This window comes from Thalia democratica, chromosome 2, assembly GCF_965202585.1.
Source record: "Thalia democratica chromosome 2, ktThaDemo2.hap1.1, whole genome shotgun sequence".
NCBI classification, from domain to species: Eukaryota; Metazoa; Chordata; class Thaliacea; order Salpida; family Salpidae; genus Thalia; species Thalia democratica.
The window spans coordinates 27,970,996-28,043,084 of record NC_139166.1 but is presented as its reverse complement, the minus strand read 5'-3'; the positions used below and the strand labels follow the sequence as shown (position 1 = coordinate 28,043,084).

The 72,089-nt window shown below is 26.0% G+C and overlaps 1 protein-coding gene across 4 annotated transcripts; it reads right to left on the bottom strand.

Moving 5' to 3' along the window:
- Positions 1-45,832: 45,832 nt before the first annotated feature.
- Positions 45,833-69,846, bottom strand: LOC145849808 (E3 SUMO-protein ligase PIAS2-like). Of its 4 annotated transcripts, none has more exons than XM_082954869.1 (15): positions 69,793-69,846; positions 68,451-68,520; positions 67,897-67,961; positions 67,368-67,447; positions 65,438-65,703; positions 65,233-65,353; positions 64,878-64,941; positions 64,522-64,677; positions 61,707-61,886; positions 60,670-60,764; positions 60,030-60,214; positions 58,900-59,032; positions 48,511-48,592; positions 47,747-48,335; positions 45,833-46,781 (listed from the first exon to the last, which is right to left on the bottom strand). In XM_082954869.1, exons 1-15 carry the CDS (start codon positions 69,823-69,825, stop codon positions 46,543-46,545), a joined length of 2,358 nt encoding a protein of 785 aa, XP_082810995.1. In that variant the 5' UTR covers positions 69,826-69,846; the 3' UTR covers positions 45,833-46,542. The 4 variants fall into 4 exon arrangements, with proteins under 4 accessions (XP_082810995.1, XP_082810996.1, XP_082810997.1 ...); XM_082954870.1 differs by having other exon boundaries at positions 65,438-65,619; XM_082954871.1 differs by lacking the exon at positions 67,897-67,961.
- Positions 69,847-72,089: the final 2,243 nt, after the last annotated feature.

Sequence of the window (72,089 nt, the reverse complement as noted above, 5' to 3'; positions counted from 1 at the left end):
CGACAGAACAGCTTTAACACAAAAGCCTTTGATCGACCATTGTGTCGGAAAGTCATACTGCGCTTTTTGGAATATTTCAACGTAAACTGTATTTAAGTAATCATTCAATATGTGTCTTGGATGACTCTTAAATGTACTAACAAACCATTTTATTCTGAACAAAACCAAGTTTTTAATTTTATAAGTTTTATTTATATCTTTAAGCAATGCTCAAAAACTTTACTAATTCCATTTAAAAAATAAAGTTAATACTCACAAACGATTAATAAAAACACAAAAGTTTTATTAAACTGTAAAAGACTACCAAGAAACTACAAATATTGTTAAAAACTAAAAAATTACTACTTAAAACAGGGGTCGCTAATCTGCGGCCTGCAAAAGGTAAATGTGCATCCTGCAAGTATTTTTTTATTATAACTGGATTGCGGCCCGCGAAAGGTAAAACTGCGGCCCGCAAGCATGAAAATCTGGCTCACTTAATACATGTTTAAAATATACCATAGATATTCTCAGGTTTAAAATAAACATAAAAAAGTACCAGGTATAATAGACAGGATATTAACCTTTTACATTAGATATTCCGTAGTCTGTTACGTAGATAAAAATTTTCGGCTGTAACTAAAGTTACGACTGCGGCCGGTAAAAATTTTGTATTTTTAAATTGAAAAAATTAAAAGTATTTGACCTGTGACAGCCAAATAATTTTCAACCCTTGATATTGAGTAATAAATAATTGTTTGAAAATAAAAAAACGTTTTGTTTTTCTTTTTCATATTTAGCAATAGAGCCTAAGATGTAGACTGTTTTTCTTTTGTTTAAAAAAAAAGTCCGTTTATGTTTAAGGCTGTAACTAAAGTTATTTTTGAAAAATGTAAATACTCAAAAAAATATGGTGTTTAGCAACTAATAAGCTGTAGAGCTCTTGTTTAGCTAAAAAATAAAAAAATAAGTGGGTGTATTTTGCAGTTTAGTTTAAGTGGAAGGTTGAATTAAATTAACTTTACACTGCTAATATATGTTGCCTACGCTTCTAAATTATAATAAAATCATTTTAGTAAGCTTACACGTATTTTATTTTTAATGTTTTCAACTTATCACAACTTCTTAATACTTTTTTTGTTGTTAGAAAAGTAAACAAATACTTGTAAGCAAATGCTATAGTATCACTCATTTCATTATTTATTTTATATTTGTTAATGAATTTACAAAAAAAAATCATCTGAAAACCTTTTTAAAGTTAGGTTTTGAAAGTATACCATTCTTATACATTATAAAAATTTAATAAGTATTATTCAAACAAAATTGTTTTATAAAAAGTCTTTTTATTTAATTTTTCACTAATTTTGGGTATAAACCTTACTAGTTTATTTTTTATAAAGCTCATTTGACTTATCAAAAGTATATTTAAAATATAAATTTGGTATTCTATAAACGTATCGTTACTACATACGTAATTTTCATATTTTTATACAGTTTGTTACTTTTCTTTAAACACAGTGCTAAAAGTTATCTGGCTAGAAAAGGGTTTGGCAAGTTGCAGCCCGTGGTCCACATGTGTTGTACTTTACAGTTAAAAACATACTTTTTTAAAATAATGAAACACAAAAATTTGTGGTAAAAACACACAATAATCAATCTTTACTAAAAATGTTATTAACATAGCTTGTTTAATACCATTTTGGTTAAAGAAGCACTTTATTATTGGTTAGTTTAATTTTCTTTATAACTTCGGTCCGTGGAATACTTTATCTATTCAATGGGCCCGCGAGCATATTATTATAGAAAGCTTTGCCCGTTACTTATAAAAGGCTGCCGACTCTTGAGTTTAAACAAAATAGATTATTAAAGAAAACATTTAGACAGGCAAAAACAACCCTAAGTTTAAACACTCTGGATTTTTACTAGGACTAAATTAGTAATTTAGTAGAAGTTTGTGTTTATTAATTTATTAAACTTGAATTTCCACTAACTTATTACAAGTTTTTAAAGATGTTTATTTCATAAACACTTTAAATAGCTTTTTTTTTTTGAAATTTTATATAAATACAGCTTCAATTACTAGTAAATTATTACTAAATGCTAAAATAAATTGCCAAATTTGGTTTTGAAAAGGACTAAAAGCAACATTTATTGTTTTCAAATAAAATTTTTTGATCTAACATATAACTTTTTGTTTTGAAATATAGTTTTTTGATATAATCTATAGTTTTTTTTTTTTTTTAATTGTGTAAGTATTTAGTTTCTTTAGAAAAGAGAGTAATTAAGTTTTGGAAGCACTTCTAAAGCATATAAATCAAATATATAAAGTTAAAAAGTTGGTTATAGTCCCAATAAGATATCTAATCATATAACAAGAGAAGTATTGTGGGCTGAAATTAAAATTACGAGCGTGAACTTAGCTTGAGAGCGTTTTTTAGGAATTTTATAAAAATGTCCAAACTTAAGACCCAATCATGTCCATATCTTAATAGCTAATTAAAAAAAAAATTTATTCTAAAGAACAGTTCTTTGTCTTTAATAAAAAAAAATCCATTGAAATGGGGTTTGAATTTTTGAATGGGGCCACTATTAAAATTTTGTGTTTTTTTCTATTATTTATTTATACCACCTTTTCTTTAATTTTTTTTTTCAGAATCTGAATTTTTTTTAAAACATACTTATTAAAATGAGTTTAATGATGTTGTAGGTTTTTTTTTCATTTTTTTTTTCAATTTTTTTTTTTAGACCATAAGCCTGAATAAACTTTTCGGAAAAATTCCAATTTTGCACGATTTTTGTTTTTCAGATATACAACTTTTTATGAAAAATTAAAACATTTTTTTAGTAGTTTTCATTTTTAAAAGACTTGTATATTTTTGTTTTATGATGTTGTGATGTTTTTTTCCAGTTTATTATTGCTTTTAAAATATATGACCCATACAAGTTTTACTTAAACTCTTAGCACTTGAGCAAGAAATCCCTCAAATAGCGTTGCTAAGAATTTAGATTGGATTTATTTTTTTAAATTAAAGACCGTTCTTTACAATAGAAAAAAAGCTTTAATTTAGCTATTAAGATATGGACATAATTGGGTCTTAAGCTTGGACATTTTTATAAAATTCCTAAAAAACGTTCTCAAGCTAAGTTCACGCTCGTATTATAATTATAATCATAATTGAAACTTTAAGTTATAAAAATCTCAGTAGATCTTTTTGCAAAATTTGTTTTCAAGCTAAAAATACGTCTTTTTCTTAGCGGGCCGGGATGAGTCTGCGGGCCAAATGTTGCCCATCTCTAATCTATAATTCTGTTATAGCTAAAAATAAAATTAATTTATAATGTATAGTTCTATTTTATCTAATAAAATTAATTTAGCTAACAATTTATAGTTTACTGATTTGAAATTTAATTCATTTACTATAGAATAAAGGGTAGCAACATACTGACTGCGTTAGGGGCGACGCGTGGGTAGGAACACTAAAAAATAAAAAAACTTACCCATTGGGCTTTTAATTTACCTGCTAACTTTGATTCTTTTAACAATGTATTTTCAGTATTCGAACTATTCCATTCCGAGGGACATAGTAAGTGTACTTGTCCTTATAAAGAAATATTTATTGCATAAATTTCATAAGAATTAAGAGCAGAAGAAGCCGAGTGATGTTACTGTTTTTTGGTACTGAACTTGTATTAATTTAGTTTCTTTCGACAAAAAATACTAATTTTTTGTAAACAAACCATCAAGCTAAACTTTTAGTATGAAAATGGCTCATGAGCATAAACAGGTTTATAAAAAAGGAATAAATATGACACAGTGCACACTGTTTTTATAGTTTTTGGCTCACTCCACATAAAGACAAGTTTAAATCTCTGTAAACTTAAAAGTTGTAGTATAAATAGTTTCTAATTTACTTAGAAAGTAAACAAATTAAAATGTTTTAATTGTACCAATCAACATGCTTCTCTAGATGTAGTTAAGGTGAACTTGTGTCAATAAAGTAGAAGTAAAAAACTTAGCTTTGTGTTTTGCATAAAAACTTTTTCTAACTTCTATAGTAGGGGTGGGCAACGTACGGCCCGCGGGCCGGATCCGGCCCCCGGAGTCAAAATGACCGGCCCCAAACCTTTTTTAAATTTAAATGGAATCCGGCCCGCGGACAAAACTTATCCGGTCCGCGAGTGGATGATCCGGCCCGCTAGGCATTTTCAAAATTTATATGAAATCCTACAAGCCAATGTAGATATTACAAAATTTGTACAAAACCTTTTTAAATTTATTTTCTTAAAATAAACTGTAAGACTTTAACCTGAAAACGTTTTTAAAAATGGCTTTTAATTTTTGTAGTAATAAAAATACTCTTTTGTTATAGTACCTTGTTCTGTTTCAAGTCAGTTGAATTAATTCTTTCTCAAATGATCCAAAAAAACTGTTTGCTGAACTAACTTTGATGATATTACCTATCATAATGATTTTCATAAAAAATGACATGTAAAAAATAGATGTATTTCCCAGATGTGTAGTGATTTTGTTCTTATAAATGTTAAGAAAAGTAGTTTTTAATAACATTGACACCTACTTTAAGTAAAACTGCTCAGTTTTACATTTTAGTAGAATATTCCAAGTTGAGACTACAGCTTGCACTCTTTTCTGCTATTGATATTTTAATTAGGGATTTTTTGATTAATTAGATGGTTAAGTTTAATGATGACCAACTGATAACAATATTTCAAAACAATATCTCATTAACTTTAAGAATAATTTGTTTAGGAAATTTATTTGTGTATATTTGTAATAACAGTTTATAATCTAATAAAATTTTGAATGAATCTTTATAAGTTTTTTAAATTAAAAAATAGTAGTTTAATATTGTTACGTTAGTTAACTTCTGAATAAAATTATTAATGTAGCCTCGAGCCAAGGATTACCAAAGTTAGATAGTTTCGAATAGTTAAAAATTTAATGTTTTAGTTTGAAGTCTTAGGCTCGAGTAACTTTTAGTAAGTAAACTATTGTTTTTACAAAACTAACTAGTATTAATTCGGTCCACAGTTGTAATAAATATAGAACTATGAGTACTTAATAAAAATTAACTTCACATTTTATACTTTAGAACCTTGTTAATTAATAAATTGATTTAAAATTTTAAAGTCAATTAGCATCCAGCTAGATCCAGGTCTTTTGAAATTAGTTCTATTCGGATACGAAACCTTGTCTAAAATTAGTATTTAGCCGGATCCGGATAACATTTTTGAATAAAGATCCGGATATAAAAAAGGATCCTACTTAATCCGGTAGATCACTTACTCGAAATGCTCCGGCCCGCTGAGGACTAATTTTTTTTGGATCCGGCCCGTAATTTATTTACGTTTCCCACCCCTATTCTATAGCAAGGAGAAAACATTTATAAACGTTAGTAAACCTACAACATAAATCAATTACTATTTAAGTAAATTAAGTAAGAATTTGCTTATGCTTGATGGTTTACTGTGTTTAAAAGCAGTTTTTGTTACAAATTTAGTTTAATTTTTTCAAGCATAGTTATTTTGCTTGAACAAAAAAATTACTCTTTTTAATAAATTAAATAAAAAAATTAAATCTATTTAAAAAAAAAATTAAAATATTTTATTGATTAATATTTGAGTGTTATACTGTAATTCTTTACTATATAATGCTTTTAAAATACTGGTTTTAGCGCGTAGCACTCTACTTATACATGTTAAGATATATGTTTGTTTGTAAAACTTCGCTTTATAAGTACGCATTAACTTGGTTGCAATTAAAAAAATCAACTAACGAGTTTTGATAAAGTTTTAAAATTGTTAATGTGTGAAAAAGACATTGCTTTTAAGAAAGACTAGTCACTAAACCAAAGTAAACTGCTTAATTTGTCATTTCACAAGATTTAAAGTATTAAGCGTAGGTTACAAACTGTAAGAGGTTTTAGCTAAAATAATTAAATACGACAATAAAATCTACATACTACTTTTAGTTGTTTATCTAAATATAAAGCTTTTAAACTTTTTGAAAAACATGGTTTTTAACTATTTTTTTAAGTAATAAAGCTTAAGATAAAAATTAATTAATTTTTTTAAAGCTGTATAACAAAGTCAATGTCCTTGATGTTTATAGTCCCAATTTCAAATTACAAAAAAAAAAAACTACCATTGCAATTACTTTTACCAAACACTAGTACACAAATATTTTAATTTATATGTACTTAAGTGCTTAAAGTCAATGAAAATAGAAAAGCTTTGTGTATTTTCAACATTTTTAGTATTTTAATAATTTAAAAATTTAAACATTAAACTTTAGTTTAGTACTTAATATCAATATAACTTTTCAACAGATTAATATTTTTTTAAAGAGTTTTGTTATTAATTCTAAAAAAACTATATCTAACTATAAGCGAACGACAGTTATAGAAAAAAGTGAGTTTACTTTCCATGAGTCTTTTTAATACAATTTTTCCCAAACTATTTTTTTGCTGTTTTTGAATTTATTTATTAATTAATTGCACTAAATAGTCTAATAATTTTTTTTTTCATCACAAAATTTTATTCACACATAATTATTAAACAAGTTTAAAAAAACTCAGTTTATTAAAAACTAAGACACATGTTAGAATACAAATAAATAATTAGAATTTTATAAAATTTTTAAGTAACCCGAAATGGTATACAATTTAATAGTATTGGTTATATAAAACAAAAATATTTAAATAAATCAATCTTCCACGTAATAAGGAACGTTAACATCACAGTCTACAACTTTTATTTCACAGAGTCCATAAAAATTATCCTCGCAGCCTGCGTCATCCAAAAGGTCCCAACCTCCGTACCCGACCCGGGCGCAGTCCTGGTTTCCCCGGCCGTTGTTGGGTTCGCCCGCGTGCCAATGGAAAACGTTGCCATGGTGACTGGGGTCAAATTGTTTCATGGTGGTTATAAACCTCCAATTTCCCTCTTTGCCGCTGTCAGTAATCCCGATCCAAGCTCCGTCTTGGCGGTTGCGGACCAAATCGCGGATCACACTGTAGAAAGTTGTTTTGTAAAGAGTAAGTTAAGATTAAATTATTGGTTCATTTTATTACTACAAGTTGTTTTAAATTTAAGTTATAAAATTTATTTTGTGGCAAGAGCTTTTTTATAATTACTTTCAAATTAATTACGAAGAAGACCAACTTTAAACAAAACATAAATAGTCTCTTATACCTGTTACATCCAAAATTGTTTTTTTTTATTAAAAAGAAAAAAGTCAGTTTAAACAAAACAATAACGGTTTAAACTGTAAAAATTTTAAACTTTGCTTCTGTCTTAAAGTTTGTTAATTACACTTTTGTACCCTAAGGCTATAAAGCTGTAAAACCAATTAAAAATATAAAACTGAGCTTAAATTAAAAAAAGCTTTTACCACATTTGTTATTAATTTTAAAAAGGGAATTTGTTCTAAAACTTATTAAATAATTTTTTTAGCAACTAACTTAAATCAAATACTTTAGTTAGTTTTAGTAAAAACAGACTTTAGATAGTTTGTAATGTTAGAATGATAAGTTACGAAGAAGAATTGTTTTAACAACCAACTTTTAAAAAAGGTATCAAAATAGTCAAAATTAACTTCTTACTATTAAGAGTTTTTTGTAGTTATAAAGAAAACATAAATTTCTATTCTATTTAAGGATAAAGCAATAAATTAAAGCCTTTTTAAACTTACTTGTGGTACTTCTGACCTCTAGGTCCTAAATTTACAGTTATAAGGTCTCCACCCATATTAGCACATTGTTGTCTTCCATACATGAAATTACCTTTATTTGGAGTATATCTGAACTCGTACTTTGCTGTGATTATATTTATTAAATTTAAAAATAAAGTTGTAAAGTCAGCGAATAGCTATGCATAAATATATGTAAATAAAGTAAAACAGTATCTGTACTTTTCAATTTTTAATATAACAACAGTTTAATTTTTAAACCCACGACATAGAGTTATAATATCACGTAATTTCAATTTAGAAAAGGTTGTCAGTATATAAAATATAAGTAATATTTTTTTTTCAAAATTTTATTTTCATTAGTAAAACAAGTATTTTTTAATGTATTACTTAAGCCACATAAACTAAACTATAGATATAACTGTGTTTGTGTCTATATTACAAAAAATATTTTATAAACTCTCTTAGCAGATAAAAATAAATAATTTTTCAGAAAAATTCTTAAGATTATGTCATTTATTCAAAGACCACTAAGTTTAAGCAAGTATATTAAAGTATGTCTATACAGACAATTATGAAAAGCAAGTAGTTATCAATAAAAAAGTACAAATTATGAATAAATATTAATAAAGTAACTGAATCGATTTTTTATATTTTTTTTTAATGTTTGGGACTAAACGTTATAGCTTCACTTTGGTTTATTAAACAGAAAAACTACTTTACTATAACTTAAGTCATGTATTTTATTAAAACTTTTTCCGTAATGTAAACTAAAAGTAAACACACTGTACAAGTTTGACTTTTGATATTATAAATTGTTACTTTATTAATTATTGATTAACTAAAATGTGAAAACTTTTCTTAAACATTGGAATTGAAAGTCTATAAGTTACATAAAGTTTAAACTAAAAAATAAAAATAAACTTATAATAATATAGTTGTTTTGTCTATTAAATTTCTAAGTAAAACCATTAATTAACTACAACTATAACATTTTTTTAATAAGTCTGTTTTAGTATAACTAAGAGTTTCTATTTTAAATTAGGTTTTTTTAACATTTCTTAAACTGTTTTGTCTTTGTCAGGTGTTTATATGCAATCTGTACTGTCATATGTGTTAATGAGCTAACAACATTATTAAACAATTTAAGTTTAAAAACTGTTAAAGAATATTTTTACACACCTTATAGTAGAGCTATTTATTTTTGTATAAAAGCCTAGTAATAAATTAAAAAGTTATAACACATACAATATTTTCAAATGCAATTTGAAAAAATATATACCACATGCTTTTCTACATAATTTTTTATATTAGTTCATCAGAGTAATTGTTACATATCTAAGTAGTTTTATCTTTAATTAAAACATATTGTGATGTTTCAAAGAAAAATTATAAAACAATGCAGTCTTAATTAAATATTAATAATTAATATATATAAAAAACCAACCATCATATATTTCATCGGTGTGTTTCATGTCTTCTTCATAGTTATCACACATACTTGCTTCCTTTATGCTGTAATCATTAAGAAAAGTTTAAACATGATAAATTGCTACAATATTTTTCATTAAACTCAATGTTGTAGATAGTTTAGGGTTGTATAAAGTAGTTTTTTATCATTTTTTTTATGCAGCCAAGTGTAATTAAAAGTAAAGCTTATCAGATACGACAAGAGCAGCAGATTTATTTTGTCGTAAACCTTATTAGCGTAAGTTGAAAATTGTTAATGAAAAATAGTTAGAAAAGTATATTTTTTAAGCTAGGCATAGTTCTTTATTAATAAAATAAGGTTTTTATGTTTATTCAAAACATGTTTATTTTGTGATCTTATTTAGTATACTTTAGGAAAGCGTTTAAATAAGCATGTATTTACAAAATATTTTCTAACTAGTCTTAAAACTTATAAAAACTCTTAGATCTATCAAAATATTATTATTTTCTGAATATAATTATAAGTAAGTTAAGATATAAATTACACTCACATATAATGAATAAACCGTTCATCGCTTGATAATGTTTTTATAAACGAAAGTACTATAGAATCGAGAGCGTGTTATTTGTTCATTTTCAAGACAGTAAAAGCAATATTGTATTTTTACAATAATTTTGTTATTAAGATATGAATTACTTATATTTTTAGCTTTTAAAAAACTAATAAAACTAAATACTAAATGCAAAAATTTAAGATAGTTTAATAAGTTTAAATAAAGACTTACCTGCCGTCTTTGCGATATTGTGCAGGATAATAATCCGAGAAGCTAAATTATTTATTATATTTTATAAAGACTTCCTTTAAAACAACAAAGTTGTTAGATACAATAGCTTTAGATCAAAAAGCAATTTAAAGTAAACTACTAAAAAACAGCAATAAAATTAAAAAAATCAATTTTGCTTACCTCTGATAATCAACGCTAGCAGCAAGAGATCCATGCCATAAAAGGGCAGCAACTAAAGTGATCAGTGTTATTTTTGACATGATGCTTCTAATATCTGTATTTCATAACTCTGTCAGTGCAGTTTTATAGTCTTAATTGTGAATTTACTTCTCCGCCTACTCAAATAACTTAAGTAGACGTGTACATTACACGTTTTATTAACATTTATTAGAATTTATTAGCATTTAGATTTAATTACTTTTAGCTTTTACGTTAAAGTATATCATATTAAGCTTAAATGATTTGTATTTACTGTTTAAGTGGTTAATACATAAAGCTAGCTTAAAAACTGGTTATGTTGTACAGTTTAAGATTTTTAAGCCTAACTACACAAAAATATAAAAATTTTTAGTTCAAATTTTAACAGGCGTTAGCTGCCAAAACTCGAAAATTTATTACAATTGTTAAAACTTATAACAGCGTTTTTATGTTTCTTATTTTATCCACATAAGATTTTTAACTAAATTAATAATTTTAAGTTTATTGTTTTACGTTTTTTTAAATGCCTTCTAATAAAAATCTGCAAAAAATTTTTTAGTCATGCTTGATAAATGTTTATCTCAAGTATGTTAACTTTTTATTCGAAATAAAAATATAAAATACTTTAAAGTTTGTTTGACGAAATTTTGTACTTTCAAATATTAATAAAGTCTAAACTTAATTGAAATTAAATAAAAATTTTTGACTATAACAAAACGTCAGGTTTAAAAACTTTAAAAATAATGTCTTTGTTAGAAAAAAAAAAAAAAGTAAATAATCAGTTAAAAAAATTGAGCCAGCAATTTGTAAGTTTTAAGTTAAAAAAAGTCTTTGTTTTAATATACTCAATAATTTTTTTACTTCTTTTCAAATACAACAAAACTGTTATCCATTTCTAAAGCTTGACTTAATGTATAAATATCAGTAAAATACTGTATCTATTTTGTTTAATAATAAGTTGGTTATTTTTTTTATATCTTTTTCAAGAATTTATATAATTTAGACGGGTGGGTGTCACTTTTGCACGAGCGTCACTTTTGCACGGGCGTCACTTTTGCACGAGGGGACACTTTTGCACGAGGGTCACTTTTGCACGAAGGGTCAGTTTTGCACGAGGGGACACTTTTGCACGGCGACTCTTTTGCACGAGCGTCACTTTAACACGAGGGGACACTTTTGCACGGCGTCACTTTTGCACGCAGGGTCACTTTTGCACGAGGGGACATTTTTGCACGGCGACTCTTTTGCACGAGCGTCACTTTTGCACAAGGGGACACTTTTGCACGGCGTCACTTTTGCACGGAGGGTCACTTTTGCACGAGGTGACACTTTTGCACGGCGTCACTTTTGCACGAGGAGACACTTTTGCACGGCGACATTTTTTCACGATGACAATTTTTTACGGCAGCATTGTTGCACAACGTCACATTTTTACAATGAAATTTTCGCACAGCGACATTTTGGCATGATGACTTTTTCGCACAAAAAATCAATTTTGCATGCAGGCCGATTAAAAGTTTTTTAGCTACTACCAAGTCTGTAAAATAAAAAGAAACTGAAAACTAAAATTTTATAATATAACTATATTAAAGGCAAAAAATGAAAGATCTAAAATCTTGAAAAGTATAAGTTAATGTTAGAAACAAACTAACGAAAAGATAAAATAAAAATATTATTTAAAGATTCATATCAGGGACAAAAAAGTTAATTTATTTAGAAACTAGGATAAAAAACACTTTAAGTGTAAGTAAGTTGTTCTACTTTATTTTGAATTTTAATATATTAATCAACAACTATGGCTTTTTATATATTTTACTATACGGTTACAAGTTAATTGTTCATATGATGAACCAAGGCATCAAAACCTTGACCACTTGAACTGGAAGACACATTAAGAAAAAATAAAATAACACATATAGTATATTTATTATAACAATAAAAAAAAAATTATTATATAAAATTCGGGTGGGTGTCACTTTTGCACGAGCGTCACTTTTGCACGAGCGTCACTTTTGCACGAGCGTCACTTTTGCACGAAGGGTCACTTTTGCACGAGGGGACACTTTTGCACGGCGTCACTTTTGCACGAGCGTCACTTTATCACGAGGGGACACTTTTGCACGGCGTCACTTTTGCACGGAGGGTCAGTTTTGCACGAGGGGACACTTTTGCACGGCGACTCTTTTGCACGGAGGGTCACTTTTGCACGAAGGGACACTTTTGCACGGCGTCAATTTTGCACGCAGGGTCATTTTTGCACGGCGACATTTTTGCACGAGGAGACACTTCTGCACGGCGACATTTGTTACGGCAGCATTGTTGCACAACTGTACTTTTGCACAACGTCACACTTTTACGATGAAGATTTTGCCCAGCGTTATTTTGACACAATGATTTTTTCGCACGGAACATCAATTTTTCATTTTGGTAAAAAGTTCTTTAGCTAGTACCAAATTTTTAACATACTTATATTAAAGGCAAAAAATGAAAGATTTAAAATCTTAAACAGTAAAAGTTAATGTTGGAAACAAAGTAAGGAAAGATAAAATATTATTATTTATAAAAAATTCATACCAGGGACAAAAAAAATAATTAATTTAGAAACTAGGATAAAAAATACTTTGAGTGTAAGTAAGTTGTTCTAGTTTATTTTGAACTTTAATATATTAGTCAACAACTATGTCATATTATATATTTTACTACACAGTTACAAGTTTATTGTCCATATGATGGACCTAGGCATCAAAACCTAGACCACTTAAACTGAAAGAAACATAATAAAAAAATAAAATTAATACAAGAAGTTTATTTATTAAAACAAAGATAAAAACATAGTTTGATATAAAACTTATAGGTTAACATAAAAAGCAAAATGTTAAGCACAAAGTTATACTTATTTACGCTTTGATGTAGAACGATGAACGTCAAATATTTAAATGCATTGATTAACAAGAAAAATAAAAACCTAACGCTCCAAGGACATTAAAAATAGACTGGCTAGATGAGTAATCATGAAATACATTGAAAAAGGACTCATTATTAATAGAGTAAAGGTGCTGCTAATATAATAAATTGAATTATAAACTAAGCTTAATCTTAAAATTAAATCAACGGTTGATATAAATTACTTATTAATTTTACTAACACAAATAGAATTTGATAAAAAATATTTAACTTCAATCGAAATTCTTTTAAAATTTTGCAAGAAACTAATTCATTTGTATGTTTGTTCCATATTTCAACTGACCGATAAAAAAAAATAATGCCAAGCCTCATTATTGAAATGTTGCAGCGGTTGAAGACTAATATGGTATATTTTCTCTTAACATAAGTTCAAACTTCCAAATGTTGCTTTCTCTTTGGCTTATCATGATTATGCAAAGTTATAATGCTGAAATAATCCAAGTTCAAATCATTTTATTGCTCTTTTTATTCTCACGCTAAATTAAAAAATAGACTGAAAAATAAACGTCAAGTAAACTCTGAAACACCTTTACAATTCAAAAATTAACTAAATCTTTTGTTTTATTTTAACAATCGTTTAAAATTAAAATAAATTCTAACCATTTGTTTAACAACTATATATTGCTAATTTTAACATCAAGAGAATATAAATAAAAAATACTACTCAAGATTCGTGTTTCAAAGCCTTACTAAATTAAAGTTATCTTTCTCTTTAAAACTTAACGAGATTCAGATAATTTTTATTTATATTATTCAAAATTGTTTGTTATTCATCTAATTTATTTTGATTAAGATTATAAATATGAATAAATGAATTGTGGTACGTAGTTATATTGTTCTCCGTAAAACTTAAGATAAAAACTTTTATTTTAGAAATTAATTTAAGCACTGACGAGGTATTAGACCAAAACTTAGTTTGTAAAATAAATTTTTGCAACAATAATTTCATAAAAACTTTACATTAAAATTTCATAAAAAAACTACAACATTTTATTGATTCAAAACAACTTGCGTTTAACAGCGAATATTATTTAAATTGACAAAAAAAATCTATTAATATTTTTATTTCAGAAAATAAAAATTAGAAGCGTGCAAAAGTGAAGTTCCGTTCAAAATTGATTGATTATTTAAAATTTTGCAGTTCATAAGTATACCCGTGAAATTATAACGCCGTGCGAAAGTGACTCTTTGCAAAAATGTCGTCATGCAAATGTAACGTCGTGCAAAAGTTTTGACGTGTAAAAATGTCGCCGTGCAAAAGTGACAACCGTGCAAAAGTGACGCGGTGCAAAAGTGTCCTTCGTGCAAAAGTGACCCTTCGTGCAAAAGAGTCGCCGTGCAAAAGTGTCACCTCGTGCAAAAGTGACCCTCCGTGCAAAAGTGACGCCGTGCAAAAGTGTTCCCTCGTGATAAAGTGACGCTCGTGCAAAAGAGTCGCCGTGCAAAAGTGTCCCCTCGTGCAAAAGTGACCCTGCGTGCAAAAGTGACACCGTGCAAAAGTGTCCCCTCGTGCTAAAGTGTCGCTCGTGCAAAAGAGTCGCCGTGCAAAAGTGTCCCCTCGTGCAAAAGTGACCCTTCGTGCAAAAGTGACGCTCGTGCAAAAGTGTCCCCTCGTGCAAAAGTGTCTTCGTGCAAAAGTGACGCTCGTGCAAAAGTGACCCGTTCCCATAAAATTCATAGGTTAACATAAAAAGCAAAATTTTAACAACAAACTTATATTTATTTACGCTTTGATGTAGAACGATCATCATCAAGTAATTAAATGAATTGACTAACAACAAAAATAAAAACCTAACGCTCCAAAGACATTAACGTTAGGCTCTAATTGGCTTATTTCATGATCATGGAATGCTGGTGTAAGCATCTCTTGATACTTTTGATGAACATAAGTTCAAACTTCCAAGTGTTACTCTCTCATTGGCTTATCATGATCATGCAACATTATTGTAATGAAATAATCTAAGTTTAAATCATTAAAAATGCGCTATTTTATTGCTTTTTTTATTCTCACGCTAAATTAAAAAACAAAAATAAACATCAGGTAAAATATGAAATACCTTTATATATATAAACTAACTAATTTATTTTTTTAATTTAACAATTATTTGAAATAAAAATAAATTTAAAATATTTTTTTAACAGCTATATAATGCTAATTATAACATCAAGAGAAAATAAGTAAAAATAATACTCAAAATTTGTGTTTTAAGCCTTACTAAATTAAGTTAATCTTTCTGTTTAAAAAGTAACAAAATTCAAATTATTTTCATTTAATGTATTCAAAATTGTTTTTGTTTAAAATTAAAAATGTGTATTCAACTAGTTTATTTAAATTAAGCTAATAAATATAAATTAATGAATTGTGGTACGTTACTATATTGTTCTCCGTAAAACTTCAAAAAAAACTTTAAATTAAAATTTCATTAAAAAGCTGCCACATTTTAGTTATTTACAACAACTTGCGTTTAAAAGCGAGTATTATTAACGTTAAAAAAAAAAAATTAAAAAAATGTTGCTGTGCAAAAGTGTCACCTCGTGCAAAAGTGACCCTCCGTGCAAAAGTGACGCAGTGTAAAAGTGTCACCTCGTGCAAAAGTGACCCTCCGTGCAAAAGTGACGCCGTGCAAAAGTGTCCCCTCGTGCAAAAGTGACGCTCGTGCAAAAGAGTCGCCGTGCAAAAGTGTCCCCTCGTGCAAAAGTGACCCTGCGTGCAAAGGTGACGCCGTGCAAAAGTGTCCCCTCGTGCTAAAGTGACGCTTGTGCAAAAGAGTCGCCGTGCAAAAGTGTCCCCTCGTGCAAAAGTGACCCTTCGTGCAAAAGTGACCCTCGTGCAAAAGTGTCCCCTCGTGCAAAAGTGTCTTCGTGCAAAAGTGACGCTCGTGCAAAAGTGACCCGTTCCCATTTAGACAGCTATTATAAACTTATTATTAACAAGTGAAAATATATTCTAAATGAAAGCAAAATCCTAGCTTATGTTTAATAATTATAAAAAAAATTCAGCAGTTAGTATGTTTTATAGTCAATTAATAAAAAAGCACAAAAAATTATTAAAAACTTAGTGTTTTAAAGTTATTTATAAATTTTTATTGAACAAATTTGAAAAGTTATTGATGATGTTGTGTTTAGTTCATAGCATACTACTTGTACATGTTTAAAATTATTTGTATTTGTAGAACTTTAGTTTTTTAAGTACTTATTTACTTGGTTGCAATTTAAACATGTTTAAATAATGAACTTAAATAAAGTTTATATGAATACTGGACGGAAAATACACTAGTTTAAATGAGTTACTTAAAAAAAAAGTTACTTTACCAAAGTCCATTGACTAGTTTGTTATTTCATAAGATTTAAATTGAAACGTAGGTTACAATTTGTAGTAGGTGTTATCTAAGATTCTAAGCTACTTAAATTTTAAAGTAAATTCTACCCACTCCTTTTTAATTTTTTAGCTAGATATGAGCATTATTAAGTTTATTTAGCTGGTTAATAAACACTGAATAAAAAAAAATATTATAAAAACTTTAGATAAAAATAATCTAATTTTTTTTTAATCAAAAAAAGTCATATACCATTGCCATTTTCTATTAAACTACAAAAAAAATATAGTATCTAGTGGAGTTGTAGAATATAAGATAACATAATTAAATCATTCTAAAATTAGTTTGAATATTTAAGTGACGTAATCATGAACATAAACAATGAGCATTAATCTGCACAGATCATCCATCAACAAAAATCCGGCAACATTCTACGTCCGTTTTGTCCTAATTAAGATTTATCAGGCAGACATATTCACGATGAGCTGTTGCATCGGTCAAACAAAACGTTCTTAAGTAAATTATTATAAAGTACGAAATAACTGGTAAGCATTAAATTTTATCTCAAATCTAAAACTAAACACTATATTCACCAACTTTTCTTTTTAGAATTTCAATTGCTAAAAATACAAATTAACATTTTAAATTCGATAGATCTTGAACCAGGCATTGGCAAACTGATGCCAGCAATGAACTTTTCAGCTAAAACATACCTTTTTGTAACATACACATGCCTTATAAATTCTTGCTTTTTCATATTTTTAATTCAAAACAGTATTTTCTAGTTGATTACTAAAACTGTTTTAAGCAACTCAAGCCCACTGAAGACTTTATTTTATAAATTACGGCCTTTAGTACATTTATTTAGTTTATCTAAAAATTTAGTTCATTTAGTCCTGGACAAGACCTTAAAAGGTATCCGTGGTGTGCAACTCAATAACCGAAAGTTTCTTAGTGCATTAGGTCCCAGAACCAAATATTTTGAGGGCTGTTTTTGTCGTTCAATAAACTATGACTTTAAACAATTTTTTCTTGGGAAAATTTTCGATTACTGATAAAAACCTATCTACCCCTGTTTCAAACTGTGCCTGCTTTTAATCTCTCAAAAATATTATGACGTAATAATCTATATTCAATGACATTTTTATCACGTTCTTGAAGACAATATTGCTGCACATTTGAAACGTTAGCAACTCTCTTTTTAAACTTTTTTATATTTTTTTCATATTTGTTAAGTTCATATTCTTATTACAATCTATTTTATGGCATCAATATTCTTTAAAAACAGTCTTGAAATAGACTTAAGCTACTTCTAATATAGAAGTGGGCAATATACGGCCTACTAAAAATATTTAACCTGCAGATATTTTTTAGATTTAAATTATGTTGTGCAAATAAAACAAAATTGAGCTTTATAATCCCACACATTTTCGGTTTGCTAATAAGTTGAATACTATTTTACAACACTGCTTATTTAATAATTTTTTAACTAAAATTTTGCTAAAAAAATGTTTTTTTTAGCCATTTTGTTAAAAATACGTGGCCCGCAAAAGAATTTTTTTTATCTGAACCGCTAACTAAAAAAATTACCAAACCCTTTTTTAAAAGATAATTATGATATCTTGAAGAAAAAAATGATGACTAAACAAATGAATCTTTTACTGCAGATATGTCTTGAACTTATACTATAAAACTGGATTAAAAAAAAATATTAAATAAAACGTTTTTACTAAAAAGCTTTCTTTAAAAATCATTAACTCTAAAAAGAAAACTTATAATACCTAACAGTAAAATTTTACGTTAAGTTGCAAATTATTTTCCTTATAACTATTATCTAAAAGGTATTTAAAATGTTCTAACTAACTAGAGTAAATGCTAAAACGTTTAAATTTATACTCGTTTTATGTACATATCAGGGGCGTAGCGTGGGGAGGGACGCTTGCGCATGCGTGCCACCAAAAAAAAAAAAAGAAGTAAAATAAATGCAATATTTTTATCCCTTATTGTAGATTTTTTCTGCTTAATTTGCCTTTTTTCAACTATGCTTTTCTAGTATTTGAAAAGTAAAACGAAATTTCGAATACCAATTAGTGAGAAGCTAGGGAAATAACCCAGTATACTGATTCTGTGCGTAATTGCAAATGCGCACCGATGTTGATGAAAAACTCCATAAGGAAACATTTTTTAACTTCATCAACTTCATAAGAATTTAGACTCAAACAGTACGCAACTAGTTAGTGCACCGCAGTAGTATAACCTTATGACAGATTTTTTTACAAGGACAAATACTAATATTTTGTTAACAAACCATAAAGCTAAACCTGTTTTATAGTGATAATGATTCAAGAATAAACAAATTGTAGTAAAAATATCAATAAACAATTGCTAATAAAATAAAAATAAATTGATAAAAAGAATAAAAAATATTAACAACATAATTTAAATGAAAAATAACAAAAAAAATATATATATATAATAAATTAAAATAAATAATAAACAGACAGTTCATACTGTGATTACAGTTTTAATCTTACTATACAAAAAGTATTGTTTAAATCATCTAAACTTAAAATTTTTATTAAAAGTAGATTCTTTTTTTATTTAGATAAGAAACAAATCAAACTTTGTTTTTCTATCAGCCATAAAGTTTAAAAATTAAACAATTTTTGTAGCAAGTTATTTCAAAATTTCTTTAGTCACATCATGAATTAATTTATAGCAACTTGTAAAACAAAATTTTTACAATAAATTTTTAGTCTAAAAGACAAAATAGATTAATTTTAAATTTAAATTTATTTAGTTTTAAATCAAATTTTAAATGGTATTTTAAAAAAATCTTTCTACCAACTGTTTGTAGTATTTAAAAAATGCTATTCCCTAAAGATCTTAGAAAAACTGATTTTAAGATAAGTGAAAAGTTATATTTCTTGTGAATTTTTAAAAGCATTGGAAAAGTTGACCTTAAAAAAATTATCTTTTAAACATTTTGTTTTGTATCAAAAACATTTAGTAAAATCTTTCCACACACTCAGGATAACTCAGGATTTTATGAAATTTTGGAAAACTTTAGTATGTCTCAGTTAAACTCAGGATAACTCAGAATGTTTTAAATATTTTTAAGCTCAGGCTGACTAAAATAGATTTTGTTTTTTTTTTAACTTAGGGTAGATTTAGTGGTTTTAAAAGCTTTGTTATAAAACCTAGTTTCTATAAGTTAACAATAAAAAAATTCTTTAAAAGAATTTAAAATGTTTATGATGACACATTACATAAAAAGCTAACTCAGGAGAATTATTTTGACTCAAAGAGTGGCAAGGCAATCCTGATATTTTCAAAGTTAATTGTTTTTTGTTTTTTTGTAAAATATGTTTTATTATACTTAAGAAAAAGTAAACACTTGTTTTTTTTTATTTTTAGTATATTATTTAAAAATTTTGCAAAGTGATATTGTATGTAATGTTGCAAGTCTAAAAATATGTTAGATAGTAAAATTATCTGAAGTTCAAAAGCTTGAATTGAAAAATAGCAGATCAACATCAGATATTGCTTATCTCAAGACTGCAGTTCAAGTGGTATGAAACTTTTATTTTTAATTTTGTAAATATTATAAATTTTCTTCATTTGTTAAGATTTATTATTACAGATTTATATTGTAATACCGGTAAAAATGTAGAAGTTAAAAAAAAACTAGCGCTTTAGATTTCTTCTACAAAATATTTAAAAATTTAAAACTTTTAACTTTAATACTGAAGATTTAACATTTTTATATATAAGATTGAAATAGTTTATTAAAAGCTGCAACAAACTAAAAGTATGAGTTATTTTAAGTTTAATACAATTCTTTTTTGCTGATATAAAGTAGATATTGAACATTATTTAGAAATTGCACAGAGAAAAATGTTTTGAGGTATTAATTGTTATACTTAGTTGACTATTTATTTGTAGTTTAAGGCCATAGGGGGATAAACCATGTTTTTCAGAAATTGATTTTATTTTATAGATTTTTTTAAGCTTTAAGATGCTTTTTGTTATTTAAAAAAAATCGAATTATTTTTTCAGATATGACCAGTCAAAGTCGATTCCGCATAATAGGTTCCCTATGGGAAGGAAAAACTAAAACAGCGAAAAAAGGCTAGTTTGTTTAAAATCTATCTCCTAATGCATTTTTTAAGCAATCTTCTTCAAACTTCAACAGTTTAATCTTTATACAATAACAAAAACATTACCTGTTAATTTAAAAATTTGTAGTAAAAACTTTTTTTTTTTGAAAAAAAGACTATTTTTTTATAATTTTTTATTTATTTTAATTATCTAAATTCATAAGTAATTTTTTTTCTTGTAATGTAAGGAACATTTTCTAAAACTTGAAGAAGATTGCTTGAAATATGAAGTAGGAGATAGATTTTTAGTAATTTTTTAAATTTCCGAGAAAATTGTTTCCAAAAGTTTTAATTTAGGAGATTTTTTTGAGAAAAAAATTTGCGCACCCCCTGACCAAAACACCACGCTACGCCACTGGTACATATACGTGATAAGAATTTTTTTCCTAAGATTTTTTTTAAGTTAATGATTTTCCAGATGTCAAATAAGTTATTGTAGGTTAGCAAACTTCAATACTAAGTATTAAATGAAAAAAAAATTGTAATTTTTCACTTGTTTCTTTTGGATTAAAATATACCATTCATGTTGTTTTATAAAACTGATTTACAAATTTAAAATGAGTGTTTAATCATTTTTTAATTTTCAGAAAATTTACGATCAGTTTAGCTACCTTTGAAAATATAAAGTCATTGTATTCCTGAAAAATAGAACAAAATATTCAAAAGACTTTTGTTAGATCTGTTTGGAAAAAATTAAATATAGTTAATATTTTCCTTATCACTTTATGAGCTTTGAAAACAACTGATTATGTTTTCTTTGTTACTTTAAACAATCTAAATCAGTTTTTATTTTCGATATTATTATTATTGTAAGTTTATTGTCATACGAAGGACCCAGGCATCAAAACCTAGGCCACTTATACAGAAAGACATACAAAAAAAAGACAAAAATAAACCAAAATTGTACATTAAAAATGAAAAAAAAACTGAGTTTAACTAATTAAAGTTTAAAATTAACATAAAAACACAAAAATTATAACATAAAATTTATAATTCCGGTGCTTCCGCCGAAAAGAGAACAACAATATCCCACTTCAACTTCACTCGAACAAATGGTTTCACTCCAAAACTGGTTTAACTTTCATTCGAACAACTGGCTTCACATTATTTGAACAACTGGTTCAGCCTTCATTTGAGTAACTGGTTTAACTTTAATCCATACAACTTGTTTGACTTTTATTCGTATAACTAGAACCGCTTTTATATGAACAACGTGTTTCACTTTTGTTAGGAGAGCCTGCTTCATATTTACTTTCAAATCTTTAATACTCAGATAACTCATCGTTTGCTGGACTTTCGTAGTAGCTGATAAATGTTGACAACACTGACTATAAACAAAACTTAAAAACCCAAGCACTTTAACAGGCCAATTAACTATGTATTAAGGAACAGGTTTTGTTATACACAGAGGAAAGGCGCCGCTAATAAAATAAAGCTATAGGTTAAACCAAATTAGACAAATACAACCAGTGGTTAATGAAGAAATAACAAAAAAAAATTACTTATGAATTTTGCTGACAAAATATTTATTTAAATCAAACTTTTTTAACCTTGACCGAAAATGCTAAACTTTTTTACAAGAAACTAATTCGTTTGAAAGCTTGTTCCATAATTCAACTGAACGATAAAAAAAAGAAATATGCCAAACATTATTATTGAAATTATGTCTGCATGTAAATTTTCTGTTGTTACCTCTCAGTAAATAAGTACATTTATGAGGTTTAAAAATAGACTGTAAATTAATTATAGTTTCACTATTAATTAGTTTGAAAAAAGTAATTAAGTCAAACTCAATCCTTCTACACTCTAAAGACTTAATACCAAGTTTTGAGAGTCTATCAAAATAAGATGTGTATGAAATGTTGCAACGGTTGAAGACTATTCTTGTATATTTATTTTGAATGGATTCAAGATGGTTAATATCTTTCTTCAGGTATGGAGACCAAATTGGTGTGTTGTATTCTAACTTAGGACGAATATAAATGAGATAATTTTTTTTTAGAATGTTTATATCTGTAGATTTAAAACTCTTTAAAACTTGAAAAGAAATAGTTGATGCAATTCGATAAACGTAATTGATATGGTGGTTCCATTTTAGGTTTTCAACAATAAAAATTCCCAGATCTTTGAACACTTTAGTTGAAGGTAACCTTATGTTGTTTATTCTAAATTCAGTAGTGATACTAGATGTATTTTTTGAATGTTTAGAACCTGACTTTTACTTGGATTTAAAACTAGTTTTCTTTCTTTTAGCCAATGATAAATTTTATCCAAAGATTTTTGTAGAATTGTGTTAGAATGGCTAAAAATTTTTTTATCGTCTGCAAAGAGATTTATGTTGCTATCAACATCTACTTCTAAAGCTATATCATTGATATAAATTATAAATAAAAGTGGGCGAATAACCCATATTTTAAAAAGTTTTGCATAAATTTATTACTTAATATATTTTTACTATACTTGTTTTCTATTTGAAAATAAACCTTTTATAAGAAGTTTAAACACAAGTTTTTTTTTAATTTAAGTTGGCACTTTATCTCTTATAAAGAAATAATTTTTAACCTTTTCATATACCAGCTGGTTTAAATCTCTTCATATTGAAAACTCTTGTCTTAAGCTAGTTTGAGTAAACTAAATTATTCTAAACAGTTTTTGAATGAAAAAATATTGTAATTTTTAGCATTTCAGCAATCTACTTTTCTGAAATTTTACTTCTAAACTGACTAAACCCGATAAGCGTTTTTGAAAAGGTTTTTCTTATTATATCTTAATTTTCTTTAATACTCTGTTTATAACACATTTGGTGTTCAAGAATTTAACATTCTAGAACTTAAAGTGGGCTAAACTAAAACTATAAAGTAAACTTATTAAAATATTCATTTAATTAAAATTCACTAGAAATTTAGCTTGTTTTAATTTGTGCTATATACTGTGTTTTGCAGCTAATGAGGTTTTTTTAATTATTAGTTTTTATGTATCTTATCTTAGTAGTTTTTTTATTTATTTTTCATTATATAAACAAAAAACTATTAAACGAAAACTTTACTTAACCCTATCTAAGTTTGGAAAATATTGTCTTACTTCTTCATAGTTGTAACTTCGGTTTGAATTGATGAGTTAAATCAAAAGATTACTAAAAAGTTTGAACTACTATTTGTGCAATGTTGGACTTAGGTATCAAAACCCGAGCCACTTAAACAGGACACACAAGAAAAAAAAATTAAAAAAATTATACTTAACAATTTATCATAAAAATAAACATAAACAGAAAATTAAACAAAGTTAAATTTTAATAATTTAATTGATAATTTTAAACTTATTTGTTTAATATAAAACGAGATAACTTCGAACATACAATGAAATAGTAATTGCAAATTTGTACAAAACTAATAGAAGTAAGTTAATATTCTGTTAGGGGGAGGCGTAGGGAAATAAAAATAACTTATGTTTTAAATAGAAAAATTAAAAGATCAGTGGTTAATTTATATGAGATAAATATTATTAAAAAACTTATTAACTTTTTTATTTAGGAAAAATGTTAATAATGGAAAGTTATTGAATTTTAATGATGTTTATAGTTTTTAAATTAAATCTTTATAGTTTGTTCCACTCACACGATCTTGTGGTAAACCGTTTCATATTTTAATTGCTCTGTGAAAAAATGAGCCTTGCCACTGACTGTTGTTAAAATTATCTTTCCTTTTATTTTTCTAATATTTCCTTTTAACTGATATTCATATCCTCTTAACTAAAAAAAATGGCTAAAAAACTTTATATTTGCTATTAATAATTTTATAAAGAGTAAATAAATCAATTTCCCATCTTCTACATTCTAGAGATTTCAATCCAAGTTTGACCAATATATCATAATATGATGTGTTGGATATGTTACAACGGTTTCATATAAAACGGGTAACTTCTTCGAACAGACACAAGTTAATTATGTCCTTTTCTAAATAGGGTGACCAAATTTGGGTGTTGTACTCAAGCTTCGGACGACAAATAATTTAAATATTTTTGTCAGAATAGTAGCTGAATTAGTTTTAAAACTTTTTGATATGTGATAAGTTAAAATTTGTGCAAATTTTTATAACTAATTTATGTGTTCATTTCATTTTAAGTTTTCAGAGGTATTTACTCTTAAATCCTTAAAAACTATAAGTGTTGGTAATTTAGGCAATAGGTCAATCGGCACGGTTTTTTTTTCTTTATGGTTAGGATTTTACATTTGTTATGATTTAAATCAAGTTTTCTCGTTTTTAGCCATTTGTAGATAGTATATAGACTAAATTGTAAATAAATATTTGACTCACTAAAAATGTTTGCATCATCTGCAAATAAACTCATATCACCTTGAATAACAATTTTTGAATTAATATCTTTAATGTAATTTAAAAATACTGATTTATTAAAATCTCTCATATAATTGTTAATTGCAAGTTAACGATACAAGCATTTCAAAACGAAACTATTTTTGAACAATATACAAAAGGAACGCAGTGCAACAATACAAATATATTCACGCTATTTTCATCAGTGGATACATAGCAATAAATTAAAAATATATCTAACATATCTAGTAACAGTAGTAATCATCATAAACAAATATTAATTACATACAAAGTTAATTACACAAAACTAATCAAAATACTAGTTTTTAGAGCTGATTAAATACAAACATATAAACACCAAAATAAAGCATTAAGTAAGTAAAGCAACATTAAAGTCAAATTGTTTTTGCCTACAAAGGGTAGGTTTTCTATTTAAAATACATATAGCTTCCATTTTGACTAAGTAAAATACAATATAACAACTTTTAACTTAATTTATTTGAAATTTAACTTAAAATTTAACTTAAATCTTTCGAAATTGAAACATTCAGCACAACTCTAATTGTTCACCAAATGTTCCGCAATAGAAGATCTTTTTATTGCATTCATAATTTTATTACAACTATTTTCTTTTTAGTTTTTAGCTGAATTCAAAAACTTATCAATGAAAGCAGGTCTATGTTCTTTGACCCTTTTTTACAGCTGTCTAGTTGTAAGACCGATATAGCTATTGTCGGAGTAGCATTTGAATTAGTATATAACCATGATTTTATTAAACGTGGGTATCTGGTCTTTGCCTTCAGGTGTCAACATACGACTTGATACTTTAACTACTCTGGGTTTTGCAGCTGAAAAAGTAGAACTTATTAGTTGCTTAATATTCTTCTCTGAATAAACTAATCTTTTATTTATGCATCGAATTTTCAAGGTGATTACACATTTTTCTGGTTCAATTTCCTTATCTCTTTTTAAACCATTTAGGTGAGATTTAATAGTTCTAACTCGGGAGGATATCCATTACTATACAACAAGGTCTTAATGTAATCAAATTCTTCTTCAAAAAACTCAGGTAAACAGATTAAATGTGCACGATGACACAGTGTCCTGATTAGGTTGACTTTTTGTTTCAGACCACAATGTGACTGAACATTCAGATAGTTACCTGTAAAAGTTTTAAAGCGCAAAATTTTATTAAATATTAAAAAACTTTAGTTATAAAAGGTAAGAAACCAGCAAATTTAATTTATTAGATCTTTGTAAATTTTAAATTTTGTCTTCAGGTAGTAAAAGTAGTTCAAGTACATTTAAAATGAACTAAACATTTTACTACTTTTTGTCTAAAAAATTTATCATAGTATACAATTTTGTAAAAGTATACGGTAGCTTTTTGAGATGCTCACAATTTGCAAATTAAACTTTAGGTTTATGACACGTTTACTTAGAACCTGTTTTTTAATTAATAGAAATCATTCAAATTGTAAAAACTAAACTAAAACTATGTTTTTAACTTAGAACAACAAATATTAAAATATAAGCAAAATAGACTACGCATAGTAATTAAATATTAAATACGAGTTTTATATAGCTCTATAGTAAGTGATCAGATTAATCTCAAAACCAAACGAGATTATAGTTATAATTTATTAATTTAATAAAACTATATCATTTTTTGAAATGTATGTTTACCTACATGTACATTAATTTACATTTAACATTTAGGAGTGTGCTCGATATAAGTATAAAAAATATAATAAATACTACTTAAATGCATTTTATTTTTTTAGCATAAAGAGTGTATTATTTTCTAAAAATGTGCTTTTATGTTAAAAGTCTAAGTATCAATTTAAAACTTATACCAATAGATCAATAAAATCAAATTTTTACCAATATGAAACTTAAACTTAAAAATATAAACGTCTAACTAACTTTTTATTGAAATTTCACTTTATTTTACCAAAAATGAGTTTTTTCAATTTTTCTATACAGTATATACACAACATTTTTCTAAACGTTGGGAACGGTTTTAAATATAAAGAAAAATTTAATGCAAAACTAAAACATTACTATATCAATTGTACCTATTCGTTCTAAACTGGAACAAGGTGTTTATGAATTTTAAATTTAGTAGTTCATTATTATTAAGATTAATTATTACTCCGCCTAAGAACTTACCGCAATAAAAAATTTGAAGTATTAGCTCTCTTAATTTTTTTTTGAAATTAAAAATATATTTTTAAGCTTAAAAAGTATGTATATTTAAACAGTGTTTTAGTCATTTTTGTTTTGTAGCAGCTTGTAGATCCTTAGTAGTTGTGAAATACTGAGTGTAAATGTTTTATGAAATGTTATTTTATGTTTACTAACTTTTTAAGTTTTGTTTGGTGCTTTTAACTTACTTTGAAAAAAAACTAACGAGCATGTGAGACCAGGCAAAAATATTAGATTTATAGTATTTATTAACCGTACTTTCACATTTTTTAGATTTTTTCTAAACTTAAAGTCAAAAATAATGAATGATTTTTTTTAAGTTAGAAAAAGTTAATCAAAAAGTTTCGTGTCGATATTTTTCTTTTAGAACTTGTTTTCTATTTTGAGTCTTATCAAAATACTTCTTTTGAACAAAAACCTTTTAAACGACTTGGGGCTAAATTATCACTTTAGTTTTAGACGTAATTTTCTATTTTGGTTTTAAATGCATTAGATAAAGGGCTTTCTAGTAACTAATACTTTTTTTTTTACAGGTATTATACGTTTTACCATCAAGCATGTATAATTTAAATATATGATTTTATTTTAAACAGATAAAATAACTTCTATTGAGGAATGTATATTCAATTTACAAAAATTTTTGGTGAAAACACACAATAATCAATCTTTACTAAAAATGTTATTATTTTTGCTTATTTTATACCATTTTGGTTTAAGAAGCACTTTATTATTAAATAGTTTAATTTTCTTTATAACTGCGGTCCGTGGAATACTTTATCTATTCAATCGGCCCGCGAGCATAATATTATAGAAAACTTTGCCCGTTACTTGTAAAAGGCTGCCGACCTATAAGTTAAAACAAAATAGATTATTAAAGAAAACATTAAGACAGGCTAAAACAACCCTAAGTTTAAACACTCTTGATTTTTTATCAGGACTAAATTAGTAATTTAGTTGAAATTTGTGTTTATTAATTTATTAAACTTGAATTGCCACTAACTTATTACAAATACTTAAAGATTTTTATTTCATAAAAACCTAAAATAGTTCCAGTTTTTTGAAATATAAATACAGCTTCAATTACTAGTAAATTACTATTAAATGCTAAAACAAATTGCCAAATTCCGTTTTGAAAAGGACTAAAAGCAATACTTATCATTTCAAATAAACTTTTTTGTTCTAACATATAACTTTTTGTTTTAAAATATAATTTTTCGATAATTATCTAAAGTTTACTCTTTTTATTTGATGAATAAGTAAATAAGTGTTTAGTTTCTTAAGGAAAGATAGTAATTAAGTTTCGGAAGCACTGCTAAAGCATATAAATCAAATAAATAAAATTAAAAAGTTGGCTTTATTCCCAATAATATGTTTTATCATATAATAAGAAGTATTGTGAATTAAAATTAAGATTAGTATCATATTTGAAATTTTAAGTTATAAAAATCTCAATAGATTTTTTTTGCACAATTTGTTTTTAAGCTAAAAATAAGTCTTTTTTCTAGGCAGGCCGGGATGAGTCTGCGGGCCAAATGTTGCCCATCTCTAATCTATAATTCTGTTATAGCTAAAAATAAATTTAATTTATAATGTGTAGTTCTATTTTATCTAATAAAATTAAATTAGCTAACAATTTATAGTTTACTGATTTGAAATTTAATTCATTTACTATAGAATAAAGGGTAGCAACATACTGACTGCGTTAGGGGCGACGCGTGGGTAGGAACACTAAAAAATAAAAAAAATTACCCATTGGGCTTTGATTTTTTTAACAATGTATTTTCGGTATTCGAACTATTCCGTTCCGAGGGACATAGTAAGTGTACTTGTCCTTATAAAGAAATATTTATTGCATAAATTTCATAAGAATTAAGAGCAGAAGAAGCCGAGTGATGTTACTGTTTTTTGGTACTGAACTTGTATTAATTTAGTTTCTTTCGACAAAAAATACTAATTTTTTGTAAACAAACCATCAAGCTAAACTTTTAGTATGAAAATGGCTCATGAGCATAAACAGGTTTATAAAAAAGGAATAAATATGACACAGTGCACACTGTTTTTATAGTTTTTGGCTCACTCCACATAAAGACAAGTTTAAATCTCTGTAAACTTAAAAGTTGTAGTATAAATAGTTTCTAATTTACTTAGAAAGTAAACAAATTAAAATGTTTTAATTGTACCAATCAACATGCTTCTCTAGATGTAGTTAAGGTGAACTTGTGTCAATAAAGTAGAAGTAAAAAACTTAGCTTTGTGTTTTGCATAAAAACTTTTTCTAACTTCTATAGTAGGGGTGGGCAACGTACGGCCCGCGGGCCGGATCCGGCCCCCGGAGTCAAAATGACCGGCCCCAAACCTTTTTTAAATTTAAATGGAATCCGGCCCGCGGACAAAACTTATCCGGTCCGCGAGTGGATGATCCGGCCCGCTAGGCATTTTCAAAATTTATATGAAATCCTACAAGCCAATGTAGATATTACAAAATTTGTACAAAACCTTTTTAAATTTATTTTCTTAAAATAAACTGTAAGACTTTAACCTGAAAACGTTTTTAAAAATGGCTTTTAATTTTTGTAGTAATAAAAATACTCTTTTGTTATAGTACCTTGTTCTGTTTCAAGTCAGTTGAATTAATTCTTTCTCAAATGATCCAAAAAAACTGTTTGCTGAACTAACTTTGATGATATTACCTATCATAATGATTTTCATAAAAAATGACATGTAAAAAATAGATGTATTTCCCAGATGTGTAGTGATTTTGTTCTTATAAATGTTAAGAAAAGTAGTTTTTAATAACATTGACACCTACTTTAAGTAAAACTGCTCAGTTTTACATTTTAGTAGAATATTCCAAGTTGAGACTACAGCTTGCACTCTTTTCTGCTATTGATATTTTAATTAGGGATTTTTTGATTAATTAGATGGTTAAGTTTAATGATGACCAACTGATAACAATATTTCAAAACAATATCTCATTAACTTTAAGAATAATTTGTTTAGGAAATTTATTTGTGTATATTTGTAATAACAGTTTATAATCTAATAAAATTTTGAATGAATCTTTATAAGTTTTTTAATTTAAAAAATAGTAGTTTAATATTGTTACGTTAGTTAACTTCTGAATAATATTATTAATGTAGCCTCGAGCCAAGGATTACCAAAATTAGATAGTTTCGAATAGTTAAAAATTTTAATGTTTTAGTTTGAAATCTTAGGCTCGAGTAACTTTTAGTAAGTAAACTATTGTTTTTACAAAACTAACTAGTATTAATTCGGTCCACAGTTGTAATAAATATCGAACTATGAGTACTTAATAAAAATTAACTTCTCATTTTATACTTTAGAACCTTGTTAATTAATAAATTGATTTAAAATTTTAAAGTCAATTAGCATCCAGCCAGATCCAGGTCTTTTGAAATTAGTTCTATTCGGATACGAAACCTTGTCTAAAATTAGTATTTAGCCGGATCCGGATAACATTTTTGAATAAAGATCCGGATATAAAAAAGGATCCTACTTAATTCGGTAGATCACTTACTCGAAATGCTCCGGCCCGCTGAGGACTAATTTTTTTGGATCCGGCCCGTCATTTATTTACGTTTCCTACCCCTATTTTATAGCAAGGAGAAAACATTTATAAACGTTAGTAAACCTACAACATAAATCAATTACTATTTAAGTAAATTAAGTAAGAATTTGCTTATGCTTGATGGTTTACTGTGTTTAAAAGCAGTTTTTGTTACAAATTTAGTTTAATTTTTTCAAACATAGTTATTTTGCTTGAACAAAAAAAATTACTCTTTTTAATTAAATCTATTTATTAAATCTATTAAAAAAAAAAAATATTGATTAATATTGGAGTGTTATACTGTAATTCTTTACTATATAATGCTTTTAAAATACTGGTTTTAGCGCGTAGCACTCTACTTATACATGTTAAGATATATGTTTGTTTGTAAAACTTTGCTTTATAAGTACGCATTAACTTGGTTGCAATTAAAAAATCAATTAACGAGTTTTTGATAAAGTTTTAAAATTGTTAATGTGTGAAAAAGACATTGCTTTTAAGAAAGACTAGTCACTAAACCAAAGTAAACTGCTTAATTTGTCATTTCACAAGATTTAAAGTATTAAGCGTAGGTTACACACTGTAATACGACAATAAAATCTACATACTACTTTTTAGTTGTTTATCTAAATATAAAGCTTTTTAACTTTTTAAAAAACATGGTTTTTAAGTTTTATTAACAATTATTTTTTTAAGTAATAAAGCTTAAGATAAAAATTAATTAATTTTTTTAAAGCTGTATAACAAAGTCAAAGTCCTTGATGTTTATAGTCCCGATTTCAAATTACAAAAAAAAAAAACTACCATTGCAATTACTTTTACCAAACACTAGTACACAAATATTTTAATTTATATGTAGTGCTTGAAGTCAATGAAAATAGAAAAGCTTTGTGTATTTTCAACATTTTTAGTATTTTAATAATTTAAAGATTTAAACATTAAACTTTAGTTTAGTACTTAATATCAATATAAATTTCAACAGATTTATATTTTTTAAAGAGTTTTGTTATTAATTCTAAAAAAACTATATCTATCTATAAGCGAACGACAGTTATAGAAAAAAGTGAGTTTACTTTCCATGAGTCTTTTTAATACAATTTTTCCCAAACTATTTTTTGCTGTTTTTGAATTTATTTATTAATTAATTGCACTAAATAGTCTAATAGTTTTTTTTTTATCACAAAATTTTATTCACACATAATTATTAAACAAGTTTAAAAAAAACTCAGTTTATTAAAAAACTAAGACACATGTTAGAATACAAATAAATAATTAGAATTTTATAAAATTTTTAAGTAACCCGAAATGGTATACAATTTAATAGTATTGGTTATATAAAACAAAAATATTTAAATAAATCAATCCTCCACGTAATAAGGAACGTTTACATCACAGTCTACAACTTTTATTTCACAGAGTCCATAAAAATTATCCTCGCAGCCTGCGTCATCCAAAAGGTCCCAACCTCCGTACCCGACCCGGGCGCAGTCCTGGTTTCCCCAGTGGTTGTTGGGTTCGCCCGCGTGCCAACGGAAAAGGTTGCCATGGTGACTGGGGTCAAATTGTTTCATGGTGGTTATAAACCTCCAATTTCCCTCTTTGCCGCTGTCAGTAATCCCGATCCAAGCTCCGTCTTGGCGGTTGCGGACCAAATCGCGGATCACACTGTAGAAAGTTGTTTTGTAAAGAGTAAGTTAAGATTAAATTATTGGTTCAATTTATTACTACAAGTTGTTCTAAATTCTTATAAAATTTATTTTGTGACAAGAGCTTTTTTATAATTACTTTCAAATTAATTACGAAAAAAACCAACTTTAAACAAAACATAAATAGTCTCTTATACCTGTTACATCCAAAATTGTTTTTTTTATTAAGAAGAAAAAAGTCAGTTTAAACAAAACAATAACGGTTTAAACTGTAAAAATTTTAAACTTTGCTTCTGTCTTAAAGTTTGTTAATTACACTTTTGTACCCTAAGGCTATAAAGCTGTAAACCAATTAAAAATATAAAACTGAGCTTAAATTAAAAAAAGCTTTTACCACATTTGTTATTAATTTTATAAAGGGAGTTTGTTCTAAAACTTATTAAACAATTTTTTAGCAATTAACTTAAATCAAATACTTTAGTTAGTTTTAGTAAAAACAGACTTTAAGTAGTTTGTAATGTTAGAATGATAAATTACGAAGAAGAATTGTTTTAACAACCAACTTTTAAAAAAGGTATCAAAATAGTCAAAGTTAACTTCTTACTATTAAGAGTTTTTTGTAGTTATAAAGAAAACATAAATTTCTATTCTATTTAAGGATAAAGCAATAAATTAAAGGCTTTTTAAACTTACTTGTGGTACTTCTGACCTTCAGGTCCTAAATTTACAGTTATAAGGTCTCCACCCATATTAGCACATTGTTGTCTTCCATACATGAAATTACCTTTATTTGGAGTATATCTGAACTCGTACTTTGCTGTGATTATATTTATTAAATTTAAAAATAAAGTTGTAAAGTCAGCGAATAGCTATGCATAAATATATGTAAATAAAGTAAAACAGTATCTGTACTTTTCAATTTTTAATATAACAACAGTTTAATTTTTAAACCCACGACATAGAGTTATAATATCACGTAATTTCAATTTAGAAAAGGTTGTCAGTATATAAAATATAAGTAATATTTTTTTTTCAAAATTTTATTTTCATTTGTAAAACAAGTATTTTTTAATGTATAACTTAAACCACATAAACTAAACTATAGATATAACTGTTTTTGTGTCTATATTACAAAAATTATTTTATAAACTCTCTTAGCAGATAAAATAAATAATTTTTCAGAAAAATTCTTAAGATTATGTCATTTATTCAAAGACCACTAAGTTAAAGCAAGTATATTAAAGTATGTCTATACAGACAATTATGAAAAGCAAGTAGTTATCAATAAAAAAGTACAAATTATGAATAAATATTAATAAAGTAACTGAATCTATTTATAATCCTTTTTTTTTTAATGTTTGGGACTAAACGTTATAGCTTCACTTTGGTTTATTAAACAGAAAAACTACTTTACTATAACTTAAGTCATGTATTTTATTAAAACTTTTTCCGTAATGTAAACTAAAAGTAAACACACTGTACAAGTTTGACTTTTGATATTATAAATTGTTACTTTATTAATTATTGATTAACTAAAATTTGAAAACTTTTCTTAAACATTGGAATAGAAAGTCTATAAGTTACATAAAGTTTAAACTAAAAAATAAAAATAAACTTTTAATAATATAGTTGTTTTTCTATTAAATTTCTAAGTAAAACCATTAATTAACTACGACTATAACATTTTTTTTAATAAGTCTGTTTTAGTATAACTAAGAGTTTCTATTTTAAATTAGGTTTTTTTAACATTTCTTAAACTGTTTTGTCTTTGTCAGGTGTTTATATGCAATCTGTATTGTCATATGTGTTAATGAGCTAACAACATTATTAAACAATTTAAGTTTAAAAACTGTTAAAGAATATTTTTACACACCCTATAGTAGAGCTATTTATTTTTGTATAAAAGCCTAGTAATAAATTAAAAAGTTATAACACATACAATATTTTCAAATGCAATTTGAAAAAATATATACCACATGCTTTTCTACATAATTTTTTATATTAGTTCATCGGAGTAATTGTTACATATCTAAGTAGTTTTATCTTTAATTAAAACATATTGTGATGTTTCAAAGAAAAATTATAAAACAATGCAGTCTTAATTAAATATTAATAATTAATATATATAAAAAACCAACCATCATATATTTCATCGGTGTGTTTCATGTCTTCTTCATAGTTATCACACATACTTGCTTCCTTTATGCTGTAATCATTAAGAAAAGTTTAAACATGATAAATTGCTACAAAATTTTTGATTAAACTCAATGTTGTAGATAGTTTAGGTTGTATAAAGTAGTTTTTTATCATTTTTTTTATGCAGCCAAGTGTAATTAAAAGTAAAGCTTATCAAATACGACAAGAGCAGCAGATTAATTTTGTCGTAAACCTTATTAGCATAAGTTGAAAATTGTTAATGAAAAATAGTTAGAAAAGTATATTTTTTAAGCTAGGCATAGTTCTTTATTAATAAAATAAGGTTTTTATGTTTATTCAAAACATGTTTATTTTGTGATCTTATTTAGTATACTTTAGGAAAGCGTTTAAATAAGCATGTATTTACAAAATATTTTCTAACTAGTCTTAAAACTTATAAAAACTCTTAGATCTATCAAAATATTATTATTTTCTGAATATAATTATAAGTAAGTTAAGATATAAATTACACTCACATATAATGAATAAACCGTTTATCGCTTGATAATGTTTTTATAAACGAAAGTACTATAGAATCGAGAGCGTGTTATTTGTTCATTTTCAAGACAGTAAAAGCAATATTGTATTTTTACAATAATTTTGTTATTAAGATATGAATTACTTATATTTTTAGCTTTTAAAAAACTAATAATACTAAATGCAAAAATTTAAGATAGTTTAATAAGTTTAAATAAAGACTTACCTGCCGTCTTTGCGATATTGTGCAGGATAATAATCCGAGAAGCTAAATTATTTATTATATTTTATAAAGACTTCCTTTAAAACAACAAAGTTGTTAGATACAATAGCTTTAGATCAAAAAGCAATTTAAAGTAAACTACTAAAAAACAGCAATAAAATTAAAAAATTCAATTTTGCTTACCTCTGATAATCAACGCTAGCAGCAAGAGATCCATGCCATAAAAGGGCAGCAACTAAAGTGATCAGTGTTATTTTTGACATGATGCTTCTAATATCTGTATTTCATAACTCTGTCAGTGCAGTTTTATAGTCTTAATTGTGAATTTACTTCTCCGCCTACTCAAATAACTTAAGTAGACGTGTACATTACACGTTTTATTAACATTTATTAGAATTTATTAGCATTTAGATTTAAATACTTTTAGCTCATACTTTTAGCTTTTACGTTAAAGTATATCATATTAAGCTTGACTGATTTGTATTTACTTTTTAAGTGGTTAATACATAAAGCTAGCTTAAAAACTGGTTATGTTGTACATTTTAAGATTTTTAAGCCTAACTACACAAAAATATAAAAGTTTTTAGTTCAAATTTTAACAGGCGTTAGCTGCCAAAACTCGAAAATTTATTACAATTGTTAAAACTTATAACAGCGTTTTTATGTTTCTTATTTTATCCACATAAGATTTTTAACTAAATTAGTAATTTTAAGTTTATTGTTTTACGTTTTTTTAAATGCCTTCTAATAAAAATCTGCAAAAAATTTTTTAGTCATGCTTGATAAAGGTTTATCTCAAGTATGTTAACTTTTTATTCGAAATAAAAATATAAAATACTTTAAAGTTTGTTTGACGAAATTTTGTACTTTCAAATATTAATAAAGTCTAAACTTAATTGATATTTAATAAAGAATTTTGACTATAACAAAAAATATATATATAAAAATGTCAGGTTAAATTTTTTTTTTAAATAATGTCCTAGTTAAAAAAAAATTTTAAGTAGATAATCAGTTAAAAAAATTGAGTCAGCAATTTGTAAGTTTTAAGTTAAAAAAAGTCTTTGTTTTAATATACTCAATAATTTATTTTACTTCTTTTCAAATACAACAAAACTGTTATCCATTTCCAAAGCTTGACTTAATGTATAAATATCAGTAAAATACTATGTCTATTTTGTTTAATAATAAGTTGGTTATTTTTTTTATATCTATTTCAAGAATTTATACAATTTAGACAACTATTATAAACTTATTATTTACAAGTAAAAATATATTCTAAATGAAAGCAAAATCCTAGCTTATGTTTAATAATTATAAAAAAAATTCAGCACTTAGTATGTTTTATAATCAATTAATAAAAAAGCACAAAAAATTATTAAAAACTTAGTGTTTTAAAGTTGTTTATAAATTTTTATTGAACAAATTTGAAAAGTTATTGATGATGTTGTGTTTAGTTCATAGCATACTACTTGTACATGTTTAAAAATATTTGTATTTGTAGAACTTTAGTTTTTTAAGTACGTATTTACTTGGTTGCAATTTAAACATGTTTAAACAATGAACTTAAATAAAGTTTATATGAATACTGGACGGAAAATACACTAGTTTAAATTAGTTACTTAAAAAAAAAAAGTTACTTTACCAAAGTCCATTGACTAGTTTGTTATTTCATAAGATTTAAATTGAAACGTAGGTTACAATTTGTAGTAGGTGTTATCTAAGATTCTAAGCTACTTAAATTTTAAAGTAAATTCTACCCACTCCTTTTTAATTTTTTAGCTAGATATGAGCATTATTAAGTTTATTTAGCTGGTTAATAAACACTGAATAAAAAAAAAATATTATAAAAGCTTTAGATAAAAATAATCTTTTTTTTTTTTAATCAAAAAAAAGTCATATACCATTGCCATTTTCTATTAAACTACAAAAAAAATATAATATCTAGTGAGTTGTAGAATATAAGATAACATAATTAAATCATTCTAAAATTAGTTTGAATATTTAAGTGACGTAATCATGAACATAAACAATGAGCATTAATCTGCACAGATCATCCATCAACAAAAATCCGGCAACATTCTACGACCTAGTTTTGTCCTAATTAAGATTTATCAGGCAGACATATTCACGATGAGCTGTTGCATCGGTCAAACAAAACGTTCTTAAGTAAATTATTATAAAGTACGAAATAACTGGTAAGCATTAAAATTTATCTCAAAGCTAAAACTAAACACTATATTCACCAAATTTTCTCTTTAAAATTTTAGCTGCTAAAAATACAAATTAAAGTTTTAAATTTGATAGATTTTAAACCAGGCATTGGCAAACTGAGGCCATCAATGAACTTTTCAGCTGAAACATACCTTTTTGTAACATACACATGCCTTATAAATGCTTGCTTTTTCATATTTTTAATTCAAAGCAGTATTTTCTAGTTGATTACTAAAACTATTTCAAGCAACTCAAGCCAACAGAAGACTTTATTTTATAAATTACGGCCGTTAGTACATTTATTTAGTTTTTTTTTAAATTTAGTACATTTAGTCCTGGACAAGACGTTAAAATGTATCCGTGGTGTGCAACTCGATAACCGAAAGGTTCTTCGTGTACCAGGTCCCAGGACAAAGTATTTTGAGCGCTTTTTTATCGTTCAATAAATTATGACTTCAAACAATTTTTTCTTGGGAAAATTTTCGATTACTGATAAAAACCTGTCTACCCCTGTTTCAAGCTGTGCCTGCTTAAAATCTCTCAAAAATATTATGACGTAATAATCTATATTCTATGACATTTTTATCACGTTCCTGAAGACAATGTTGCTGCACATTTGAAACGTTAGTAACTCTCTTTTTAACCTTTTTTTTAATTTTATTCATATTTGTTAAGTTCATATTCTTATCACAATCTATTTTAAGGCATCAATATTCTTTAAAAATAGTCTTGAAATAGACTTGGGGTACTTCTTATATAGAAGTAGGCAATATACGGCCTACTTAAAATATTTAACCTGCGAAATATTTTATAGATTTAAATTATTTTGTGCAAATAAAATAAAGTTGAGCTTTATAATCCCAAATATTTTCGGTTTGCTAATAAGTTGAATACTATTTTACAACACTGCTTATTTAATAATTTTTTAATTAAAATTTTACTAAAAAATGATTTTTTTTGCCAGTTTGTTAAAAACACATAGCCCGCAAAAGACTTTTTTTTAATCTGAACCACTCACTAAAAAAATTACCAAACTCTTTTTTAAAAGGTAATAATGATATCTTGAAGAAAAATATGAATAAACAAATGAATGTTTTACTGCAGATGTGTCTTGAACTTATACTATAATACTGGATTTGAAAAAATTAAATAAAACGTTTTTATTAAAAAGCTTTCTTTAACAATCATTAACTCTAAAAAGAAAACTTATAATACCTAACAGTAAAATTTTACGTTAAGTTATAAGTTATTTTCCTTATAACTACTATCTAAAAGTTATTTAAAATGTTCTAACTAATTAGAGTAAATGCTAAAACGTTTAAATTTATACTTGTTTTATGTATACGAGATAAGATTTTTTTTCCTAAGATTTTTTTAATTGATAAATGATTTTCCAATTGTCAAATAAGTTGTTGTACTTTAGCACACTTCAATACTAAGTATTAAATGAAAAAAAAGGTAATTTTTCACTTGTTTCTTTTGGGTTAAAATATACCATTCGTGTTGTATTAGATTTATGAATTTTAAAATAAGTGTTTAATTATTTTTTAACTTTCAGAAAATTTACGACCAGTTTAGCTACCTTTGAAAACATAAATTCATTGTCTTCCTTAAATAAAGAACAAAATATTCAAAAGACTTTTGTGAGCTCTGCTAGATTAAAATAAATTTAGTTAATGTTTTCCTTATAACTTTATGAGCTTTGAAAGCAACTGCTTATGTTTTCTTTGTAATTTTGAACGATCTGGATTAGTTTTTATTTTTTGATATTTGAAAACTGTGCATAAATTTATCACTTAAAATATTTTTACTATACATGTTTTCTATAAAAAAATAAACTTTTTATAAGAAGTTTAAACACAATTTATTTTTAGTTTTAGTTGGCACTTTATCTCTTATAAAAATTTATTTTTTAACCTTTTCATATACCAGCTGGCTTTAATCTCTTCATATTGAAAACTCTTGTCTTAAGCTAGTTTCAGTAAACTAAATTATTCTAAACAGTTTTTAAATGAAAAAAATTGCAATTTTTAGCATTTCAGCAAACTACTTTTCCAAAATTTTATTTCTAAACTAATTAAACCCGATAAGCTCTTTTGAAACGGTTTTTCTTATTATATCTTAATTTCTTTTTTAATACTCTGTTTATAACACATGTGGTGTTTAAGAATATAACACTCCAGATCTTAAAGTAGCTAAATTAAAACTATAAAGTAAACTTATAAAAAATACTTACTTTAATTAAAATTCACTAGAAATTTAGCTTGTTTCAATTTGTGCTATATACTATGTTTTGCAGCTAATGAAGTTTTTTAATTATTAGTTTTTGTGTATCTTCTCTTAATATTTTTTTTATTAATTTTTTATTTTATAAATAAACAAAAATCACTATTAAACGAAAACTTTACTTAACCCTATCTAAATTTCGCAAATTTTGTCTTACTTCTTCAAAGTTGTAACTTCGGTATGAATTGATAAGTTAAATCAAAAGATTACCTAAAAGTTTGAACTACTATTATTCTTTTGTTTATTGTGCAATGTTGGACTTAAGTATCAAAACCCGAGCCACTTAAACAGGACACACAAGAATAAAAATTTAAAAAACTTATACTTAACAATTTATCATAAAAATAAACATAAAAAAAAAATTAAACAAAGTTAAATTTAAAATAAACTAATTGATAAGTTTAAACTTGTTTGTGTAACATAAAACGAGATAACTTCGAACATACAATGAAGTAGTAATTGCACATTTGTACAAAACTAATAAAAGTAAGTTAATAGTCTGTTAGGGGGAGGCGTAGGGAAATAAAAATAACTAATGTTTTAAATAGAAAAATAAAAGAATCAGTAGTTAATTTATATGAGATAAATTTAATTAAAAAAATTATTAACTTTTTTGGAAAAATGTTAATAATGGAAATAATGGAAAATAATTGAAAGTGATTGAATTTTAATGATGTTTATAGTTTTTAAATTAAATGTTTTTAGTTTAAAGCGAAAATGTTCCACCTTCTCACATGATCTTGTGGTAAATTGTTCCATATTTTTGTTGCTCTGTGAAAAAATGAGCTTAGCCACTGACTGTTGTTAAAATTATGTTTCCTTTTATTTTTCTAATATTTTCTTTTAACTGATATTCATATCCTCTTAACTAAAAAAAATGGCTAAAAGACTTTATATTTGCTATTAATAATTTTATAAAGAGTAAATAAATCAATTTCCCATCTTCTACATTCTAGAGATTTCAATCCAAGTTTGACCAATATATCATAATATGATGCGTTGGATATATTACAACGGTTAAATATAAAACGGGTAACTTCTTTGAACAGACACAAATTAAATATGTACTTTTCTAAATAGGGTGACCAAATTTGGGTGTTGTATTCAAGCTTCGAACGAACGTATATTTTAAATATTTTTGTCAGAATAGTAGCTGAATTAGTTTTAAAACTTTTTGATATATGATAAGTTGAAATTTGTGCAAATTTTTATAAATAATTTATGTGTTCATTTCATTTTAAGTTTTCAGAGGTATATATTCCTAAATCCTTAAAAACTTTAAGTTTAGGTATCTTAGGCAACAGGTCAATCGGGCACGGTTTGTTTTTCTTAATGGTTAGGATTTTACATTTGTTAGGATTTAAACCAAGTTTTCTCGTTTTTAGCCATTTGTAGATAGTATATAGAGTAAATTGTAAAAAGTATTTGAATCACTAAAAATGTTTGCATCATCTGCAAATAAACTCATATTACCTTGAATAACAATGTTTGAATTAATAGCGTCAATGTGATTTAAAAATACTACAATTGTAAATTTATTCAAATCTCTCATGTAATTGTAAATTGCAAGTTAACGATACAAACATTTTAAAACGAAACTAATTTTAAACAACGTTGGTCTTTGCTTTCAGGTGTCAACATAAGAATTGATACTTAAACTACTCTGGGTTTTGCAGCTGAAAAAGTAGAATTTAATTGTTGCTTAATATTTTTCTCTAAATATACAGATCTTTATTTATGTATCGAATTTTCAAGGTGATTACATACTTTTCTGGTTCAATTTCCTTATCTCTTTTTAAACCATTTAGGTGAGATTTAATAGTTCTAACTCGGTAGGATATCCATTACTATACAACAAGGTCTTAATGTGACCATATTCTTCTTCAAAGAACTCAGGTAAACAGATTAAATGTGCACGATGACACAGTGTCCTGATTAGGTTGACTTTTTGTTTCAGACCACAATGTGACTGAACATTCAGATAGTTACCTGTAAAAGTTTTAAAGCGCAAAATTTATTAAATATTTAAAAACTTTAGTTATAAAAGGTAAGAAACCAGCAAATTTAATTTATTAGATCTTTGTAAATTTGAAATTTTGTTTTCAGGTAGTAAAAGTAGTTCAAGTACATTTAAAATGAACTAAACATTTTACTATTTTTTGTCTAAAAAATCTATTATAGCATACAATTTTGTAAAAGTATAAGGTTGCTTTGAGATGCTCACAATTTGCAAATTAAATTTTAGGTTTATGACACGATTACTTAGAACCTGTTTTTTAATCAATACAAATCATTTAAATTGTAAAAACTAACTTAAAATTATGTTTTAACTTATAACACGAAATATTAAAATATAAGCAAAATAGACTACACAGTAGTAATTAAATATTAAATACGAGTTTTATATAGCTCTATAATAAGTAATCAGATTAATCTCAAAACTAAACGAGTTATAGTTATAATTTATTAATTTAATAAAACAATATCATTTGTTGAAATGTATGTTTACCTACATGTTCATTAACTTACATTTAACATTTAGGAGTGTGCTCGATATAAGTATACAAAAATAAATAAATACTACTTAAATGCTTTTAATTTTTTAGCATAAAGAGTGTATTATTTTCTAAAAATGTTCTTTTATGGTAGAAGTCTTAAGTATCAATTTAAAATTTATATCAATAGATCAATAAAATCAAATTTTTACCAATATGAAACTTAAACTTAAAAATATAAACGTCTAACTAACTTTTTATTGAAATTTCACTTTATTTTACCAACAATGAATTTGTTCAATTTTCCTGTACAGTAAATACACAAAAACTTTCAAAAGTTTGGAACCGTTTTAAATATAAAGAAAAATTAAATGCAAAACTGAAACATTACTATATCATTTGTACCGATTCGTTCTAAACTTGAACAAGGTGTTTATGAATTTTAAATTTAGTAGTTCATTATTATTAAGATCTATTATTACTCCGCCTAAGAATTTACCGCAAAAAAAAAAAAGAAATATGAAGTATTAGCTCTCTCAATCTTTTTTATTTTGAAATTATGTATAGTTATTTACCTTAACTAAAAAAGAATGCTCAATTTACTGGGATGTAAAGAGCTTATTTAAATAGATTTTAAATTATCTGTTTCTATTGTTGCCACAATAGAAATAACCAATGAAAACCAATAGAAACAATAGAAACAGATAATTTAACAAAAATATACATTGGACTAAGTGGTAATCAACTAAAAAAACGCATATCTACACACAACACAACAATAAAAAGCAATCCAAATGACAAAAACTACCTCCAGTATAAACAAGCAACTGAACTCTCAAAATTAACCCATAAATTAAAAAATGAAAATAAGAAATACAAAATAAATTGGAAATATTACAAAGGGAGAAAAAACCAAAACCAGGAGTTATGACATGCAGGTTGTGCTTAAAAGAAGCTTTACTAATACTCGAATCCGGTACAAATTGCATCAACAAAAGAACGGAATTAATGAACTCATGCAGACACAGAAACAGATTTTTATTAATAAACAGGAAAGCAGATAAAACTTAAACCAAATCATAATTAAAGTAAAAAATAGGTTATTTTTCTTGATTTTTTCATTGAGTTTTTGTTGACATTTGGCTTAAATTGAAAAAAAGTTTTTTAGAAAGTTCTTAATTCAACTTAGATAAATTTTTAGAATTCTTTTTAGATAATTCTTAAATCCGTTTAAATTTTGACTATTATGTTAACTTAACACAAATTAGATTTTGAAATCTTCAGCGACTTTGAGCTTTATTAATGTTTTGTTGACCACAATTTTAGACAATTCTTAATTTAATTTAGATAAATTTCAAGGTATAAATATTTTTTTATTATTATTTTAAAAAAAACTCTGGATTCAGTTTTTTTATTTGACTCATTATATTAATATTAATTCAATCCGTTTATTTTTTTAAACTAGTACCAATTTTACCTAAATATACTCTGATATGCTTGAATTTTCGAATATGCAACATTTTTGTTTTTGTTTATATTCTTCACGCATGAATAAGTTTTTAAACAACAGTATAATTAATTAACATAGTTATATGCAGTTTCACATTTTATTCTTGCTTGAAAAGGTCGCAATCTCTTGCCACCGAAACCGGTCGCGAACAAAATATACAATTTGCATAAATTTATTTAAATCTACTTATTTTGAAATAAAAAATAAATTTTTAAGCTTAAAAAGTATGTATATTTAAACAGTGTTTTAGTCATTTTTGTTTTGTAGCAGCTTGTCGATCCTTAGTAGTTGTGAAATACTGAGTGTAAATGTTTTATGAAATGTTATTTTATGTTTACTAACTTTTTAAGTATTGTTTGGTGCTTTTAACTTACTTTGAAAAAAAACTAACGAGCATGTGAGACCAGGTAAAAATATTAGATTTATAGTGTTTATTAACCGTACTTTCACATTTTTTATATTTTTCTAAACTAAAGCTAAAAGTCAAAAATAATGAATAATCTTTAATTTTGTTTTTAAGTTAGAAAAAGTTAACCAAAAAGTTTCGTGTCGATATTTTACTTTCAAAACTAGTTTACTATTTTAAGTCTTATCAAAATACTTCTTTGAACAAAACCTTTTAAACGACTTGGGGCTAAATTATCAATTTAGTTGTAGACACAATTTTCTATTTTGGTTTTAATTGCGTTAGATAAAGGGCTTTCTAGTTAATAATACTAAAAAAGAAAAATTTATTTACACGTATAATACATTTTACCATCGAGCATGTATAATTTGAATATATGATTTTATTTTAAACAGATAAAATAACTTCTATTGAGTAATGTATATTCATTAGATATCATTAAAAACTATATAAAGTCAGATGATAATATTATAAAGATAACCGAGCTCTATGAACTTTAAAGTTTTCTGCGTTTCTCAAGTTACCATATCATATTCGTCTGAGAAAAAATAACATCTATCACACAATAAACCTACAACCAAATATATCTCAGAGCTATTTTTGTTTCAATCCTAATGTTAGATGGAGCTAAAAAACTTAATATCACACCTGCACACAACCAGTGTTGTAAACATATTCAATTGCTTCTGCGAAAGAAGTTATATTCGGCAGACTTCCAGTCATCTTAAAGAGCGTATCAAATTTTATTAAGGAAAAAGTAAAAATTAATCAAAAAGCAGTTACCAATGCTAAGAAAAGATCATCTATAGTAGAACATTAATAATTAAGCTAGAAATGATAAGCTATCTAGGTTTAAAGTTATTATTAATCGTGGTAATCTAACACAACCACCTTTCTGTTCACTGTTTCGTGTATAAAATAAATATTTATTGTATATAAGTAATATTTGAGTAAATTCTACTTTCAGTCTTACATACTAGTTTATGTGTAACTACATGTGTACTTTTTTTAATTAAAATAACATCAAATTGTATACTCGACTAAAAAAAATTTATATAACTCGTACTACTTTACTTTTTCTAAAGTTTTCTAATAAGTGTGTAGAGGTAAACTGTTAAATACTTATTTATTGTCGGTTGACTTCATTGTCCGTTTGAAACTACTTGTTTATGTTTTATTAATAATGAGTTTGATGAAATAGTTTAGTTTCAGTTAAAATTATTGCTAAGTAGTTTTTTTGTTTTCAAAAACAAAACATGTTTCTATTCATAAATTACTATAAATTACATACTATTGAATTATATAACTAATAAATAACCCTAAAAAGAGAAAACTGTTGACAAATGACTAAGTTTATCTTACTAAAACATCGTTAAGACCAGAAAAGATTAAAATAAATTCAATTTTTTTTTTCATATCTAAGAAGTATTTATTATTTTTTAATTAAAACAAGAACAATGTTAAATATTCATTTAAGTTTCTCCAACAAAGGATCGCAAATTTTCTGTTTATATTAAGAGCACATTAATTTTTAATAAATTCAAAATAAACCCATTTTTTGAATCACCCCACCAGGAAAGTTTTTAAACTGCTAGTTTCTAACCTGAAAATCTATAAATTAATACTTAATTACCCACACACAGTTTTGTAATGTTATTTGAACAAAAATATGACAAACTTATATGAAGTTTCGCATTTATTTTAAAAAGAATTCAAAATAAAAAGTCAGCGGTAATAACTACGTTTATTCAAATGATAAAAAGACTTAAATGAACAAGAACAAAAGCGAAGGCTAAAAAGTTTGTTTGTGCTTTACTAACACTTGTTTTAAAAGGTTTGAAAAAATAAAGTCTTTACACGGACCTAAATCGAATACTATTACAACATTCACTCAATAAAATAAATATCTTGGTCGCTGAATATAAATATATAACAATGATTTGTACACTTAAATAGTTTGTTTTATCGAGAAATTTTACAAAAAACTTATAAAATTATAGAGTTTTGCAAATAATTACTATAGAGGCTTCTTATTCACGTATAACAGAAAAAATACGAAAAAGCAGAAAGCATGGTAAAAAGAAGTGCCAAAGAAAAATTCTGACAAGATTTGCTGAAAATTACATTGCCTATCAAACTAAACGAGTTAGATTATATAAAATTTCCTTTTAATCGAAACATTTTTACACATTTCTAAAGCACAAAAGTTTGCTTTGAACATTTGAAGAATTAAATAGAAAGTTACAGAAGTTTCACAACCAAATCAACCGGATCTGAATTAAAAATTGAAAATGTTAAGCACTCAGGAATGAGATTTTTCAACTTTGTCATTTTCCGAGATCCTCTGATTTTTTCACTGATTTTTTTCATTAGAGGTAGTTTCGACTCCAAAGACTTGAAAACGAGAAGAAGAAGAGAAATTCTCATCTTTGAAAGATTATTTTCAATGAAACACGTCGCTGTTGTTGCCATGGAGATCTCCCCCGTCAGATGAGGAAGCGGTTCCGTGGAAACCGACAGAGTCGCTCGCGCGTGACGGTCCCCTCTGTTGGTTGCCAGGAGACAGAGCGGACTGGTCTTGAAGAAATTCCTGGGGGAAGTAGTGGCTGTTGCCATGGTGTTTGTTGTTATGGCGGATGAAAAAATCAAATAATTGCTGTTGCTGCTGAAGTTTCATGTAATCTGAATTTTTATTTAGTTTTTTTACTCTTTTTTTTTAACTTTCAAACTTAGTTGTCATGCAGAATATCTGCATTTAGTTTTCTAAAATCTATCATGCTGTTATAATAAACAATTAGATATTTTAAATTATTGTATTCATAAAAAACTAGTGAAAGTTAGTGTAACTTTGCAAGTAATACTATACTTTTGACTTTCAAGGTATTTTGTTACCTTCAAACATATATTTTTTTAGAAGAAAAGTATTTGTTTATTACTTTTCAGAAAAATGTTTAATTTATATTAGTAATTTTTCATAAGCTACAATCACAATTCAACTAATCAATATATGCATTTAACAGAATAGATTTCAGTAAAATAAACTATTCTTCATGCAGTGACAATTTGAAAAGAAAACTTTTTTATTAGTTAAAAACGAAAAAAAAAACTGTTTTCAGAGAGTGGCAAAAAAAAATTTTTTAAGTTTAAGTTTTCAATTAGACATAAATCAAATTTATCATTAGTTTTTTTGTAGTAATTTGCAACAAACTGTTGATAAAATAAATTTAATGTAACTTGCATTAGACAAATAACTTTACAATTAATTTCGAGCAAATAAATTAAACCAGTCCAACATTCAAATCAAAAGTTTTGATATGAATTGAAATAACATTTTTTAAATAAATTAGTCGCAGACGTTCGTTTAACAACAGCAAAGCACAATAACAAACAAAAACAAAAATAACTGCTGACTCTGCACTTAAAACTGTTCTCATAGATCGCAAATTTTGTGTATATTTTCATTATTTTCAAACGATTTAAGCTACACTAGCACAAAATCACGTCAAAAAGTTAAAACGAGCAAACGGAACAAAAATTAGCTGCATTCACATTACAAAGTAACAACAAGTAGACAAACATCGAGTACAATTAATGAAACGGGTTAAAGGTGTCCCTGAAATTTGTAAAATAATTGCTTGGTGACGTACCTCCCATGTTGGGGACGTTCCCTTGCCCCTGACCTGCTCCGAAGCCCCCGAAAGGCGGCGCTGCTGCGGCAGCGGCAAACGTGGCTTGAGGGAAAGTACCGAAACCGTTATTGCCGCCGAAGTTGAACTGGAACTGCTGTTGCAGGAGCGAGTTGAGGTTAGGTTGCTGTTGTTGCTGCTGCGTTGCCGGGTAACCGATCCTCCCCGATGACGAGCTCTGGTCGAAGTTTCCGTCGGCGAACATTTCTTCCATGTGGCTGGTTGTTGGGGTGACGACGGTCGGTATGTGGCTGGGACCATCTTCTGACATTACTGGTATCAGTACGTCGTTGTTGTTAAGGTGATTTGGTGTTGGTGGAGTTTCCATGGCAACCGACGAAGACGTGGGTTGGTTGGTTACAGAGGAGTTTCGACTGTATCCATGACGACTGGACGTGTTCAAGGGAGAGAAGCGGTTGTAAGATCGCTCCTCGCGGTGTCTCGTTGGAATTTTGGGAGAATTTGCTCTTCCGTAATACTTGTCGGCTGCCTGGTAGGGAAACCTGAGCGGATCCGGAGATCTGATGTGTTTCCGACTTTCTTGGTGGTGCTGTTAAATAAAAATAAAGTTTAAAAAGTTCTTCAGCTTTACTACCTACAATACTTTTCACGACAAACATACTTACAACAATTAATTAAACTAATTTCAAATTTTCAATCATTTTAAAGGATTAGTTCTTATAACGTTACTTTTTTAAACTTCAGCGCAACAAAACAACACTTACATGTGTGGTTTGCTGACTTGGTGAAAACTGTCCGTTGTTCGGGGAAGATGGCAGGAAATTGGTGATTGAAGGTTTTTCCGAACTGTATTATAAATTTTACATGTGTTGTTACAAACTATTAAAATATGTCAAATATTTTATGGAAACTATTAGGAGCTAACATTTTTCCGTTTAATTTCAATGTATTGTTAAAACAAAAAAAACTAAAAGATATTTTTTTTTAATTAATGTGGAAGAACTTTTTATTAAGTGTTGAGAATTGAATTTACTTATTTGCTGACACGCTACTAACTTTTTTCAATGCAAATAGTACAGTTATTTAAAAAACATTTGAACTACCACTAAGTAATTATAAACAAGTAAATCTCTTAAAACACTATCTCATGAAAACGTTGTTTTTAACCTATAACTAAAGTTATATTTAGATGCTAAACATGTATTTGGAATAACTTTACTTAACATGTTTTATGATTGTTATAATTTATTGTACAAAGTGTTTTCTAAATCTGTTATGCTTGTAAAACGTTTAACTTTGTAATTAGTAACTAAATTACTAACATTACTTAAACTTAATAACCTTGCAATAATTTTAAGCTTTTTTAGTTTGCAATATTTTATTTATAATATTAAATACTTACACATTTTAAACTTTATAAAAAACTACAACAGTTATATATGAATAGTTTTTGAAATAGTACTGTGATACATATTATATTGTACACATTCACGTTTTATATTATATGGTTTTAATTCTTCATAATTATACAAACCTTTAAAAGTAACATATTCATTTAAATCAAACGAATTTCTTTACAAGTATTAAAAAAATTAATCAACATTTTTACATTTTTATGACTGAATTGTTGTAAAACTTTATATTAAAATTAATCATGTTCATTCCATTTTAACTAATTAAAGTTTACAACAAACATAATAAATTTTGAATTAAAAACAATGCTTGGTTTTAAAATTAACCTTTCTAGTTATTAAACTTCTTTAAACTGAGAAAGCCAATTATTAGCATAGCTAAAACAAAAAACTTGCTTATTTTCGTTTACACAACCCCTGAACTGAAGTCAGACAAAATAAAAACAAAAATTTTTAATATATTAGGTTCTCTTAAACACAAAAATCAGTCGGAAATAAGAGGAAACTAAAAAATCTTGCATTGGTTTATCTTACTACAACTTGCATTTAATTAAAAACATAGATATTTAGTCATGTGATGGAGGCGCAAATTGTGCATGCACATAACAAATATTAAAACAGCTTGGAAATATGACCTTACAATAAATTTACTAACTCAAAAACATATTTGGTTTTCACATATAACAGCTTTATAGTTTCAATACATTTCTAGGTTAGCTAGGCTTTACATAACTAGCCTTAATTAAAAGCCTAAAGACCTAAACACCTATTAGGTCAAAATTTATTGTTTAAATAATCAAAGTTTAGTTAAAGTTCGTAACACTAATTCTTTTATAAAACTAAAAATATTATTAACTTAAATACTATTTAAATTATGCAACAGAATAAAATCACGGATGAGTTTAAATAACGTAAAAACTAGTCTAACTTATGTCTTTATAACTGCTCGTGTTTGTTACGTCCAAAAAACAATATTTTATAGAAAAAGGTAAAAACTAAAATCAGCCATAGTGTCAGCCACAATGCAAAAAACATTTCAACTGTGAATTAAATTATTCTAAATCTAGCAGAATTAAATGTCATAAACATACTTACTAAATATAAAAGCATAATTTCAAACACAGTGTTGGCTAATCCTCGTTAAAAAATAAGATTTGTGGAGCTTTTCAAACCCGCCTGAAAGTCCTAAAAGACAAGGCAACCCTAATAAAAGTATAAAATTGCAATATAAGTCAGTAAACTGATGTAATTTGAAACACATACCAAATATACAATTCATCCACATGAAATATTTTTTTAAGATTTTTTAATATTTGAATTTAAAACGACTTAACAATTATGTATATTATTTGGAATAAACTCCTGTCCGGAACAGATTTAAAAACATTTGTTAACACGTTCGAAGTAAAAATGAAAGCACTGTAACCATAACTTTTACTGTTATTAAGCATTTGCATTTTAAAACTGTATCATATAAAGTCGATGATACTTTAGGAACATAAACACTTAAAGAAACGAATATCGTAAAACATTCAACTTAAAAAAAATACTATAACTTGCTTTTAACTTAATTGATATCTTGCAATCAAGAAGAGACCTATTTTTGGAGATAACTTTTAAAACATAAATTTTTTGAACTATTTTGGACACTTATCATTTTATAAATAAAAACTGTAACAAAAAATAATAGAAAAAATGGATGGACTTTTCACTTAACTTCAAAAAACAACCTTTTTTATACTTATTAAAAGTATAGAACTTTTAGAGTATAAGAGATATTGATTTTGGTGAAAAATCAATGAATTCAGCTACCTTTACATAGTCTTTTAAATAATTAAATTTATTTAAAACTAAAAAATGTTTTTAGCAAAATTATTATTTTCTTATTAGCCTAGATTATCCACTATAGTTTCATAGTTAGTTGTACATGAAAAAAATCTACTGCTAACATGTTTTAACTATTTTGAATTGCAGTAAATATTAGAAAATTTTAAAGAAGTACTAATACTTTTTAAGATATTGATCTACTACAAAAGAGTTAATTGTAATAAAGACTGTATGATTTCAAGGCAATTATTTAAGAGTTAATCTCATTTTAAATATCTTTAAATTAGCTAACAGTTTAAAACAAAAAGATTTTAAAAAAATCAATCTATTTTCTCATACAGTTTTTAAGCAAATGTTTTCAACTTTTTCAGTCTAATCTTAACTTAACAATAAATTATCGTATTGTACATAGTTTTTTAATTTGAATAATTTTTGTTTTATTATTAAAAAACGACAATATTTTTACTTTTGATTAAAGAGTGCTTTTCTAATTGTTAGATAAGGTTTTTTATGCAAAAAAAAATATTTCCTAGAAACTTAAGGTTAATAAATAAAGGAAGATAACCTTAACTTTTTTTAATTTCTTGAAAACCAGAAATTAAAAAAAAACTCTATACATTTATACCAGAAACTTTTTACTAAACTGACCATATCTTAAAAGTTACCTGAAGTGTTTATATTCTATAAAAATAATTTTATATTATACAACTTAAGTTTTCAAGCAACAGTCAATGTTGATTTTTGAATCAAAACAAAGAATTTTGGACCCCCATATGGCCTATACTTAGTATATAAGTACTACTAAATACAATTTAAAAAGTAAAGAACAACAAGTAGCCTTATGAAACTTTACCGTTGATTAATTTTTAAATAATTTGTTCTTAAGAATACACTTTAAAATAATATATTTAACATTAAGGAACATTAATGTGTTTAAAACCAAAAAAATGTCTGACTTGATCAGTTTCGTTGATGAAAAAATAAAAATGTAATAAAGTTAGGTGTTTAAAACAAATTAATTATTATCGAAAAACAAAATTACGAGTGGTGACTTAACCATCTTTTAGAAACTACTTAATACTATTTATAAATATTTCGTATTTGCTACACTGGTCAACTAAAAATATTTGTCGGTCAGCAAATACTTTAAGGAAGTTATCCGAAAAAAAGTAATACATAGTTTTATCTACTATAAGTTTGTATTATACAAGTTCATATAATATTTAAGAGATAAATAAAACCTTTTAGAAAAAAAGCATATAAAAAAAAGTGTTAAAAATATTTTAAACTAATTGTAGCTTTTATACAGTACCAATAGTTATAAATAAATCAAAAAATATTTAATTCTGGATGTATTTAGCAAACATTCTGATATGTTCTTTTTGAAACACAACTACTAAATACATTAATTAGTATTGAATATATCCTAAATATCAAGAAAACAAATATTTAGTTGTTACAATTACGTACTGTAATAAATAAAAATATTTTAAATGAAATTAAACTAAAGTTTATTTCTTATATTTCATTTCTCGCACTGAAAAACACAATAAACAGAAAACTTTAATTAAAAACAGTAGTTTTATAGTTTTAGGGAATTTAATAAACTTGTTTACGTTAAAACTAAGTAATATACATTGACTATCTAAGAAAAGACCATAGAAATCTTGAAAAAATCATTTCTTATAAATCATCAAACTTAATGTTTACGACATCGAAAACAATTTTAGTTATATATTTGTTCAGAGTAATTTTAGAATATTTACAAAAAGCTATTTATAAACGTGCTATGAAGCAGTTTTGAGCAAAAATCAATACTTTATTTGCCCAAACAAAAACAAAATCCTGATAGCTGTGAAGTGCAAGGCGTTTTCAAATGGAATATATATAGTTTGTGATAGTGTTTGCTCGACAAGACAAAGTCATATGACCATATTGGCGAAACAAGTGTCATGCAAGTTCATTTTACATAACATGGCAGGATGTTCTACTGTCAACCACAGATTAAAAATAACTTTACTAAGAAAATAGAACTTTGATTTTTGAAATTTTAAAAGTTAAAAACGCTTCGTTAAAAGTATATTTAAAAGTGTATTTTCTAATGTATACATAAGCTTGTTTACAAACTTTAATAACAATAACATTACGCTTTTCCGAAGTAATTAAAACACTAAAATCTAAACAAATATCAAAAATAATACAAAGTTGCTGTTTAGCTTGATGAACGGGACAATTAATTTACAAAGGATGCACTCTGTGGCATTATAATTACTATTATCATATTTTGATAAAGGCAAACAGCTTATTAATTTACCAACTATTTGTTTGCACAATAGCTGCCTGGCAACTAACTATCTTTTTGTAATGCTAAAACTTAATCAAGACTATCAAAACACTAAAAACAGCAAAGAATTTCACTTAGAGAAATTATTTCTTTTCTAGTCTATATTAAGTAAACGTAATTTTGCTATTACGTACAATTTCCTTGATGACTTATTTACTTTCTAAAAAAATATATATTTTTTTATGTAGCCTTTACACGTATTTTTCACAGACAAACAAAAGCGTTAAATTTCACGATATTTTAAGAACACGTAGCTCTCGGTTGTAATTTTAAAATTAAGCTTACTTACAAACGATGGTTAAAACAAATAATTCAAATAACAACTAACACAAATTTAAATTCGCATTATTAAGCATTTTTGGATGATTAGTGTTTTTGCAAATATTGTAATAGATTAGTAATATTTACAATGTTTATCTGAAATTCACAACGACCTTTAATATAATTTAAGTAAATATTAATAAATTAAGCGTCTGTATAAAGTTATTTCTTTATAAAGTTATCTCTTTCAAATAAAAACACCGTTTTAAATTTCAACGCGGTAGAAAAGCTAAATTAATTTTTTAAGCGCGCAACAGTGAAGGCACATACAACCAGCATGATTTTCTCCCAACCACCCAAGGACGATTAGGTCAAATATTCAGCATTGCAAACTTCTGCTCTACGATGAAATTCGTATGTTTCAAAAATTTTCATCGTTTGCTTTAATAATTTATTTTTAGGTCTCGAAATGATATGATGTGTGAGGAAGTGTTAAAAACTTATTCTTATCACAATTTCGTTAATTATTTCATCATAAGCAATTCTTAACATCTATAAATGTTACCGAAAAATCTAACATGAATATTTTGAACACTTCTTAAAAAACTAATTATCTCATCTGACAACAGTTTAAGTAAATTAATTTTCAACTAAGAACCACTATTTTTTTATATTGATATCAAATACTTTATATGCAAGTACTTTTATTCTCCAGTATTTTTTTGTAATCACTGCTTCCTAAACACATATTGAATTGAGTTGAAACTTGTATTCTAAACTTTATAAAGCTTTAATCTTAAACTTCATTAAGTAAATATGACCTAAAACTGAACTAAAGACTTATTATATATTACTAAATAAATATCAATAAAAAGTTTTAAACAAATATAAAATTTCAATCAATATTTAAAAGCTTTAAAGGAAGTATTTATTTTAAAACGAAACTTTTCGCGTGAGACTGTAAAGGCTTGGATAAACATTTGATAAATTCAATACCTTATTTTAGAAAAAGTTTTAATGTACAAATAAAATAGTAATATTATAAAACATTTAAACGGTAAAAACTTTATAATATTGTTTACGTTCCAAAAGTGTAAATATAACTAGTTTAAAAAAATTCAAACTCTTAAGAAGCAAAGTAAACAAAAAAAAGTTTGATTTAATTAGCCCTAAAAATTCAATATACTAATAAAAGTAAACTTGTTTTAATAGCATAAGATCTACGCGTTTAAAAACTAAAGAGTCTATTTTAAGAAAACTTTGATACTTAAAAAGCTACTGCAGACATTTTAACCCTTTTTGCTTAAAAAGAAAGACATATCAAACGAAGTTTTTTATTTCTGAGAAATTGTGTTATTTGTCATTATAATTGCTCTAGAGCGTTGATATATAAAAGACTTTACATTCTAGTTTAATCATAACTTTTTCGAATTTGTAAACACACTTGTTTATAAAAAGGTTTAAAATCATCATAACTGCTAAATATTATTTTTTTTTTCCACAGATACTTTTTAATTTTTACATTTTTTGAGTACTATTTGTCCGGAAATTACAAACATATTTCGACGTTTTAAAAAAGTTTATTTTTGATTAATTATATATTCAGAGCACACTAACAATGTTTTACTGATTTAATTTTTAGAAAAGGCTTCTTTAAATACTTTCTTAAAGCATGGTTTCACATAAATATGGTAGTTTCAAAAAATTTTAAATGTCAGTAGGTAGTGAGGTATAGAAATTACACATATAAACAAAAATTAATAACATTTTTATTATAACAAAATAACGAACTAAGCGAAAATCAAATAATACCTGCATGAACACTACGGTCCTCGTAGAAAAAATTGAGGAATAATTTTAACCTTTATTTATATACCTAGTAAAAGGAATTTAACTTAAAATAAAAGGCATCATAGCATTAAGTCTTAGTTTGTTAACAAAAGTTTCAACCTTTGTTAAAAGAAATGTTTTAAAAGTAGTATTTCTATATATAAAATAAACCCATGATAGTTTTAGTTAAGACTATCATTTTAACTATTGTAGCCTGACAACAGGACTAACACTTAAAAAATTGGTCTAAAATACTTTGCAACTAGAGAAAATTATCTAAATAACGTTCTTAAATTACATCAAGACAATTTAAAGACAAAAGCACAGACATATTTTGAAAACAATATCAATTAATTCAACTACTAAACTCAAATCAATTTATGTGAGCCATAGTCCATTCGAGGTTATATTATTAAAAAAAAGTTCAGTTTTAAAAGGCAGAAAGAAAAACAAAACATCGAATTTTTCGCGCACAAAGTTTTGCTCTTATGAAAAGTTGTGTAATTTCCATTTCAGTCAATCACAATGCAGCAGCCGTCTTCGTCGTCGTAGTAGTTCAATCTGCACCAAAATACACCTCTTTAAACACAAAACTCTCACTTTTTTTTTTACAAAATTCCACAAACGCTACTGCAACTTATGGTGCTAGTTTGAAAAGCGACCGCTGCCGTCAGCACTCGGATATTTTACAGCAATTTTGATGGCGTTTAGAGATTGAAAAACCAGCACTTTCTATTGATTAAAAAACTGAATACTTATTTAAGATATATTTTAAAAAAGAACAACAGCAAGCATTGTGTATATAATTCAGAAAGCGGGAAAGATAACGAAAAATAAATTATAGTAAAAATCTGAAAATTACACAACTTTTCTTTGTAAACCAATTCTTGTTGAAGGTAAGATTAATTTCAATGACGAAGTTTTTGTTTAGATATACAGTAACAAAATAAATATAACATGAATAACTTAAAGGTTGCCAGTACATTATCACTTCATATTCACAGTTCAGAGAAATATGTCAGTTTCTTTTCTTTTTTTTTCAGTAGCTAAACCCAAAGTTTCAGTTTAACTTGCAACAGAAAATCTTAAGTAAAAAAAAAAGAGAATGAAAATTAAGACGGAACAAATTCAAATTTTTAAGAGCGCAACTTCGAAACGAGAGAATCTTACTTTTCCTCTCTCGTATTTTGCCACGTCGACAAGCAACAGCAGAGCGCCCATATATGACGTCATAGAGACCAACAAAGCGTGAAAAACTCTTTCGTATATAATTTTTACCAGTTGTTTACTTTTAAGTTTTTCACAACTTATTACAGATCAAAATCCGCGATTGATATTTATACTTCATTTAAAAAATTATATCTTATAATGGAACTAATTGTGAAACAATTTGATTCACTTCCCGATCTATTCTGAACTGCATGATCATCAATTTAAATACGCTTTCACAAATCTCAACACGCGAATTTTCAACGAGAATCATGGTTTACTCGACTATTGTTTAACTTAATTCCTACGTATACTAAGTAAACTTATAAGAAAACCATAAATATTTGCATAATTCTCAACTAAAACGATTTGAATCAAGTTCTGACTGACTTAATTATTTGAGAGTAGTACGTATCGGAATATGTGTTACCTTTTTTTTTCAAATTTATTGACAACATACATTATACAAACTAAAACATACATGTGTACACGAAGAAAAACGTAGAGAAGGTACAAATGAATAAGAATGTTGATAAAACAAAGCAGACACTAAGAAGAGAATAGTTTAACTTATATATAAGTTAAAATGAACAAAAATATATCTGGGATTTTCAAAACAAATTTATTTTTAGCACTAACACAAACTTTACAACACATGATATGGGTGTACTTTACACTGGTTTTTTAGATACGGAAATAGCTTTCAACCTGTATTGGAGAAACAAGAATATACTTTTGTTTTATATTATATTTAATTAGATATCATAAAGTGAAGTTTTATAAAGATTCTGCTTGAAATAGATACTTTAGACTATGAATTTTTGGATTATATTCACTATTACAAAAGTTTACAAGTTTATAAGTTTATAAGAAAAAGCATACCATTATTAGAATTTATACAAACCTTCAGTTTTTACAAATAGGTATTAAACTTTTTTAACCCAATTTTAGCAGTAAACAAAAATAAATGCAAAAATTTCGATTTTGTTTTAGCAGTCACGAACTATAGTCAATTTAAAACAATAGCTACACTGAAAACAAAGAACGTGCAAACCAACTAAGTTCCATTGTTTTTATCCTCAGCAAAGTTAAAATTCTTAATTTGGGCTAATTGGAATTTTTTTTATTTACAGCCGTTTTCTAAATGCCTTAAAGCTAATTTTTTGTGCTTACAAATAAGCTATAAAATATATATACTGCTAAACTTACATGATTTAAATAAAACTTCTAGTATATCATAAGACCAAATTAAATATTTAGCGTAATATAAATAGTCTTCTAAATAAAACTATATCGTGACTTTTGAATACTATTAAATTAATATTATAGGATAAATTAAAGGACCAGAAAAGGGAATAAGTTTTTGACTAGATTTAAAAGTAGTTAAAAAATTAAAACAACTGTATGTATATACAAGTTTGAATACCATGCCAAAAAAAACAATTTAGTTTATAAACTAGAACAATTTCAGCTTTTAATTTTTTAACTATATGCTAAAACAAAAATGTTTTAAATATGTTAAGAAAATCAGAATATGCCTACAAAATGTTTCTAGCTAGTAGAAATAAAAACTGACTGATAAATAATTTATTAGAACAAAATATACTAAGTAAAATGCTGAAGCTTTGCATTAGAGGAAAGTCAAACTTGACGAAATGTTTAGAACTACATTATGTATATCACTTTTGATATTAAAGATTATAAATTTTATTTTATGTTTTAGATGTATGTTATAGGCTTTTTATGATTTTTTGTTTGTCTACTTTTTTACATTAAATCGCTTATTTTATACAACGACGGTTCAAATTTTCACACATTTCACAATATGAAAAATAACTAACACGTTTAAATATCGAATAAAAAGTGCTAGCTTTTCAATAACAAAATTATCAGAAACTGCTCTAAACAAGGTGACAGCTGGTACTCTCTTCATACTAATCACATTTATTTACAATACACGTTTAAAAGTTTATCTTAATCATGTGACAGTTTAGGCTATTGACACAAATTGGTTATTTAAAATAGATTATATACGACCTAAGAAATTTCAAAACAATACTTTAAATACAAGTTTTGGATTTTTTGACCAAATTGTAAAAACTTAAATACAAATGTATTTTAACCATAACACTCATATTAACTTTAAAACTGCAATAAATTGCAGCAAAAATAGAGCATTAACTTTTTTTTGATTCATAAAAAGTTTAAATTAAACGTAATTATTTCGTTCTTTTATTAAACGCAAGTTAAAATAACTTTATGCAACCAACGCGTCATTGATGGTGGGTTCTGGGCAGTTGTCTTCTTCGTCCGTGGTTTCCGTCAGATCGATGACTTCATCCTTATTTTGGTCGTCGTTGGGTTCACACTTGCCCACGCTGTCGAAGTTGCTCAGGTCCATCACTGCACAGTTGTTTGTTTCAACAAGTATTAATTTTAAATTGTCGTAATGTGTATATATATATATATATAAATCTTCCTTTTAGAAATATTTACGTGGCAATGAAACTATATATAATATATAGCTTGAGCATTGTCAGTAAAAATATTTTTTCACTAAAAATAAGATATGTTAAATATTTTTACAAAGTATCCTTTAAAGTCTTTTATTTTTATTATCCACTTAGAACAAGGATCAGTATATCAGTCTGGCCTAAATGACTAGTTTAAGAAACTTATTTTGACCAACTTTAAGACAAGTTCGTTTTTAAAGAGTTATTTATATTTTTTAGCATTATCTTTAAAAACTAAAATGTATCCCAATATTTTATGTAGTTGAACTTGTTTAACCCTATACAAAACGTTACTTTTGTTAAACCTACTTCAATGAAAATTTGAATTACTTTTTTTTGTCTCTAAAAAAGTTCGACTTATACTACAGCTGGTTAAAAATGCCAACTAAAGTGTAATTGTTTTAACAATTGATTGAATATCTAAAATTTCAAAACATTTACTCATGCAATTGAAACAAATAAAAGTATTTATATACTGAACCCCAATGAACTGCAAGAAACTGTATAAACAATGTCGCTGTTATCATTTTAAACTTCCTTAGCTCAATAATAGTCTGGAAGTATTGTTTTTAATTCATTTTAAAATAGCTAATTTTAAATAGCTAGTGTGCTTGTTAAAAGTTCTTAAACAAACTTAAGTTAAAAAAAAATCCAAAATCAAATAAATTGATTTCATATAAATATTCATAACATAAAGACTAGATGTTCAAAATAAAATTGTTGTTTAATTTCCTTGGCTTAATAACCAAAAACAAGCAGAACTTTAATTTCAAATCAACTATTTTTAAGAAGGATAATATTTCTTACTATCACATAAGTCAATAAACAACGTAACAACCATGGTACTTGAAATTTTAATACTTCATTTTGAATTACAAAAAACAAACCGTTTTCGCTTTTGTGCTGCACCTGCATCGGAACTTCTTTACCTTTCGGCTTCCAGCTGCCGTCCTTGTTGAACTCTATCTCGTCCTCAGTGGATTTTTCGATGATTTCGCTGAAGTAGCCGTCAATCTGCAATTCCGTGAAGTTGGCTTCTTTGTTGCACACCGGGCACATCCACGACGGCCGACTGTTTGTTTAATGATTGAAAAATTGCCACTTTTTAAGTGCACGTAAATTTTAAAGTAATAAAGAAAAATTGTGTAACTGCTTTTTAAATGAAACTGCATAAACCAAATAAATTAAAACTTACATATATAGGATTAGAATTTATTCTTTCAAAAATTTATTTTACAAACTTAAGTTTGAAAGAATAAAATAATTATTTATCCTCCCGTAATTGAGATTTCTCTATTTGTTTCCTTAAAACCAAAACATATAATATATAGGATTAGTTGTAACTCTATTATTAAATTTTCATTCACTTTAAAATTAAACAAATAAAATTCAAAAAACAGTGCCAAACTTATGTTCACTTACACAACCAATATGTTAATGATTAATATTTCTAAGTATTTACTAAAACTTTAATCAGTTTAAGAACAATCAATTATAGATTAGCATTAATAGTTGAAAACATCATACTTGGCATTCATCATTAGAAATATTCTGACGTCGAAACACTGCAAATGCGTGCAACTTCGAGGTCTGGCAGGAGTTTGCATCCGGGACTTCCCTAACTGTTTAATAATTCAAATTCAGGTGCTGAACATTAATAGTTTATTATCTACAACTGTTTAAAAAAAAATCCTTATAAATAATGTAAACTAGAGATTCTATATATTCATATATTAAATGCAACCACAGTGTCTAAAAATATTGATATCAAGCAATAAAAAAACTGAATTATACTATACGTTCATTTAATATTTAAGTTTAGATTATACATGAAACTCTTTATAACTTTGTTTTCGCTTTTTAAGATTTAATAAATCAACAAATACTATTATTGCAAGTTCATTGTCAGTACGATGTCATTAAACTGTTAGACATATAACGAAGAGGTAAAGAATAAAAATAACACTAACACCTCATTTTGTCTAAAAAAAAATAAAAACATAATTCAATTTAACTGCAAACTTCTAAATAAACATAAAAGGAAAAAATTTTAACACACAAACTTATACATATTAACTAATTTACGCTTTAATGTAAAAGGATTTTGACTTTTCTCCTCCTTAAAAGCAATTTTACCAATAATTCTTTCAATGATCTGTAAGATCCAACAATAGTAAAAAGAGTTACATTACAGAATATAAATCCAACAATAGTTTTTAATTTTAACATTAACTTCTAGCTTCTCACCAATAGAAAACCTTATCTGCAAGTTTAAGAAAAAAACGTACTTGGACGCTCAAGCCAATCATTTCAGTGATTTTGTTGCAAAACTCAGCAGCTTAGTGAACCACCCACTTCTACATCAAAATATGTTCACTTTTACCCAAGTCATTTAGAACACGCCGGAATTTCAAAGTACAAAACAGCAATAAAAAACTCAGAACTCATTTTACTCCTTTAACAAACATCAAATTGACATACCAATCATGACTATCAGAGTTTGGTTCTGCACGTTAGTTAAACCAATTTTTTTCACAAATAATAAAAAAAATAACACAACAAACCGGGCAAATGAGGGAAACTTCTAATGAGAGAGTGGAGACGTCGCTTTCGGCGTCCTGCTGCATTTTGTTGATGATGTCCTGCTTGGCTTCCAGCGCCGGCCTCTTGCCCCTCTGCAGCAGCTTGTTGAACAAATCGTCCACCGTTTGAGGCTTCACCACGTGTATACAGTACGCGTATTTCTGGTTTAAGTTTACTTTGTTTAAATATTACTACGTTAATTTGGTGCTACGACAAAGTCATCAAGTTTAAAGTACTGTTTGACAATTTAAAGCCACAATGAAAAAGTTAAGTATGTAATAAACTGCTAAATGAAAATGTTATTTATATTCTTAAAGTTTTGAGTTTTCCTTTTCTAATTTAACTACACTTTTATATTAATAAAAAGTATGTTTTTTTATTGTGCTTATACAATGAGTTTATTACAACATCATCATTTTTGTATTACAACGCTTATGTTTATGATAGGTTAAAAAAAATAAAACAAGAAAGTTTATTCGTTTATGTTTGAAAATTATATACATAATAATTGAGGTTTAAAAAATTAGAAGAAAAGTGCTAGTATTTGTTTTAAACAAATCTCTCCCGAAATACTTAATCACCTAAATTATAAATGGTTATAAATTTATCAATAGTTATTTAATAAGTCTAATCTACTTTGTATAGCTTTTATACTTTGATTATTGTGTACTTTTTACTTTATAGATAAAAATACAAGTTCTCGACTTAATGATAAGCAGAATGATCAATTCAAATTTTTAAATTTTATTAACAAAACAATATTTCACTCGTTTTGACTAAATCAGTTGGTAAAACTTTATTCAAATAGAATTCTATTTGAATATATATTATATAATTATATATTATATAGACACATTTATAATACAAAAAAAACTAATTTTTGTACTGTTTACTAAGTTTCAACGTTTAACACGTTTCATCAGAACAATATAAAGCACATAGCAAACTTTTTGAAGAATCACAAAAAAACACATTATGACGTTTTGAATAAGATTGAACAATTTTAGTTAGCTTATCTTAAAAACAACTTATGTACAAGTTAACTTATTTTTTACTTTGTTTTCTCTTGTTTTTGGTTTTATTTTTTGCTATTTTTTTATTGATTTAAGTTTCTAGTTCTTTAAAAATACATATTTTGATTGTGAAGATAGGGTTGCTGCCTTTCTTTTCTTATATTTAATGATAACTTTTTTTAATTTTTTTGATTTCGTACTTTGCTAGGCTACATAAATAATAGAATGTCGATGTCCTCAGATATATATATATATATATAATATATAGAACAATTATATATAGATATAATATATTGAATTTATTTTATTATTTTTTAAAGAACCAAATTGAAGTGTGTTGATTCGTTAACACACAGAAACATATGTTGGTACAATAAAGGAAGATTACTGAACAGTTTGTTTTTATTTATATTCAAGTGAAATTACTTCACTAGGATCTTTTGTTGGCAAACGAGTAAACCTATATTTTTGAACAGTTATAATATATTGAATATATTCTATTTGAATAAGATTTCATTTAACTGATGATCTCGTTTGATTTAGTTCTAACGAATGAAAAAATGTTTTGTTAATAAAATTTAATATGTACTTTGATTGTCAACAAAAAGCTTAAAATATTACTTATAAACTAAAAACAGCTTTATACCTAACTAGTTAGAGTATACATAAAAATTTGATTTAGAGTACTTTCTTAATTAAGTGTATCTTTCTTTAGAACTATGAATATTTTACAAAACAAATTTTTATGTTCATAGTTTCAATATCACCAACATAAGTTGTAAAAGCACAATAAACTTTGTAGAAGTATCTAAAAATATTACACAAACAACTGTTATATTTTTCAGATAATAACAGGCAAACTTAAAGTTTACTATAATCTAAGACAACTTGCTTGAAATCAATCATTAGTGTCACATTTCTGCTATCTAAAAGCTTTAAACTAACAACTTTTATTTCAATTACTAATACTTAACAATAACTAAGCATTAATACTATATTTAGAATGAGTTAAGAATATTAATTAGAGAAATAAAAATAGTGAAGAGAAAAAAAATTGCTCTCTAAGCAACTATTAGGTACTCAAAGACCAAAGGCATTGTGCAATTTTTTTTTCAAGTTTCAAACTTAGTTTAGAGTTTTGAAAATGACTGTTAAATTAATTATTTATAACGTACCACTTCTTAAACATTTTTTTCTTAAAATAGAAATGTACAAAAAACAGTCCAAACGATTACATTTTAAATTAATGGCATAATTAATATACAATGAACAATACTGTACGATAGTTTAATTCAAAAAAGCAAACAATCTGTAAAAAGCATTGCTTATTTCTATTATATATAACAAGTTTTACAATACTGAAACTGAAAAAAAACTGATTTGTACTCGTTAATTTTTGTGTTAAAAGCGTTTAAAGTAAACAAACTAGCAAAAAGATGAGCTTGTAATTCTGTACGTAAACAGAAAAAAAAGTATTTTTTAAATGTTTCTACCTTTTTAAAACACACATTTAATTTTGAATATTTACGTTAGCGACATTTAATTATGAGCAATAGCGGAAGAAAATAAGTTTACTACCGTTTTGGTAATAAAATGAGTAGCTTAATGAGCGTTCGTTTAAGCTGTATTTTTAATCAACTAACATTTCATTCATAGTTTTGAAACTAAATTTAGAATTTGTAGGGCTAAGTTCAAAAAAAAAGTTAATTCAGCATAACTAATTGATAAACAGTAAATAACAAAAACAAATACACTTAGCCATTAATAATTCATTATGACAAACCTCGGGAGAATTCTGGTTCCACTTTATTGCAAGCTTGTTTTTAAAGTTCTTGCTGCAGAAGGGGGTCAGATTAACAGGTCGGTTGAAATACCTCGGTTCATCTCCTGCTTTGGTTTGAGGGGCTAAATTAGGAAGTTGCACCACTCTATCGTTTAACTGTAAACGATTGTTTTATTAACTTTACTTGTTTTGCATAAAATTAATATTTTATCTTCACTGTACACATTTTTTAGGCAACTCATACATGGGTTAGTTTAAAATTAAATTTAAGTCAATATTAAAATTTTTATCTAGTCAATTGTATACAACATTTAGGTTATTCAAAAAAATTCTTTAATTATCTAATTTAAACTAACTTTTACGAAAATACTTGGTGGTAATCTTTCTGGGGTTTTACTGTTTGGGTTCAACAATTTAAACCTGTTAAATTCAATATCAAAATTATGACAAATCAGAAAACCAGAACTGATTATTAAAAAAAAACAATAATAATGTATTTCAATTGATTTAATATCATTTAGTGTAGTTTTTAAATAAATTATCATTCCTAATAATTTATATGCAAAAGGTTTTGAAATATTAAAACAAAATTCATAAAAACCAACTACTTAACTTAATTCAGGTTTAAAAACAAAAATTATAACTTAACAATTTCGATAAAAATAATTCTTTAAACTCAGGTTAGAGTTTAACGTGTTATCATCATCAAACCTGAGTTGTACTTGTAGTCTACTTTTCAAACTTTTAGGATCAATGGGCAAGTTAGGGTCAATCACAAAAGAAACTTTCAACTTTCCATTTGCAGTTTGATTCGCGGTTCGATCAGGTATCGCTTAAAATAAATCAGCAATTAATACAAAATCAAAAAAGAAAATACTTAACAACACTACACAACAAAAACAGACAAAATGCTCACTCAGCTTAGTGGGTTCCTGAAGAACTTTGTACAGGTCGTAGAATGGCAGCTGTTTGAAATCAATCACGGGTTCGTGTATTTGACGAGGCGGCGGAACTTCCCTGCGGAGTCGCGGCCCGCCGCACGCCTGCTGGTACAATCCCTGCTGCTGCTGGTGGGGCGCCGTGATGTACGTGTCCATCCTATGGTTAATTTCAGGGCTGTAATTAATTGCGTCAATGTATTCCTGAGGCAACCCCTTACTCCTAGAAGACGTCCTACTTCCGCTACATAGAAAGAGTACAAAGTGATGTGTTTAGTTTGGATGTTTATCATGAAACGTCATTAAAAAAGTTAACAAAAATGATAGTACTATTACTTTGCTGGACAGTTTACAAATTAAACCCATAAAAAAAGCTTTACTAGTACAAAACTGAAAGGTATAAAATTAAATTTATTAAAATTTATATGAAACCTGCCTTATATTAAAACTGATTGGGTTTTGATATTTTTTTTAAACGTTGAACAAAAATCATGGTTGCCACCGTAATTTTCAAAAAAATTTTGACTAAAAAAAAACTCACTTGAAATAGCTTTTAACTCTATGAATATAGGTTTTGATTAACATAACAATTACTTTATATGCTCTCTTTTATAAAATTCTTCACTCTAATCCAATCTCAAATCTTTTAAGCTAAGTATTTTAAATATACTTCTTAAGAAACCCTAGTTGCTACTTAATATAGGCTTTTCATTTATCATATTGATATAAAGTTCTCAACTTGCAATCATAAAACTACAAATCCTATACAACTCCTAAAAAACGAACGGTATGACTACCTATAATAAAAATTATATGTACTCGTTCTAATGCAGGGGCCAGCAGTCTTTTTACGTCGCGGCAGGGTTGCCACTCAAGCCAAAAAAATAAAAATTAGCCTGATAGACCACAAACTGTACTGAGTTATCCTGAGTTTTATCAAACCCTTAGAAAAAAAAAATAACTCAAGTTCTTAACAAACTTGGTTAGAAAATAACAAAATGTTGAAACTAAATCAACTAAATCTCATTCGAAATCTAGATAAAACTTAGCCATAGATTTTCAAATATCTTAAAACTATCCTGATTTTTGTTTAAAAATATATACTGAGTCAGCTTGAGTTAAAAATTCAAACTCGAAATTTCTGAGTTATAATGAGTCATTTTCAGTTTTTAAAATTTCAAAATACATTGAGTTATCTGGGTGTGTTGCAACCCTGTCACGGGCCGCACTCTATAGAAAAAGTTTTCCGCGGGCCGCGGTTGTTTTAAAAATATTGTAGTGAGAAATATAAAATACCTCTTAAAAGACAAAAAATAAAACAAGCAATAAAAGAGCACTAGTAAAGAGTAATCATTATATTAACAGCCTGACTGTAATTTTTATCACAGAACCTTTTCTTTATATTGTTTTAAAATGGCATACTTTTAGCTGAAAAGTAACTCATGGGCTGCATATTTAGACTTGCCGCATTTTGACAAGCCCTACTCTTTTGTTAAAAAACTTCACATAAATTTCAATCTAAAAACTTATTGACTTAAAACTTTATAAATATTTTGTTTAAATTTGTCTAAACTCACTGATAATTTTCTGTTGAGTAATCAATCGATAATTTTAATAAACCGGTAACAACCAAGAACTGTGCTCAGCGTAAAACTCAGTGTAAATAAAAAATTAGAAAAAGTTTAAACGTTGGTTAACTTTTTTCTTGAAAACTGGTAGAAAACAAAAGAAAAAGCTTACATCGTTTAATAAGAACACCGCCACAAAATACAACTAAGGCAGAACTAGTATTATTTGTTAGTTCTTGTACGAAATGTATCAAAACAATTTAGTTTTATAATAAATAGTACAACTTTCGTTTAAAATTAAAATATATACATTAACGAGACTTTTTACATACAAACTTACCTTGATTGTTTTAGCATCGCTGCAGGGTTTTGTATGGTCGGATTTCGTTTTGCATATAAGTCCTTAATTTGACGGGTAAACTGTCAGAAAATAATTTATCATGCCTATGTACTTAGAACTAAAACAGTATTTTCTTGTCATATCATTGACAAAAAATCTTTATTACACAAATTAACAAAGTTGCAATAAATATTAAAAAAATACTTTTCAAATATTATTATAGTACAGCAAAAAGTTCATTTAAAAGCTGTACACTTATCGACTCTACTTTTTTATGTATAAATATGAATTAATTATGATATGGTAAAAACTTTTATAAGATTATTAAATTCAGTTATTTTACTTTAAAAAATAATTTTATAACTTTAATTAGCTGCGTTCAATTTAAAATATCAAGCCGTGCTAACAAACCACTAAAGATAAACTTATGCTTATTTTATAATTAGTTTATACTTTAAAAACAAGGAACAAGCAAAACGAGACTAAAATAGGCAAAAAAGCTCATTTAAACAAATAAATTTTTACACACTTCAGGATCTCCTTGCATTTCGTGGGATAATTGGTTTGCTCTCATTAGAAGTTCTTGTTTTCTACCTACAACATAAAAAGCAATATGTCTTAAAGCACTACACAAACTCGATGTCTAAAAACAAATTTATTTCAAACAATAAATGTTTGAGGTATCTAAATAAAATCAAATGAAACGCCTTCTTCAAATAATATACCACAATATAAAAAAGTAATTCTTACATCAGCAAACATCTTTTATGCTGTTCTTTGTTTTCTATATAAAAAAATATATATAGTTCAATTAAAAACCCCTTAAAAAAACTATTATTATATTTAAAAGAAGAAAATAGTAAACTTATGTGACTTAAAATATAAACTTTAATAAATTCACTCTAGGTGAATGCAGTTTACAAAAAAGCTAGTAGAAAAATACCAATTTAATATTAAAAAAGTTTTTTGAGTTCAGGCAAACCTTTTATTTTTAACTTTTGTAAAATATTAATGGTTTATAAAAAATGTATCTAACAAAACATGATGACTGTATAAGAATTATATGTCAAATATATTGATTACCTGATTTGCTCTTGTCGTAGTTTACTAGTAACGTTTGTAGTTCTTGTACTCGAAAACTGCTTATCATTTTCTGTTAGTAACAAAAAAAGTTGAAACTTTAGATCAGAAATTGCTAATTGCGTCAAACTATTACAACTCTCAACTTTTATTCTTTAAACGAAAGACTATTTTGATTAATATTTTATATAATAAGACAAAGAAATACCGAGCAAAGCGAAGTAGTTTTAATTTCATTAAATTTATATTTCATCAAAACTAACTTTTTGAAAAATTTTAAGTTTGGCATTGAACAAAACTTTGTTACATGAGTATTCTAATTCCTACAATTCAAACTCTTGTAAGAGTTTTAAAGAGGTCAGAGCTTTATAAATTATCTTTGAATATAAAAATGTACCAGGTGATCTAATTAATAAGAATACTGTAGTAAAATTAAGCTTGAAAAAGAAATGATTGGAAGATAAGACTTATTATTACCAAAATAGTCATAATATAGTAAGTTTGAAAATTTATTTTAGCTATATCTCAACAAGTGATAGTGATTTGAATTTGAAAAAGCAGAAAATGTGTCAAAAGGCCTCCTAATTAAGAATAAGATGGAAAAATAAATTTGAAAAATGTTTATTAAAAGAGATTATTTATAAGAACTCAGAATTAAAAGAATTTAAATCATCAGAGTTCAAATTGTCTTGCACCAAAATAAGTTTTTAAATAATTAAAGTTATGGTAACTCATGTAAAATATTGTAATTAAACATAACTCAGTCATTAAAATAAGAAACAGAAAAGTTATTAAGTTAAAATACAATCAAAACATTGTCGTCAACTTTATAATAAATTAACTTAAAACTTTTAATAAAAACTTTGTACTTACCTTTATCTTTTTCGAAATGAACATATTTTTTAATTAGACAATAGATAATTATTTATTAAATACAGATATAATTTACCAAATAAGTACTCCAAGTTTAGAGACATTTAGAATGCTTTTAGAAAATATAATAGACTCAGAAAAAAAAAAGTTTATACAATTATCTAAATGAGTTGGGATATTAAACACAACTGTTAGGTAATAAAAAATTAAGTAGTAAAAATTCTTAGCAGATATAAAACTAAAAAAATTATGAACTATTTTAACAACTATCAATTATTCTACTATATATAATACAAATTTTAGAGCTGTTTTAATCTTAAACATACTAAATTAACATCAGTTTGTGACTTGCAATATAATATTATATCAAGTATATATATAGATCTTGTACTTTTAATTTTTAGAAAATTAGTTAGTTTATTTTATGTATGAATTTATTTTATCTATATAAAATATCAAAGTTAAAACTAGCCTTAATGTCTTCTGACTGGCATTGGTAGTTCATATTTCATTTCTAATAAAATCTAAAATACAAAAGGTTAGCAAAAACTCTAAAACAAAGTCTTATTTTAACTAAAACATAACACTTGGTCTAAAAACATTAATATTTTACTGGAAACTCAAGTTTTTATTCTTTCTAGATTTATACTACAAAATTTTAAATACTTATTTTTCTTCAGTTAAGACTTTTAGTTTAGGCTGCAAGAGGGGGCTTTACTTTATGCTTTTACAAACATTCTTTCAAAATTTTCATTGGTTATCATTATCTAGTACTAATATGATTTGAAATAAACACTTCAGTAGTTTTACTATCATAGTATTTTACTTTGACCTCAACAAAGAAAAAATTATGTAGAATTCTACATCTACACTAAGCTTACACAACAGCTTTAAATATAAATCAGCACTTATTTGCTTAGAACTTTTAAAATTAAAACAGGATTATTCGAAGAAAATTACTTACTTATTTAATATTTGGTAAGTTCAAATAAGCAAAGCTTAATACTTGGTTTAGCAAGGACTATCTAACTCAGTGATTCTTAACCTGGGGGTGTATTTTTTTGATAACAAGTTGTGTAAATTAGTGTTTATTCATTGTTTTCTTCAATTATAAGTTTGTATTTAACTAAGTTATTTTTTAGTTAAATAACATATTCAAATTATTACAATTTTTTATATTTGATAAGCTTAAGGTTCAAAAAATGTAGTTTTGTTCCTCAAAAATATTTAAAACTGTGTATATTGGGGATAAATTTGGTGATTGCCTTCCATAAAAGGGTAAAATATGTAAAAAAAAAAAGGTTAAAAATCGCTGATCTAGATTGAATAAAATTGAAACAGGGCAAGTAAATACTTAATTCTTTATAAATACAAATCTACTGTTGCGGTTTTTAAATAGTACAATACATTCATTACTGTATATACTTGTCCACTTGATTTATGTAAAAATTCTGTTAAGAGGTAAAAAAAACATTTATCGAAATGATATTTGCTGTCTTTTTTTAGTTTCAAGGCTGTAGGATAATTCCTGATGTTGGATTTTGAAAATAAAAACACTATTATTTTAGTATTAAATAAAAATATTAATAAAAATCTTAATACTTTCAAAAATGTAATTCAACTATAAGAAGCTGGTATACAACTCAGTTTTGTAATAAGCTTAATTTATATACCAGTAAAATGCAACATTTATACTTTGTTTCATGCACATTTTTACATTCACTAAAAATTTATATTCCCTTAATTTTAAACCTATTGACTTTAAGTTTTCAAATACAGCTAAAAATTAATTTCCACTTTAAAAATTTAGTGCTTAAAAATTTAATAGATAAATGGAAAATTTAAAAATATATAAGTAAAAAAATTAAATTAAATAAATTTTATTTTGTACTGATCAATTTAAACTTAAGTGCTTTTTAAACTTATAATAAATGATATAATCAGGGTGGCCACTGGTTTTTGGCAAATTTTCTCCAAAGTTTAAAAAATTTCTTCCAGGTTTTTGAATGTACATCTTTTATTTGACCATTTTTAGTAGTTAAATAATCTTAAGTTAAAAAAAAGTTTTTTGATAGATATAAACTACTTAAACAATACATTTTTACTATTGTTTAATTTTTGTTTTATTCTATTGCAACCTGTATTCTTATTTCGAACCAAAAAGTTCTTCACACATGATTGTTCAAAAGCCATCATGTTGATATATAACATAAATAGACTACAATCTAGTTCAAACTTGTTGTTAGTTACTACTTACTTGAAATAAACTATGCACAACTATTGACTAATAACTTAATTACAAAATTCAGCCAGAAAAAAAATTACTGGAAAATCTGGCTGAAAGACTAGAAAAGTTGCCCATTCCTAATATTCATACAGGTAGTCTAATAAATTATGTACTATGTATCACATCATTATTGTATATCTTAATTAATTTTATTCAATATATCCTAAGCTGTCATAAAAATAAAATATATCTCATTTTGCTGAAAATTACAGTAAACAAGTTGTCTAACAAAGTAAACATTTGGTAAGTATCTAATGTAGAAAAAAAATTCAATTTTTTCTACAAATTAAAAAAAAATCTATAAACTTAACAATCCTTATATACTTTCTGTCAAATTTTTTTTATTCATTTAAAAATTAATAAGAAATTAAATAACTCAAACAACTTCAGAATTAAATTTTTTTATATAAAGATTAAACTCTTAAACTTGTTACTTATAGAGAAAAGATTTGAATAGCATTTATTTGATGCTTAAATTGTAC

Bases quoted from the DNA above. Each gene is read 5' to 3' on its own strand.
- LOC145849808 (XM_082954869.1), bottom strand. From the start codon at position 69,825: ATGAACTACCAATGCCAGTCAGAAGACATTAAG. The intron at 64,942-65,232 runs GTTTGATGATGA...TGAATTTAACAG, and splicing joins AGACTACAAGTACAACTCAG to GTTTAAATTGTTGAACCCAA. The intron at 64,678-64,877 runs GTTAGTTTAAAT...AATCGTTTACAG, and splicing joins CACCAAGTATTTTCGTAAAA to TTAAACGATAGAGTGGTGCA.